General features: G+C 34.6%; 3 protein-coding genes across 14 annotated transcripts; 1 reads left to right on the forward strand and 2 right to left on the reverse strand.

Annotated features, from left to right (window-relative positions):
• Positions 1–13911: 13911 nt before the first annotated feature.
• On the forward strand, positions 13912–24507 carry LOC108991739 (COP9 signalosome complex subunit 4). Of its 2 annotated transcripts, XM_018966120.2 has the most exons (15): positions 13912–14157; positions 14238–14389; positions 14866–14969; positions 15104–15164; positions 15285–15356; positions 15895–15987; positions 16080–16180; positions 16908–17016; positions 17102–17146; positions 17261–17329; positions 17426–17517; positions 17604–17646; positions 23224–23283; positions 23783–23842; positions 24137–24507. In XM_018966120.2, the coding sequence occupies exons 1-15, from the start codon at positions 14028–14030 to the stop codon at positions 24209–24211; spliced, it is 1266 nt and encodes a 421-aa protein (XP_018821665.1). In that variant the 5' UTR covers positions 13912–14027; the 3' UTR covers positions 24212–24507. The 2 variants fall into 2 exon arrangements, with proteins under 2 accessions (XP_018821665.1, XP_018821666.1); XM_018966121.2 differs by lacking the exon at positions 15285–15356.
• Positions 24508–25664: 1157 nt separating this feature from the next.
• LOC108991693 (probable serine/threonine protein kinase IRE4) lies at positions 25665–43625 on the reverse strand. 11 transcript variants are annotated; one of them, XM_018966042.2, is made up of 20 exons: positions 43043–43623; positions 41677–41771; positions 41324–41539; positions 38175–39422; positions 37536–37708; positions 37143–37395; positions 34907–34999; positions 34661–34801; positions 34492–34584; positions 33804–33996; positions 33648–33733; positions 33152–33240; positions 31731–31785; positions 31576–31632; positions 30731–30880; positions 30205–30279; positions 29155–29643; positions 29050–29080; positions 28842–28925; positions 26403–27132 (listed from the first exon to the last, which is right to left on the reverse strand). In XM_018966042.2, exons 1-17 carry the CDS (start codon positions 43275–43277, stop codon positions 29548–29550), a joined length of 3348 nt encoding a protein of 1115 aa, XP_018821587.1. In that variant the 5' UTR covers positions 43278–43623; the 3' UTR covers positions 26403–27132; positions 28842–28925; positions 29050–29080; positions 29155–29547. The 11 variants fall into 11 exon arrangements, with proteins under 11 accessions (XP_018821589.1, XP_018821587.1, XP_018821586.1 ...); XM_018966044.2 differs by lacking the exon at positions 28842–28925 and adding an exon at positions 25665–25795 and having other exon boundaries at positions 27047–27132; positions 29050–29643; XM_018966041.2 differs by lacking the exon at positions 28842–28925.
• Positions 43626–50333: 6708 nt separating this feature from the next.
• On the reverse strand, positions 50334–54184 carry LOC108991734 (outer envelope pore protein 24, chloroplastic). The gene is made up of 3 exons (XM_018966112.2): positions 53832–54184; positions 53211–53570; positions 50334–50648 (listed from the first exon to the last, which is right to left on the reverse strand). The coding sequence occupies exons 1-3, from the start codon at positions 54036–54038 to the stop codon at positions 50568–50570; spliced, it is 648 nt and encodes a 215-aa protein (XP_018821657.1). The 5' UTR covers positions 54039–54184; the 3' UTR covers positions 50334–50567.
• Positions 54185–72089: the final 17905 nt, after the last annotated feature.

Here is a 72089-nt window from a genome sequence, read left to right on the forward strand (position 1 = left end):
ATTCCTCTTATGGGGGAGGGGGGGGGGGCATATACATGGTCTAATAATCATGCCTTGTCTTGATTGGACAGATTTCTTATATCCCTAACATGAGAGATGCATTGTCCAGATGTATGTCAAAAAAGACTAAAACGAATATGTTTAGATCACTTTCCTATAATGTCGAATTGTGGAGACATCTAAAGGGGAATAAGGCCCTTTAAATTCGAGAATATATGGCTAAAAACTGATGGGTTTGTGGAATTGATTAGACAATGGTGGAGCTCATATCAGTTACAGGGCACTCCAAGCATCATATTGGCTGGTAAGTTGAAAGTTTTGAATAAGGATTTGAAGATACAAAATGAACATATATTTGATAATGTAGAATTACAAAAGAAGTCATTATTACAAGAGTCACAAAGATTGGAGGGTGTAGAAGTAGCGAACACTTGCAAAGGCCAAGTCATTTCAGAATTAGAAAGGGTGACCCTAATGGAAGAGATTTCTTGGAGGCAAAAATCAAGGGCATTGTGGCTTAGGGAGGGGGGACAAATGCACAAAAAAAAGTTTTTCATCGGGTTGCAAACTCACATAGGAGGAACAATGCCATTGAGACCATGATCATAGATGGTTGTGTTTCTTTAGACCAGTCAGCAATAAAGAGTTACATTACTGGACATTTTGAAGATTTACTTTCGGAATGCTTTGAATGGAGGCCTAGATTAGATAGTCTACCTTTTGAGGCCATCGATCAGACTAGTATGGTTTGGCTGGAGACACCATTTGAAGAGGAATAGGTACAACAAGTAGTCAAAAAAATAAATAAAGACAAAGCTACGGGCCTTGATGGTTTTATTATGGCATTTTTTTCAGACATGTAGGGAGGAGGTGAAAGGGGATGTCATGCAAGTCTTTCATGAATTTTTCACTTTTGGAAAATTTGAGAAGAGTTTAAATGTTATATTTATTGCACTTATCCCTAAAAAAGCTGGTGCAATAGAGGTGCAAGATTTCCAGCCTATTAGTCTTGTGGGTAATATGTACAAGATAATATCCAAAGTTCTTGTTAATATGATGAGCATGGTTATGGATAAAGTTATTTCTAAGTCTCAAAATGCATTTGTTAAGGGTAGACAAATTTGGACTCGGTCCTTACCGCTAACGAATATTTGGACAGCAAGATCAAGTCAAGAGTCTCGAGTATTTTATGCAAAATAGACATGGAAAAGACCTATGATCACGTTAATTGGAAATTTCTTTTTTATTTGTTGAGGAGATATGGTTTTAGGGAGAGATTGAGTGTGTGGATGAGGCATTGTGTGTCAAAAGTTCGCTTCTCGATCTTAGTAAATGGTGATCACGTGGGTTTCTTTAACAGCTCGCGGTAGGGCTGAGCGCTGACTTCGACTGAGTCGGAGTAGCCGTTTCCGAGCTTCGACACCAATAGGAGTCGGAGCTAATTTTTTGCTCCGATTCCGACTCCGAACGGAGGTCAGAGCTCCGACCGTCTATTGGACTAAAATAATAATAATAATAATAATAATAATAATAATAATAATAATAATAGTACTTAAATAAATAATGTGGTCAATTTCTTTTGTTAAATAAATTATATGCAAGCAAAATTTGATCCATTAAGACTAATATGATCACCAAAGCCCAAGTCCAAATCTGAAAAAAAAAATAACACTGAAAAGAAAAAAAAAGAAGCTTAAATACAATAATTTAAAAACTAAATAACATGTATGATGTAACCATAAGTTATAACAGTCTCATTTATAACGTAATAACAACATTGACATAAATATTAAATGCTCATGTCACTCAAATCTCAATGGTCCATTGATCTGTGATCATGCCTGAAATGAAGATAGAAAGTTGCAATCAATAAATGAAAAGAAAAGTTGATAAAAAAAAACTGAAAACTGTAAAAGTAGAATTTCATTCTTACCAAGAAAGGGGGTTCTCTCAACTCCATCCCAACTCTCAAGGGGCATCCGTCTCAGACTCTCAGTCATTGACAATTATGTTAGGGTTCACAATTAGATATATAAAATCATAAAAAGTAGAAGTTAGAGACATTAAAAATAATTCAATAATCATTTAAAAGCATATAAACTTACCCGATTCAAACCTATAGCTCTCGGCATCAACGCCAACAATATCTAGTCCAATGAGCATTTCACTTATCCAATTATGTGTGCAAACGAGGGCCTCCACGATTAACGGTGACAATGAACTCCGATAAGCATCCAACACGCGACCTCCAGTGCTAAATGCCGACTCTGAGGCAACCGTAGTGACAAGAATGACTAGCACATCTCGGGCTCCACGGGAAAGGACTGGATACTTGTTGGAATTAAATTTCTACCAAGTTAATAGCTGAAATACATCATCAGGTGCCCGACAGCTTCCATAAAATATCATTCAACCTCAGATGTACAATGCATAATATTCCTTGTTGACATGTGTTGATGATACTGCTGAATAATACGATGACCTTTAACCCCTACAGATATGTCAGTATCACCTGAGGAAGCTGTCGACCTCGTTGGCCTCGAATGTGAGGAGCTACCAGTTGTGAATAAAGGCTGACAACTATTACTGTAGTGATTATATGGGTCATCAATATCACTTTTTAGCACTCTAATAAACTCTACAGCCTTCACTGCCCTGAGGACGAAATTTACCAAAAATTCTAAAACGACCAGCTTATATTGGGGTCAATGATCATAGCCACAAATAGCAATCTATTTATCTTCTCAATATTCTTCCAATATTTATCATATTTGGTTTTCATCCTCGTAGCCATAGCAGATAACAATCCACCAGAGTCAGTACAACTATTTTCCAAGTGGAAGTGAAGCTCCAACAGCTCGCTGAAAAATAAGTTCGCAATCGTATATCTGGATCCAGATAGCCGCATGGTTATGTCATAAAAAATTCTTAAAAATTCAACAAAGTAGCTCACACTGGTTCAATCATGTGCGTCCGGCGCACCGAGCCCCTGTCCTGCTAGCTCCAACAAAGCATACCTTAGGTTCCCATCCTTGACCTCCATCCGCTCGAATGATTTTTGGTATTTTGTGCCACATCCAACATCATAAATGTAGATTTCTATCGAGTTGGAAAGTCCAAGCACAACATACTAGAACATTCAATCTTAAGATCTTCTGCTATTACCTTAAACTTGGCAAACCTTTGAGAAGAACCCTTCACATATCATACAATATTGCGAACTCGGGTAATGGAATCATCAACCTCTTTTCACTCCTCAACAACTATGAGGTTGATGATATGAGCACATCATCGAACGTGAATAAACTCATGGGCCCGAATGACATCATCTCTCACCGTCGTGTTCCGCTTAAACCAATCAATTGCTATTTCATTGGCACTGGCATTGTCAACTGTAATACACAGTACTTTTTTGAATTTCCTAGTCCTTTAAAAAATCATCCATCTTTGCCCCAATGGATGCACCTTTATAATTGACACTATCTTTAAAACCAATAATTTTTTTATGTAAATCCACTCACTGTCAATGTATTGTGCTGTGATACATATATAGCAGACGTGTTCTGTATGGAAGTCCATGTATTAGTTGTAAACGACACTCTATGGCTAGTGGTAATAAATATCTTCCTCATCTTCGCCTTGTCCTTCGCATGCCTCTTCATACAATCTCACATCATCGTATACCATGATGGAATGGAAAATTGTGGTTCAATAAAATTTAGAAACTTTTGAAAGCCTCTTTTCTCGACTGTGGTAAATGGCATCTCATCAGTAATTATTATCTCTGCAAGTATGTCCCTCAACATCTTCTCACTGTATTGAAGGATGACCAATTTCTTAGTCTGTGTACCATCAGTGGTTGTAGAAGTTTGGTAACTGAGGTTGGTCTGATCAACGGCTTGCAATCCCTTCGCTATCTTATATCGTTGGCAACCATTTAGATGTGCTATTAACACACTGGTATCTTGCTTCTTCGAATGGTATCCACAAAGTGATCCACAGTAATGACATTTTGCTACCAGGTTCGCAATATCACCAGGAATTTGGGTGAAATACTCCCATGTCCACAACCTCTTTTTAGAAGGCCATGGTGGTTGATCTTGCTCAATGGGCATCTCCTCCTCTTCGTTGAATATATCCTCATCCTCTATATTAAATGGGAGTGGGAGTCGACTACTCGCACAAGATGTAGCTGCTCTAGATGTAGCTGTCGTAGATGTGGCTCTAGGGGTGGAAGTATCCACTAGTGTAGGAGTTGTAGTATTGGCATCCGCCACATCCCCTTGTGGACGATCTATGTCACAATCAAAGAAGCTGAAAAAATAATAATGAAAAAAAAATTAGTTTAAAAAATAACTAGCCTTTATTAAACATTTAAATTAACACAAAGATATAAAATTATTTATTGCAAGAGGACATATCATTATTAAACCTAGAAATGTCACATGATTTATAGAAATCATTAATCGAAAGCTTTATCATTTTTTTTACTTCACACAAAACAGGCCAAGTAGTTGGGCACTTTGCGTTGCATGAGATTGGTATAGAAAGCATTAATCGATATCATTTTCTATCCAAACTTGTAACATACTGAGTATTGTCTTTAATTTCTTCAAGAAAATGAAGTGTTGTAAAGGAAGAAAATGAATATTTATTGCTACTACATTTCAAAAAAAAAATATATTTATATATATATATATAGACCATATGGTTAAGGCAAAACTATCAGTGTGTAAGGCTTAATATGATTTGTTCAAAGTCATTGATTCAATGGAAACAAGATTCAATGAACTTGATAAAGATGCAGTTCATTTCCTTTTTAAGACTATTTGAACTACCCACGGTAGAATCAATTTGCACATTCAGGGTACGTTTGGGTAGTAAGAAGTGTTGAGAATGTTTGTGAATAGTTATGAGCAGAGATTGAGGTGAGTTTGTGGGTCCCATTGAGAGTATTTTGAGTTGTTTGGATATGTGAAGTATGTTGAGTTATTGACTTTTGAGTAGGTAATTGAAAAATGTGTGGGTCCCATAAATATTATAGTGATTTTATTTTTAGTAATAAATATTATAATGATTTTATTATAGTGATTTTTTAATATTAATAAATATTGTAAAGATTTTATTTTACTTTATATATAATAAAGATAAATATTATAATGATTTATTTTTAATTTATATATAATAGTGATAAATATTATAATGATTTTATTTATATATATATAATAGTGATAAATATTATAGTAATTTTATTTTTTATTTATATATTATAGTATTTTATTTTTACTTTATATATAATAGTGATAAATATTATAGTATTTTATTTTTTATTTATATATAATAGTGATTTATTTTTTATTTATATATTTTAGTGATTTTATTTTTTATTTATATATTATAATGATTTTATTTTTTATTTATATTTAATAGTGATTTTATTTTTTATTTATATATTATAGTGATTTTATTTTTTATTTATATATTATAGTGATTTTATTTTTTTATTTATATATTATAATGATTTTATTTTTTATTTATATATTATAATGATTTTATTTTTTATTTATATTTAATAGTAATAAATATTATAGCGATTTTATTTTTTATTTATATATTATAGCCATTTTATTTTTTATTTATATATAATAGTGATTTTATTTTTTATTTATATATTATAGTGATTTTATTTTTATTTATATATTATAGTGATTTTATTTTTTATTTATATATAATAGTGATAAATATTTTTTATTTATATATTATAGTGATTTATTTATTTATTTATATATTATAATGAATTTCTTTTTATATATTTAATAGTGATAAATATTATAGTGATTTTATTTTTTATTTATATATAATAGTGATAAGTATTATAGAATGTTTGTGAATAGTTATGAGTAGAGATTGAAGTGAGTTTGTGGGTCCCATTGAAAATATTTTAAGTTGTTTGGCATGTGAAGTATTTTCAAAAGTACGAGAAGACTTGGAAAGTGTTGAGGATACTCTAGTACCCAAACACAACCTCAAACTTTTAATACTAATACAACATACCAATTTGATATGTCATTTCATCATAATTAAAAATTTTCTGAATACCAATTTAATTCATGCAATTTACAAATTACTAAGAAAAAAATTATTGTATAAAATCATGCAGGGAGGCAGAGAAATAATTGGCCAATAAATAACAAACACTGTCTATCTTCTACTTGTCATCATCATCTGCTGACATTCAACTGTTCTAATTCCATATTATGCATAAATGCACTCTCTATATGGGGGATAGAACAATAAGAAAAAGAGCAAAAAAACGGAGGAAGCCCGGCTTGAGTACATGATGGAGCAAAAAAAGGTGCACCAAGAAAATGATGGGCTTATAATTATATTTACCGTTAATTTGGTGAAATTAATTAGGTACATTTATCTGATCTGGCGAAGCCCAGCTTGAGCTAGATCGATTGATCATTGGCATTCGCTTTTAATTAGGCCGACCATTATATATATATATAGGAACGATAGCTATTAAACCAATTAATTAATGTAGCCATCATGTATAGGCGATTTTGATTAAAGAACATGTGTAAATAAGTGAATTTAAATAAGAGTGTTGAGAATTATACTTGCAAGTGTTCATTAGTTGGAGTTAACATCTCTTACACATTTTATCAAATACTATGCATGCATACAACACATCTTACAAACACATCATACATTTCATTAAACATATTTCCTTACTACAAATTTACAAAATCAATACAGAAGAATTACAACAAAATACTAATTCACAAGAGAGTGAGAGACATTTACATAAAATTAATTAATTAAACTACTAAATTTAATTCTAGGGCTCAGAAGTTCGGAACCCCTCACTCTCATCGTAGGCTGAAGTTGAATGGAGACTAAAGCTCAGTTTGAAGTCACACGGAGGAGCAACAAGGAACGGCGGCAACGGAGATGCGAGAGAGATGTGAGACGCAGCATGGCAGCAAAGCGCAGATGCAGTAGACGAGAGAGAAGAGAATAGGAATTGGGGGGGGGGGGGGGAGGGGGGGCTCCTGCGTTTGGGCCCCCTCCGTGTGATAAAACGATGCCGTCCCACATTAGTCATTTATTTTTTTAAAAAAAACCCCAAATATAAAACGACTCTGAAACGGGGTTCGGAGTAGCTCCGAACTCCGACTCCGAAATCCGACCACTCCGACTCCGTTAGAGTCGGAATCGGAGCGGATTTCAGGCGGAATTGGAAATTCTGAAATTTTGCCCAGCCCTAGCTCACGGGGGTTATGACAAGGTGAACCATTATCACCCCTCTTATTTGTTATTGTCATGGAGGCCTTAAGTAGAATATCGTTGGCTTCAAAGGGGGTGGCTTGTTCTTAGGTTATTTAGTGGGGGATACTAACCATGGTGCTACCATTTTATCGCATCTTTTGTTTGCAGATGATACGTTGTTATTTTGCAATACAAATCCAGGTCATCTTCAATCTTTAAAGGCTATCTTACTATGTATTGAAGCTGTCTCCAGGTTAAAAATAAATCTCTCTAAAATGGAGATGGTTGTTGTGGGTAATGTGCGTAATGTTAGGGGACTGTAAAATATACTGAGCTATGTGGTCTCTTCGTTGCCTATGAAGTACCTTGGCCTTCCATTGAGAGAATCATTCATAGCCACGACTATTTGGGATGAGATGTTAGAGAAAATAAAGCGTAAGCTAGCTGGGTGGAAACAGTTGTATTTGTTTAAAGGGGGTCAGATTACACTAATAAAGAGTACCCTTTCAAACCTTCCCACATATTTCTTGTAATTATTTCCTCTTCCAACTAGTGTTGCCTCTCGGATTGAGAAGCTTCTACGCAATTTTCTGTGGAGTGGACTTGGCGATGAGTTTAAGTTTCATTTAGTTGAGCGGGATAAGGGGTGCTATCCCTTGAGGAGTGGTGGATTGAGGGTTCACAATGTGAGGGTCTTCTTGGAAAATGGCTATAGAGATATAATTATGAGAGGGAAGCACTATGGAAGGTGGTGATTGATACTAAGTATGAAAGTATAAGGAGGGTTGGTGCTCTAATGAAGTTAGGGGGCATACGAAGTGGGATTATGGAAGCATATTCGGAAGGGTTGGTGGTCTTTCCCTAGCCACACTAGGTCGTGTATGGGGGATGTCAATAGAATCAATTTTTGGCATGAAGTTTGGGTTGGAGATATGACTCTTAAGGATGTTTATCCCTTTATTTTCAAAATTGCAAGAGAACAAGATGTTTTCGTGGCAGACTTGCGGGAAATTACTAATGGTTCGCAGCAATGGAATGTTAGCTTCATCAGGGAGGCCCATGATTGAGAAGTAGGTGTCTTGGTGGAGTTCCTTAACTTGCTATACACCATTAGTACTGTTGTTATAGTGTCGCATAAATTGGAGTGGCGGCCTTCTAGCAAAGAAAAATTTTATGTATACTCTTTCTACGAGACTCTTACTACCCAAGGTAGGAATCATTTTCCTTGGAAGAACATTTGGCAGAGTAAAACACCTCCTAAGGTTAATTTTTTTTGCTTAGACAACAGCTTTAAGGAAGATTCTAGCCATTGATAATTTAAGAAAACGTGGGCTTATCATCATTGACTAGTTCTATATGTGCAAAAATAGTGGTGAAACAATGGACCATTTACTTCTACATTGTGAGTTTGTAAGGGTCATTTGGAATTATTTTTTCAATAAAGTGGGATTGGCATGGGTTATGTCGGGGGAGGGTGGTTGAACTGCTAGCTAGTTGGAGAGGGATCATGGGGACACCACAAATTGCAATTGTTTGGAAGATGGCTCTCATATGTATTTTTAGTGTATCTAGAGTGAAAGAAATGATAGAAATTTCGAGGATCATGAGCGCTCCTTGGAAGAGTTTAAGAGCTTTTTATGGAAGATTTTATTTATGTGGGCCATTGCTATAGACTTAAATGGTCTCAGTCTCCATGATTTCCTTGTAAGCATTTATAGTTCCTAAATAGATGTAATCACATGTATACCTCTTGTGTACTTGGGCTATGCTTATCTTTATATCAATAAAATATCTTCTTACTTATATATATAAAAAAAAGATATGTAGTAATAGAGATACACATCATGATCAAGGATATCCATTTTTCACTAAACCTCAACCTCTTCATAACATTCTCCAAAAAAGTCCATTGATCATAGGTTTTACTTATGTCTAACTTGATGGACATTAACCCCATATTTCCCTTTCTTTCATTGTTTAATAAATGAATCATCTCAGATACAACAAACATATTATTAGTGATAAGTCTTCTCAAAACAAAAGCACTTTGGCTATATGATATGATTGATGGTAAGACAGTTTGCAATCTACTGGCGAAAACCGTAAATACTAACTTATAAACCACATTACATAAGCTAATGGGTCTGTAGTCTATTATCTTTTTTGGTTGTTAACCTTTTGATATTAATACAAAAGAAGTTTAATTGGTATCTCTTGGTAGAGAACTAAAAATGCAAAACAAATCAGGCAACCCTTGTAACACAGTCACCAACTATTGACCAATATGTTTGAAAGAAAAGCGGAGACATAATAGGATTAGGAGACTTTGTTGGATGCATTTAATCTATTGCCATTGTCACCTTTGCTACTTCAAATGGGTTGTATAACACATCATCCATCTTTGTAGACACCATTGGATGCGTGGTTTATAATAGCTCTTCACAAGTCCCTACTGAGTTTGAGCAAAACAACTTGTACTACATTTTCTCCTCCTTCATATATTTACCTTTGCACCACTACTTGTCACTTGTCTTCAATCTAACAACTGCCTTCAATCTAACAACTTTATTACGTCTTCTACATTAGGGTGCCTTTGAATGGAAAATTGGAAATATATTATGTTACAATTACCTTTAGTAAGCTAAAAGCTCTTAGACCTTTGGTTTCCATAGAAGCTCTTCCTTTTTCAAGAAATCCATTGATTTAATCCCTCACAACTCGAACTTCCACCATGTGGTGATTCGCTTGTTGGTTTTAAAATAGTGATTTAAGAGTGTCCCTTTCTTCCTTAGTTGATGTTGTACATTTCCCAAAGTTGTTCTGTTCATTTGTGATAAGTTCTTACTACACCTTCTAATAGAGGAGCTCAATGTCGACATGTCATAGTATCCCTCATCATTCAATCAACTCTGTGCTATCACTTGCTTACATTCATCAGACCTGATCCACATAGCTTCAAAGTGAAGCCCACAATGGTAAGGCTGACCCCTTAGTTGATCTCCCATTGAGTCAAGATAATAGGAATATGGTCTGAATAAAAGTAATAAAGGTGTGTCGAATGAAATGAAGTAAACATAGGCAACCAAGCATTTGTAGCCATAAAATGATCAAACCTCTCAGAAATGGTACCAACATTCATTCTTTGGTTACACCATGTATATTTAGGCCCTGAAAAACCAAGATCTTTGAACCCACATGAATCAATCACTTACCTAAAATATCTTATTAGATTTTCAAACATTGCTCTTCCGATAGACTTTTCATCATATGAAGTAATCTTATCGAAGTCCCAAAAATAGAGCCATTTAGCAACATATAGAATTCTTAAACTGCTCATCAAATCCTAGATACCTTGTCATTTAGAAACATTGGAATGTCCATAGATACCCATGAGATGCCAATCGGAATTAGCTTCAATACCCATAACCATTGCATCAATTGATTCTTGGAGTACCTTCTCAATCTTTTTTTTCACAAAATACCCAAATCTCCACTTCAATCTTCAAATTGACTGCAATAAGTCCATAATAACTCAGCTTTTGCCTGATTACTTCTAACTCTAGCCTACTGACCTTAGTTTTTTTTTTAATGATAAATAGGGCATCGTGATCTTCTTTCCAGACTAAATCTTGAAGACTTCAATTCTCAATATGAGTTATCTCCAATTTTGAACAACATGTCCACTGTGCCGATTCGAGATAGGAAAAAAATATATTGTTCGAGCTCGATGACCACGACAATCTACAAGTTGGTGAGATTGGGTCACGGAGTCAAACCTTTAAGGAGTTGCTTCATTTGGTGTTTGGGGTTTCAAACTTATGTGTGGGTTGATGATTCCATGTTTCACTACCATAACTCTAAGTAAATGGTAGCCTCCCATTTGAGGGTGTTATTTTGCGTTTAACACCATGACCAACCTGAATATTTCCTAGTCTATCAATCTTTGAAGTTTTACAAAAAGAAAAACTCTACTTACAATCGGGCTGGGGAATCCGGCGTAACCAAACACTTCTTTTGATATTTTTTTTTCACATTTCTACTTTGCCTCCCTTAGTTTGATTTTCCACCAAAAAAATAATTCCTTTATCTGAAGCCCCATCGTCTTCTCCATGAAATCATCACCCCACAAAGTCGCATGAGCCCGCCACAGTCCATTCTTCGTCTTCTCTACAGTCAGTCTTCGTGGTCTCCACAAACACCCACGAACACGCTGTTGGAAATTAATCATTGATTCCAGAATTATCCACAATGTTCCAACTTTATACTTAGCCATGAAGCAAGCTGGGAACTGCCATAGTCCATAGACGTCAAAGGTTAAAAGAAAAATTCAAATTTGATTTGAAAACTACAATTGTATTTTTTACTTTTAAGCTTTGCCTATAAATAGACTAGGAGGGTATGCATCGAAAGATATAGAGAGAGAGATCTCAGATAGTGAAGGAAAAAAATTAAAAGAGATTTACAGAATACTACAAACTCTGTTTTTGTGTACTTCATAAAACTCAACAAAATTGTTTGGTTGTTCTTCAATTCTTACTCCACTGTTGGCGTCAAGACCCAACTATGGCCGCTGAAGAACAAAGGTTTTGTAGCCTCGGGCTAAACTTGCCGTCACGATCCTCCTCCGAGGATCCCAAAATACCCAGTACCTCCCACAACAAGAACCTTAATGCTTTTTGTTGCCATTATTCTACCATTGACGAAAGAGCATGTACAGGCTGTATGTAAGGTAATTACCAAGTCTTGTGAAGATGCCAGGCAAAGTATAAGAAGGGCTCGCCAGAAGGTAATGGATACAGTAAAGTAATTATATTCACATGCCCCCAAGGATGATCTGAAGAAATTAGAGAAAGAGGTTGATGAGCTGACCAAAAAATTTGTCAAGTCCGCAGAAGATATGTGCAAGTCAAAGGAAAAAGATCTCAGTCCTTCTTCTAGTCTGATGTCTTCTCGATTTACAAATAGTATTAGTAGTCAAAAAATTAATAAAATTAGTAAATGATATCAAAATGTTGCCTCACTCATCTTATTAAAAAATAACTAAAGGTGATTATATGTCAAGTTAAGTTAAGATGAAAGCAAAGTGGAATAATTATCAATTGCATCATAGAAATTAACCGTAAAGATAGCTTCTCATTGACCATAAAAATCTTAGTTTACATAAGGTTTGCATGAAGGGTGCTACCCGCACCTTTTGGATTGGGGTGCCCTTGTCCCACCCCGCGCCCCTGAACCCCGGTATCACCCCCATGAGCACGTGCCCCCGTTCGAATGTCGGGGAGTGGATTGGTACCAGTCCATTCGCCACCCTGCCCAACACTGCGTTACACGATTACAGAATACATATATTACAAAATTACAAATCACAAATCTTACAACACTGAATTACACGTTTGCCTTCTCTCTCCTTTACAAAAAATCTTACAAATCAAAAAAAAAAAAAAAAAACCTTACAAATCAAACAAAAAACTTACAAATAAAATAAAATCTAACAAATCGAACAACAGATCCACATGCCACGATTGCAGTCATGGGTCATCCAAATTGTGCACAGATTTATGAAGATCTGTGGGCAGATCTGTATGGCTCATGGTCTTGGTTATGGGTCATTAAACTCGAAGATTGAAACACCCATCATGGCGTCATGTACTCACGGTGTCACCGATAGTCGCAGTCGCCAACCGTTACCCAAGGGCCACAACAACAAAGTTACAAAGAGAAATTCTCTCAACTCTACCGACTTAGAGGAGAGAGGAGGAGAAAATGGAAGATGGAGAATAAGATAAAGAGAGAGAAGTCGAGGATGGTGGGTCGTGGCCATTTGCACTAAGGTGTGAAAGCCTAATGAACGAGAGAGAAAACTCATAAGAGAAGAGTGGACTCAACAGAGAAGATGAGAGGGGCGGCTCGAATGAGAGAAATGAGAGGAGAGAGAAAATATGATATTTATAAGTAGGGTTTTGTAACGTTTTACCTATTTATATGTGTGTGGTGTACGGGCTGGATGGGGGATATTTCAGGCAAACTTGGGCCCAACCCAAGCTAGTCCTCACATGGCTTGACCAAGCGGGTGGATGCCCCATAGCTTGTAGTTGATGGGCAGGGGGCCCCCGCTTCAGCCAGGTTGGGGCCATACCCCGGGAGGCAGAGTTAGTGGCAGACAGACCAATGACAAGCCCCCAACCCTTGTTTGTATACAAGTTAGTCTCAGGCCTCATTTGTTTTTACAGATGAGATGAGATGGAATAAAAGTTAAAAGTTAAAGAAAATATTGTTAGAATATTATTTTTGTTTTAGGATTTAAAAAGTTAAAATTTTTATTATATTTTGTGTAAAAATTTAAAAAAATTATAATGATTAGATAAAATAAGATAAGATAAGATAAAAAAGTTTTGTAAAAATAAACGAGGCCCAACTTTTTCTATATTTTCAATAAAGACAACTGTTTTTAAGAAATGTTTCAACCTTTCAATTTCCAAGCATTGCCGGGACAGTATATTGTATTTTTTAATATTTAAAATTTATTTTAAAATTCAAAATTTTTTGAAAAAGGAACAATTAAAAAGAAATATATAATAAAAAATATATATATATATAATAAAAAGGAAAATAAATTTTAAAATCCGAACTATTTGCTGTAAAACGAGGCTATTACGTAGGCGCAGCAGTGGAGTGGAACAACTGAGGATTCATTTGTTGGAGAAAATTTCAGGGTTTAGGATTACAAAATCAAGAAGAGAAGTCGAACTTCAATGGAGAGTGCCTTCGCGAGCGCCTCTGCTATCACTGACCAGAGGCAAAAGATCGAACAGTACAAGCACATTCTAGCCACCGTGATTTCCGCCAACGACGTTGTTCAGGCTAAGAAATTCATCGATCACGGTTAAACTTTGTTTCTCAGTCGCCTTTGTAGTATATGTTTTGGATTTCAAGCACCAAGTAAAGAACTATTGTATTTGCAGTTTTATCGGACGACGTTCCGTTGGTGGTGTCGCGGCAACTTTTGCAGAGCTTTGCGCAGGAATTGGGGAAATTGGAGCCTGATGCCCAAAAAGAGATTGCGCATTATATTCTTTCCCAGATTCAGCCTCGGGTTGTTTCGTTCGAAGAACAGGTTCGTTTCGCCTAAGCCATTGAACACTTTATTGTAAGTTTTGTTTTTTTGGCACAAAAACTCAATAGAAAAATGGTTACGATCTTTCGCTTTGTATTTGGTCCGGGTGTTAGTTATTTGGGGTCTCCGAGTGGTTCACTAAAGTGTTCAGTTGTTATAATAGAGACTTAGCATTGACTCTTACGGATGTTGCCTTAGCTTTCCCTGAGTGTTTTATATAGGTGTCCATGTAATTCTTTCATATACCTTTTATATTATTTGGAATCTGTTTCTTTTATGTGCCTCTTTTCCCTGGTGGTGTTATCATTGTTGTCATCAAAACTTGGGCACGCGTTAGTGTAATTTTATATGCAAAACACACACAAATTAGCATTGTCGCATGTTTCGGTTATTGAGACTAGTAGATGCTTTACCTTTACGAGTTAATCGAGATCATTTTGTGTAAGAAATTCGTTATTTGTCTGTATGAGTTACAGGTGCTAGTTATCAGGGAGAAACTTGCTGAGTTATATGAATCTGAGCAGCAATGGTCTAAAGCAGCTCAGATGTTGAGTGGCATTGATCTAGATTCTGGAATGAGGTCTGAGAGTAGGATGCTTCTTTTGTTAATATTTTTCTAATTGAGCTCTTTAAGACAGATATATTTATGATTTTTTATTTTCATAATAACCGTCATGGTGAATTTCTTCATTTTGTTATGGATGCCTCCATCAGAGTGATTGACGATACATTCAGATTGTCAAAATGCGTCCAAATTGCTCGTCTTTATCTTGAGGTATTGACTTTATTCTGCCATTGTTTTCTTTAGATTGAGAAGGTTTTAATTGTGTTTGCTAAATACTGAAATTGAGTGTTGCGCTTGGGCATTACTGAAAATGCTATTTGTGGGAAATAGCGGCACTCAGGCAGGGTGTGTGCATGTGTCTTGGGGGCTCCTTGGAAAGAGTTCATATATGGGGCAAATGAGGTCAGGTGGAATAGCATTGATACCTGTTAATTCTGTGCTCATCTTTGAGAAACATATCTGTGAATCATACTAATCTCTATAAAATACTCGATTACTAGACTTGTTCCAAAGGAAAAATGAAAGTTGTGGGTGGTTCTTCAATTATTATTCAAAGTTAACCAACGTGGACAAGTTGGTAAGTGTTGATATAGGAGTAAAAAAACATTCTCAATTTAATAAGTGATTGGCAATAGGCCTGTTCACAGGATATAGTCTGTGATTTCTGTGCTGATACTCTTTGGACTCCATGGGTTTAGTTTGATGATTGAAAGGTCCTACACAATTTCATGTCAATTCTAGATGACAATTCAGCATACAGATTGGTGAAACTTGTAGATTTGGTGGTGGTGTTCCGTTGGTGACTTTTATTCCTTATGTGGCATATTCCTTCCTGTGAACACTGTGTTCATGACCATAATGCTTAATCAGGACGTTTAACCTCAGAACATGGTAGTGTATCACTGCAGTTATTGGCTCTTGTTGCTTGCTTATTTTGCAGGATGATGATGCTGTTAATGCAGAAGCTTTTATTAATAAGGCTTCATTCTTAATTAGCAATAGTCAGCATGAAGTTTTGAATTTACAGCATAAGGTTTGACATTATTTGACTCTCAGTTATAATAATTGTGATGAAGGCTTTCTGCTTTAGCATTTTCTTAGGTTGATTTCCTACTCCATTATCAGGTATGTCATGCGAGAATTTTAGATTTGAAGAGGAAATTCTTGGAAGCAGCTTTACGTTATTATGGCATATCCCAAATTGAAAAGCGGCAAATAGGAGATGAGTATGTGCTTTTGGATTTTATTCATGTTTATCCAACCTTTTCACAAGGATTTTTTTAAAAGGTGTTTTCATGTCTGCAAAGTGTTGCGTTATTGGCTGCATTTACCGCATGCCATCATTTTTTTTCAAAGTTTCCTTGAATTAGTTAAAATATAAACTCTTTCACCTCTTTTTTATCATTTATCATGTGTTGATAACCAATTTTTAAGTAGTTCTGCTCCAAGACCGACCAAACTTAATCACGTTTAATTTCAAGAACTCGGTTTTACATTGTTAAATCATGCATTATGTGACATTGACTAAAAACTAATAAACCCACCCGGAAATGCAATATATAGTGTTTAATGTGCAGCATGTAATTTCATGTTAACAAGAAGAGATTAGATGATATTGTTAATGTTAAATATGATTTGTCCAGTTATTTTACTCCCACTGCACAAGCTAAGTGCAAATTTCGAGCTTAATCTCACAGGCACTTGATTGTTTTAGTTTAGGAACAAATACCTTTAGTTTAACATTGTGGAAGTCACTCCCCCTAACTCCACCTTCAAAAGAAAATTTTCAGATAGCCAAGGCATGGTTAAGGCTCTATATAGTTATTGGATAAATAAATGGGCCTGATTTAAATTAGACATCAGTACTTATTTAATAACTAAATAAGATAATGATACTAGATGTGGGTTATTTCATCAACAGGTGCAATAAAAGGTTCTTGATTGTTTTTGCAGGGAGATTGATGAGGAAGCATTGGAGCAAGCTCTTTCTGCTGCTGTGACCTGTACGATTTTGGCAGCTGCAGGTCCTCAGCGTTCTCGTGTTCTTGCAACTTTGTACAAAGTAAACACTCTCTCACAATGAATAATAGTTGCATTTTGAGAAGTAACTTTGCACTATTTAACTGAGATGCTGGTATTTCATTCAGGATGAACGGTGCTCAAAATTGAAAATTTATCCTATATTGCAGAAGGTCCCCTTCCACTCCCCCAGTTATATAATACTGCATGATTTTTACTTGCTTTTTTCTTCATGTGCATTTATTTAAACATGTGATGCTAATTCACTTTGAACGCTGTTTATACAGGTGTATTTGGAGAGAATTTTGAGAAAACCTGAAATTGATGCTTTTGCCGAAGAATTAAAAGCACATCAGGTTATGATTAGTTGAAAAATAAGATGTCACATTTGCGTCATTTACTAATCAGGAAGCTATTGTGTGTTCGTCTCAATTATTATTTTTTGTCCACAGAAAGCACTTCTACCAGACAATTTTACAGTTCTGGATCGTGCAATGATTGAGCATAATCTTTTGAGTGCAAGCAAGCTCTACACAAACATAAGGTTCCTAATACTGCTTCTGTTAGGTTGTCTTTACCTCTTAAGTTATTGCAGGAGACTAAGTATTATTGTTTATGCTTCTGTCATAGCTTTGATGAGTTGGGCACCTTGTTGGGCATTGCTCCTCATAAGGTATGTTCCATATTCTGTTTATGAACTTAATTTCGTACTGTTTTCAAATTCATGTTTCTGCTATGTGATGGCTAGTATGAAAAGAGCTGAAAAAATTTACATTTCTTTGACATTAGGCCCTGAAGTTTTGGTGTATGTCTATCAATTTGCTGCCACTATAATGTTCCCTTCTTATTCAGATACATCTTTATCTTAGTTTTATGCGGTAGTTTGAGCTAAAGGAGCATGAATTAAGTTTAACTTTCTAGGCAATTCTTTTTTTCCCCTTTTAATATGAAATTGGGCATATAGATGAGCTATCAACTACTCTCATTTTGCAAGTATTTAATTTCTTTCTTCATGTCTGACAACTAAAAATATGCAACATGTACTTCAGTTTAAGTGCATTAATATTTTGAGCATTGGAATCTTGGACTCTTAAAGCCTCCATGTAGTTGAAGCATTACTCTAGTGGTGATTGTTTAGAGCATTAGTTGAGCATCTTTGATAGTATTCTTGGCATATTTTTATTTACTTCGGAACATTTTAAAATTTTCCTTTGGAGCTCCCAAGGTTTCATTCAATCTTTGATGGTATTTTTTTTTTATCGGTAATAAGATTTTATTGATCATAGGAATAGGCAAAAGCCCAAGTACATGGGTCATATACAAGAGCAACGCCTAGGAGTGATGTTCTAGTGATACAAGAAATTCATGAGTGTTCATACCATTACAATCTATTATAATCGACCAATGGAACAAGGTGTTAAAAAAAGGTTCTAAGTTCATCCAATGACCGTTTTAGATCTTCGAAGCTTCGCTCGTTCTTCTCCCTCCAAATACACCACCACAAGCAGATTGGAACCATCTTGCAAATTGTGGCAATCTGAGAAGTGCCTTGGAGACCTCTCCATGAAAGCTAAGTGGTCGATCACTCTTCTTGGCATCACCTAAGCTACACCCACCCTTGCAAAAAAGTCATTTCACAAAATTGTGGCAATCTCACAATGAATTAATAGATGATCGACGGATTCTCCACTCTTTTAACACAAACAATACCAATCCAAGACTATGATTCGCCGTTTCCTTAGGTTGTCGGTAGTGAGAATCTTCCCAAAAGAAGCTGTCCCCTCATAAGAACAGAATATATTAGATTGTAAAATTTAGAAATTGCTTCAACTTCCCAATCATGAACAACTCAAAGAAATGTGATATTCCATTGGGGAGTACCGTTTAATTGGTCAAGGATGCCCGCAATCAAGGCTTCCTTCATTCTTGTTATACCAAAGAAGTGGATAAGCTTCCTTAGTGCCCTATCACCACAGCATATGTCATGCCAGAATTTGATTCAGGACCTGTCACCCACCTTAAACGGGTAAATTTAGAAAATTCAGTCCATCCAAGTCGAGTGTGCTTCTAGAGCCCCACCCCATAGGATCCACTCACCTCTCTCGAGCACCAACCTCCCCATGCTCTACCATCCTTTAGTCTAAAACTGTTCTCCACAAAGCTCCATGTTCTATGGGATACCTTCATAGGCATTTTCCCAACAACGCCATATTAAAAAGCTGCAAATTGCGGATACCCAAACCTCCTTTGAAAATTGGGGAACAAACAGTGGCCCATTTAATGAGATGAATTTCGAACACATAGTTCATACCTCCATAGAAAATCCTGCTGTATTTTCTCCATGCGGTGAGCTACCTTTGATGGAAGTGGAATAAAGAGAGGAAATAAGTTGGTAGGTAGGAGAGGGCAATTTTGATAAGTGTAACTCTGCCACCTTTGGATAAGTACATCCACTTCCAACTAGCAAGTTTCCGCTCCATCTTTTATAGTACATTATTCCAAATTGATATCGATTTGTAATGAGCACCCAATGGGAGGCCAAGATATTTCGTAGGTGGATGAGAAATCTTACATCCCAAAATGGTAGCCATACTATCCACATTATGCACATGCCCCACTAGAACGACCTCTGATTTGCCCAAGTTTACCTTCAAGCTTGAAACGACTTTGAAGCATAGAAAGAGAGCCCTCAATGAATGTATATGATCCTAGCTGGCCTCACAAAATAACAGGGTATCATCGGCAAATAAGAGGTGAGAAATATTGAGTGAGCCAATATTTGCCTGCCCCATTGTAAAGCCAAATATAAAACTACCTGCCATCGACCGATCATTTTGCTAAATGCTTCCATTACCCAAAAAAATAGTAATGGAGATAAGGGATACCTTTGTCTCAATCCCTTTGAGCTCTGAAAGAAACCATTTGCTATGCTGTTAATCAAGATAGAGAAATGTACCGTAGAGATGCAATGTTTGATCCATGTGCACAACTTCACACTGAAACCACATCTCTCGAGCATATAGAGTAAGAAGCTTCGATGGTATTGAGTTACATGCTTTTATAATCTCTCTCTCTCTCTCTCCCTGATAGCATACACCTTAAAACGGTGGATTGCAGTCCATTTTTAACTTGCTCTATTAATTACAACCCAAAACTCAGGAGCTCCAGCCGCAGAAAAGTTAAGTGGAGATATCTTTGAGTCTTTCAAGCTGAAACTAATATAGTGAAATGTAAGGGGGTTGAATGATGCCAAAAAAGGCCCTAGGGAACTTGCTTAAAGAATGGAAGGGCAATATCATTTGCTCTAGGAGACTAAATTTGAATATATGATTTGTGGTGTAGCGTGGTCTATGGGGTTTTCAATATGTTTGATTAGTGCTGTGTGGGGTCTCGAAGTGCTTCTAGGGGGATTTTACTAATGTGAGATTGGATGGTGGTATAACATATTGAGAACTGTGTAGGGGAGTTTATGGTGGCTTGATCTTTTAGAAATATTGTAGACCAGTCTGTATGAGCCTTTGCGGGCATTTATGGGCCCAATAATTATTATTTATGACAGAACATTGCTTTGGAATCAGTTGACTGGAGTAGTCAGCTTGTGGCATTTACCCTGGTGCACTTGGTGGAGGGGGTTTTTGGGGAGAATTTCTATAGTCAACTTTATTCTTGAGCAGGATTTTATTGATTTGCCAATGATTCCAGGGAATTTCACATGGTAACATTTGAGAGAAAGCTTCCTGGTCTAGAATTGACAACTTTCTTATCTTCTTGGAGTGAGAAATGCTATTTCCTAAAGTATCCCAGAGGAGACTTCCAAGACTTTGCTCTTGCTATTTTCCTATCATGGGTTTTTGGTCAAGGTCAAGGGGGTAGATGATACTGTAAGTTAAAAATATGTGCCTACACTTAGACGGTTTTGTGGATAGTGTTAAGGAGTGGTGTAACTCTGTTTTTTATTGGTAAGGAGTGGTGTAACTCTGGGCTCAGGCTTTGGGGTGTAAACTCATGATCTTGAATGCTATTTTTTGGAGATTTAGGGAGACAGAAACTGTTGCCATTAAATGAATTGAGTGACGTGTCAAGGAAGGGAGTGGCCTAGAGGTTGAGGAGAAGGCAAAAAGGTACACAACTATCAATGACTTGGATAGAATTTATCTCTTATAGGAAATGAGTTGAAGAAAAGAATTGAGGTGCCTTGTGGCTGGAAGAAGGGGACAGGTGTACTAAGTTTTTTCATCAGGAGGGCAGCTCACACGAAAGATACAGTACCATTGAGCCCTTAAGGCCCCGTTTGGATAGTGAAAGTGTTTCATCTCATCTCATCTCATCATTACAACTTTTCCAAATTTCCACACAAAATATAATAAACAATTCAAAATTTTCAAACCCCAAAACAATAATAAAATTAAAAAATAATATTCTAACAATATTTTATTCAACTTTTAATTTTCATCTAAAACCATCTCATCTCACGATCCAAACTGCACTTAAAATTCGATGGTACAGTATCTTTTAATGATCAAGAGGTGAGAGATCATATTGTACAATTTTATAAACGATTGTACACGAACAGTTCAATTGGAGACCCAAGTTGGGTGGATTGTTCTTTGGTTCATTGGTTCATTGGGACTGGAGGAGGCCTCTTGGTTGGAGATACCCTTCAAGGAGAATCAGGTGTATGAGGTAGTGAAGGCTTTGATTGGAGATAAGGTTTCGAGTCTAGTTGGTTTTACCGCGACTTTTTCCAAGATTTTTTCACGACTTTCACTCAAAAGGCCAATTTGTTAGAAGTATCTGTCAAACATTCATAGCTCTTATCTCGAAGAAAGCATGGGCTATCAACATTAAGGACTTCTGATCGATTAGCCTTTTAGGTGGTGTGTACAAAATAATAGCCAAAGTACGTGCAGATAGGCTGAGAACAAGGTAGAGAAGACATCTCTAATCCCAAAATACTTTTATCTGGAGTAGGCAAATGTTGGATTTAGTTCTCATTGGAGATCAGTGTCTCGACAGTAGAATAAGATTTGGAGAGTTGGGATTGTTGTGCAAAATGGAGTTGGAGAAGGCCTTCAATTGTGTTAATTGGAAATTTTTGTTGTATAGGTTGAGGCAGCGTGGCTATGGGGAGAAGTGGTGTAGATGGATAGCTACTGTCGGTCCACGGTGCGTTTCTCCGTCCTACTCTCACAGGGTTCTTCAATGGCTCCCCATGGCTGGCTCAGATCGGCCCAGCCATGGAGTGGCCAATGGTGGCCACCCCGTGGTTGGCTAGCAATGGGCCACCCCGATTCGTATTTTTAAATACTAAGATTTTCTAAAAAATTTCACTATCAAACATTTTCAGTGGGACCCACAACTTACACAAAAACTCATAAAACTTATCTCAAGCTTTTTCTCCACTTCTTCACGTCCACATGTGGCTAACAAATTTGTAGAATTCAAATAGTTCGAATAACTGAGTGGTGCAATTTATTAAAACAGCACATGATTGGGAGATGGATCTCTGTTTCTTTGCTTGGTTGTATTCAGTGTGAGTGAGACAGTAGAGAAGATAAGATGTTATGGGCCTTATTGAGGGGGGACTTGAAGTAAAATCTTTTTATCAAACATTGCTCCACATGAATGGGTATCTATGGAAGAGCATTTGGAGTAAAGCCCCATTGAGAGCGACAATCTTTTCTTCCGAGGCAGCATTAGGGAAAATCCTCACCCTAGACAACTCAAGGAAAAGATGAATTACAGTGATAAAATGATATTGTCCGGGATGGAGAAACAGTGGATCGCTTGTTACTACCCTGTGCAGTAGCTAGTAGTAGTACATGGCAAGTTGTTTTCAGCTGGGTATTGCAGAGGCAGGGTAGTGGACCTGTTTTGTTGTTGGAATGGTCAGTTTGACAGTTGTCATACTGTAACTTTGAGGAAAATGATCGCAATTTGCTTAGTGTAGTGCATTTGGAGGGAGAGAAATGTTCGTTGCTTTGAGAAATATGAGAAGGATATGCAGAAGTCAAGGATTTTTTTTATCGGCAAAGCTAAAGATTTTTTATTCAGCTCTGCCTATCTTTGGATGGTGCAATTATGAGTCTTTCCAGTTTTAACTTTTCTGAGTTTTTAGATCTTTTTGCTCTCTAAATAGGTGCTTATGATGTATACTCCTGGTGTACTTGGTTGGTCCTTTTGCTCATTTATAAATTTGTCTCATCGAAAAAATAACAAATTCTTGAATGCCTAAATACTTGATTTGCAGGCCGAAAAGATAGCATCAAGAATGATTTATGAAGATAGAATGAGAGGATCAATTGATCAGGTAGAAATAACTGCTCTGTGGCCCAGGAAAAAAATATCACTTCGTCTATAAAGTTCCTCATTTGATCATTTCTTACCGGGAAATGTGGTGATTATTGGTGTATTGAAATTATAGTTATGATTGACTTGAAAAATGTAACACATTTTCCTTCTCTTCCATGAATTGAAAATTCATTGATTTGATGTCATTTTTGGCCATTTCCCATCTTGTTCTTGCAACAAAAGAAATAATATATTTCAAATAAATCACCTTGATTTGGACTAGAATATTTTGCTTCAGTCGAGTCATCGATTGATCTCAAAACTTGGTTTTTTGGGTACCCTTTTTTTCTCAAATCTTTTTTCTCAGGCTAGTTTCAGATTATTTCACTTGGTTCTTTTATGTTGACAAAACCTATGGTTCTTGCAATGACTAAAAGGGTAACAAAAACAAAGAAGAAAAAGAACGGCTGCATACATTCCTTGTTGCATAACATCTATCTCTAAATGTTTTGTATCAGGTAGAAGCTGTCATACACTTTGAAGATGACACTGAAGAGCTGCAACAATGGGATCAACAGGTGAGTCCCTGCTTTGGTAGCTATCTCACTTACAAGATCAACAAACTATTTTGTAAAACAATGCATGCTTTGAGTTCAATTGAGCTGTTGCCTGCAGAAACTATAATACTTAACCAACTGCGACTCCTTTCACCAAATTACCAGGCCTCCAAATAAACTAAGTGGAATTTTCTGACAGTGTGCCAACTTAAACTGGCCATAGTTCCTAAAGTACAGTGTTCACTAATAAGTATCTCTAATAACTGAGTCTCTCCTTCCATGGCTCTTAGTTTTTATTCTTGCGGTCTATTGCAGATTGTCGGCCTGTGTCAGGCTCTCAATGATGTCTTGGATGGCATGGCAAAGAAGGGCTTGTCAATCCCCGTCTGATTGATATTCGTGATGACAAGGACTTCAATTTTTTTGACCTCTATGTACTTATCATGTAGCATTATAGTATAACTTGTTTCTCTAAATATAGGCTTTGTGTCTAGCTCAGGGTTTCTGTGGTTACCCAAGTCCATTTCTCCAGTCAACTTCCTTCAACCTTTGCATGAAAATTAATTGACTGAGCTTTGAAGCCGGTTGGAGAAAAGCAATGCTACTCTTAATTCTTATTTTTGCATCCTCAGTCACATTGTTTGATGATATATTATAAGTGGCTTTATAGTTCAACACTTACATATTAGATAGTGAGACTATAAATGATGAAATTCAAGATGAGGAAAAAACATTTCTCGAAATAATGGTTCTCCTCTCAACGAAGTCAAAAGTATTTTTGGTGTAATTTATGATGGGGTTATGATTTAGTGTATGTTTGGATGTAGAAAATGTTGGGAAGTTTTTTTATCTGAGCGAAAATTTTTTGAAAATGAAGTTTTATGGATTTTTGTGAGAGTTGCGAGTCTCATGTCAAAATATGTTTAGGTCTTTTGCGGATGATCTGCCTCCCTACTCAACTAAACATCCAGCATTTCGTTGCACCCACTTTGACAATTTGCTTCAGTGGTAGTTCTTTATGCTCCAACTAGCCGGTGATTTCATTTTGCATTTTTTTATTTATATTTGGAAGCCGATTTTCTGCTTTAGATATTGTTGAGTTTTAGAATTTCCGATTTTGCACATGACATTTGATTTTTAAACTTCATGAAAAAGGGAAAAATAGGTTTTTTTCTTTTTGTTTGAAATTTAGGTTGTTGAGGATAAATCACCTTAAAACTATTGTCCAATGTAACAAAAGTAAATCTACCCTCACTGATTGTTGGGTCTCGATTGGGTTCCGAAAATTTTTTGTTATTATTTTTTTTAGTTTTTTGTTTAGTGATCAAGTGTTTTTTAATGATGTTGTAAGTTTTTTTTTTTTTTTAAAAATATTTAAGAGTAAAAGAAAATGAATTAAAAAAAAAAACTTTGCTCTTATTGGGACCCATCTCATATTACACCCTTGGTAGGGGTGGGCTTTGACTCCAATGGAGTCAAAGTGCCGATCTCGACTCTAACTAGGGTCGGAGGTCAAAAGCTACTCCAACTCCGACTTCGATTGGAGTCGGAGTTCGAATTTGATTAGAGCTTAGAGCTTCGATCAAAGTGAAGTGGGCTTCCCAGCTACTAGGTCCCAATTGCCCTACTCATTCTGGGCTTGGGCCTTAGGTCTAATATCCAAGGCCCAATCTGAAATTTAGCTTGGCCCATCATTGTTTAAAAATATTTATAAAAAAATAAAATAATGTAAAAAAATAATTAAAGAGTTCTAAAATACTGTAAAAAATAAATTAAAAAACTAAAGCTTAAATACAATGATTAAATCAAACTACAAATCGCAAACAATAAAATTAAAATTAAAACTAAAAATCACAATAAATTTAAATTTACAGCACCAAAATAAATTCAAATATGAAATAGCTACAATCTCTCGCATCAGTTTTGATAGTTCATGCATTTGAGTCGATGACTTGATAGTGATTTCCAATTTTCCTGCAAAGGGTTTTATTGATCAGATGCACTATCTTTTCTTTAGACATTTAACTACAGACTTCTATACCATTAGCCAAGTGATATATGACATAAAATATGACTCGTTATGAATTCACTTCCACCTCTAACTCTAACGAGTTTTGCATGATCGTAATCATGGTATTAAGTTTCTCACCAATAAAGGGGTCATCCCATGGTACGTCCGTCTCAATCATCCACAATTAGTCTAGAGTTCACAGTTAGGTTTACAAAATCATATAAATTATAAATTAAATAATAAAAATATTAAAATTTTGTAAAAAATCATTTAGAATCATAAAATTACTTGATTTAAGCTGATAACTCTCGACATCAATAGTATCTACTCCAATGGGTGTTGAACTTAACCAGTTCTGTGTACAAACGAGGGTCTCGACCGTGGTCGAAAACAATGAACTCTGATAAACATTCAAGACACAACTTCCGGTGCAAACGCCAACTCAGAGGCAACCGTAGTGATTAGAATGACTAGTACATACTTGGCTATTCTGGAAAAGACTGTAAACTTGTCAGAATTCACCTCCCACCAAGTTAATATATGAAATGTATCACTAGGTTCCTCGACATCTTCCATAAAGTAACACTCAACCTCAAACTTACATTGCATAATATTCATCAATGCACGGTTTTGATAATACTGTCATAGTCCGCAATAAATTTGAACTTTGTACATGTGTCATCACAGAAAGATGTCGAGCTGGTCAGGCATGAGGAGCTACCACCTTCAGTTGAAGACTGACAACTGCTATTGTAATTGTTATATAAATCATCAATATCAAATTTAAGTGATCTAAAAAACTAATCAGCGTTCTCATCACTGAGGACATACCTAATCCAATCTTCTACAATCGCCAACTTATATCGGGGTCAAGAATCGTAGCCACAAATAATAATTTATTTATCTTCTCCACATCCTCCCAATATTTATTATATTTGTATTTCATCCTCATAACCATTGCTTTTTCGAATGACAACTGCACAGTTGCCCATGGTAGTGGCATCGAGCCTGCGGGTTCTCATGATCACCGGAAACTTTGGTAAAATGTTCTCATGTCCACGACCTTTTTTTACTAGGTCGTGATGGTGGATCGGTCTCAACATTCATCAACTCCTCATTCTCATTAAGCATATCAACGTCTTCTAGATCTAGTAGGACTCGACTACTTGCACATGAGGTAACTGCACTAGATGGGGGTCTACGACCTGAAGTACCTGTCGGTGATGCCAACGGCTGTACATCATCATTTTGTGGAGAATAGCAGCAAGATGGTGTAGCATCCATAATTTAAGCAAATGATCTGAAATAATTAACAAATAATCGTCATTTAACATGTTATGAAAATTTACAAATTGGAAACACATTGAAAAAGAAAAATATATGTCTAGTCGTGTTTTTCATTTTAAAAATGAATGTCCGTTAACGCCACACTTGAGTGAATGCTTGATTGAACAATTGTGTGATGTTCGCTCGAGCCACACTCGAGCGAACAATCTGTGTGATGTTCGTTCCATCCACATTCGAGCGAAGGCTCAATCAAACAATATGTGTGATGTTCGCTCAAGTCACACTCAAGCGAAGGCTCGATCGAACAATTTGTGTGATGTTCACTCGAGAGACACTAGAGCAACACTTGAGCGAACGTCACCTAAAACAAAAATACCAGATTTTTTCAAAACTTAAATCCCTCAATTTTTAAATTTAACAACCTAAAAACCAAAATCATTGAAATGCAAACTACAAATCATACACATTTCACAAAAGGAGTGACTCCGACTCCGAATTCTGCAAACTTTGACTCTCCATCAGAGTTGGAACCTCATCGAAATTTGACTGGAGTCAGAATCTCGAAAATTTTGCCCACCCCTAACCCTAACCCTCGATGGGTGTAGCACTACTCATGTAACAAAGCTCAATCATGCTGGCAACTATTTGGCATGCAAGATGGGTTACATGGCAGCTTCCTATTTGTGATGTTTGTTTTAGGTATGGCTGTTATTCTCATTAAGGGTGTGGCAAACCATTAATGAGGATTTGGTTGGAAGCTTAAACAATTAGAGTAGTCTACCTAGTTTGGATAGTGAAACCATCTTAATTCATCTTATTTAATCATTATAATTTTTCTAAATTGTCTAGCAAAATACAATAAATAATTTAAATCTAAAAATCTAAAAATAAAAATAATATTTTAATAATATTTTATTTAACTTTGATCTCATATCAACTAACCATCCAAACCAGGCCTTAGAGTGTATAAGCTTTATGCAGTTCCTTTATGTAAAAACCAATTATATTAAAATGCATTTACATCACACATCATTCAGGTGATGTAATTTGATTTGAAAAATAAAATTTAAAATTTAAATATTACAAATCAAATTATGTAGATTGTGTGGTGTAGAGGCCTTTGAATAACATTTCTCTTATAGAATTGAGACCCACCGTATATAATCGGATTTTTTCATTTGGATCCTAGACTTTGTCCTATTTTTTAAAAATGAAGTGTGTGAAATTACTTCCTATAAAAAAAAATGGTGCGAAATTACTGTACTATAAAAAATTATCACTTGAGTTATATTTAATAAAGTCAGGTTTTCTGTGGATATAATTTCCTTATAAAAAGGTGAAAATCTACATTCTAAGTTTCCTTCATGCTGAGCGACAAAAATATTCACTTTTATTTATCAAAAATAAAATTAAGATATTCCTTATGCTCTCTCAATCCCCAAACCTCAGAAATATCTCTCCCTTCTAAAAACTCCCTATCAATCTAAATTATGATGATAGTTCTTTTCCGTCATTTTTAACTTGATTTCTAAATATATTTGTATTGTAAGGAATCATAAAAAAATCATATAAAATATCTACAAATTGATTAAAAAAAGGAATCTCATATTCCTTATGATCGTATCAAATTCCTCTGCAGGTTTACCCACATTCTTGGGAATCTAGATTTAAGAAAAAAAAAAAAAAAAACACAATCCAAATAATGTGGATATGAGGGAGTACCAGATTCTTCAATCCAAATAAGGCAAATACATCCCTAATTCAACGTCAATCTTTTGATCATGCAAATGTGATCATTCGACTTTTCTACAATGAAAAGAGACTTGAGTAGCTTAAAATCCCCGACAGTTTAGTTTTCTTGAATCAGATGCACTCAAAGATGCTATGTCACATGCTTTATACTTCAAAAAAAAAAAGAGAAATCATGCACCTCTCAAGTATATTTCTCAAGCAGATTGATCCTGCAGATTGGAGGAGCATTTAAATGTGCTCTAGTTGATATGAGTTTGGTGAATGATGACGGCTCTGAAAATACCTGAATCGAACTGCATATATATGCACTGATAGGAATACAGACAGGAATCACACTTTTCCACGCAATAATCCGATAGCGCTTACTCTCTTGGTTTCAAGGAGGCAAGAGGGCCAACAACCGAATCGACGACTGTCCTCGATTAGGTCACTGGAAGATCTTATTCTATGAGCAACGGTCACAGAAAAGTCCCATGAGTTAGGTAATACTAAAACAATAACATGCTCTCATTTTCAGTATATGGTAATGTTGTTGCTGATGCTTTCCCTTTCCCTTTAACCTCTTTGACTTTCTTTTTCTTTTTCTTTTTTGTTTATACATTTATCTTCCTATCCTAAAAAATATTATATACAGGGCTAGCTGTACAAATAATTCGGTTTAAGACCAAACCATGAACTATGAACCTGGACCTCTGGATGGTGAAAACTTTGTTGGATCCTTCCCAGTTTGTAAGAGCACGTCATGGTTAATAGATGCCAACTGCGACAAATTCTGCAAAGAGAACTTCCTTCAAGTAAACAAGTTTGAACAAATTAAGGGTTCAAGCATCCCAGACAACTTCAAACATGCGGGATGTCTCAATGTCTAAATGAAAACCAGTGTGTTTCACAAGCACTAGGTATGCTACACATACACTGCCTATGGACAACGCCTTGCAATGAGGGCAAAAACAAGCCTGTTGTTTTCCCTCTTCTGAAGGATGGATGGATGGTGGCTGGCTACTGGCTAGGAGACTTGTACTGTTAGGTTGCAACAATTATAGCCACAAGCTACATGCAAATACTAGAGCATTTGTGAATCTTGTCTATATCATTAACTGGGAATAATGCATGTGACAGCCTGAGACATCCACTTCAAATGAAGTCTTTAGAAGGAAATTTTTTTACAAGGAATAAAAGATTTTATTTAAAAAAGATAAAAGGCATAGCGCAGGCATAACAGGTAATATTCCAAAGGTCACTGGGAATATCAATTAAGAAAAGAAGCTGTAGAGCAAGATTGAATATATCCATTATGGCTACGTTGTTTCAGTTTAAGGACAAGTTGGCTTACCTTGAAAGAGAAATTTATCGAAGAGAGACTTATTGGATAATCCTCAAACTCTGCTAGGTCACCGCATTCATCCATCTGAGTAGCAGCAAAGAAGATTCATAAAGTTCAAAGGATTCGAGTGTTAAGACTTCAAAAATAACTACTGAGCTTATAACAGAAGAACATCAGCTAACACAGTTCAACTTCAAAGAGAAATATTGTTCAGCACTCTGAAGCAGACTAAAAAAAAATACTTCCATTTTGAAGCACATAGTCGTACTTAACTAGAGATAAAATATTAACTCAGTTTTCTATATTCCACAACTACATTCCTTCTGGGAAACTAATGAGATGAAGACTTTCTCTTTTCTTCAGAGCACCAATGTAAGATAAGGTGCAAACCACCCCCAAATCTGATGTCTCTCTGGTACGCCTTTTAGCATGTTTTATATAGATAATAACATATAAAAAAGACTCTTTTGACCAACCATTCCGGTTATACTCTCAAATATAGATTGATATTAGGAGATGATAAGAGCATGTCAACCTCAGCTAAAGAATTTGAGTCTGATTCCTGAGTGTCAGAATCAGAGTTGCTACAGTTGTGATCATCTGGCAATCCAGGGGAACTTTGACGAAACCGGGATATAAAATAGCTCGTGTCATCTGCACTGTCAGGCTGTGGAACAAAGGCAGCCTAAGAGCAAAGTTAAGCAGTAACAAAGTTAATAATTCAGAAAATGTCCCCGACAAAGAGAAAGATTTGCTCTTTTAAGAAGTCTGCATCAGTTTAATCAAATTCCTTTTCATATTAAATGCATAGATACAAACAAGCATGCACATAAAAGAATATAAAATACTTTTGCCATAGTAAGGGCCCAACCTAGCAAGAAAAGACTTGTAGACTTGTGAAATGAATGTATAAAATCTTAAGTCCTTTCCATTCTACCAGTGTATCAGTATATATAAAAGCAGATAAACTTTTAGCAGTTTTCCATTCTACTCGCATGGTAGCAAAATATGAAATACAAAACGTGAATTACTTCAGTCACGTTCTCAACAATTCAACAATTACACAAGCATGTTTCAGCCCCCCAAACAGTTGCATTAAGATGTTGTAACTTAATAAAGCTTTACATAAAGAAACATAAAAGACAACTCCTTTTTTCCTATTTCTGTTTTCGAAGCCGGGTTGAAACCGTATGCCAAAAGCAATTGGGCCCTTTTTTGTTTTTGTTATCAAAATTCTAGGGAAAAAAAAACCAAAACAAACCAAAAATGAGATGCATTCGCAAAGGAACCCAACATATTTTGCTTTCTAGTTTTATCAAAGCAAAGAAACTTCAAGTTAAGAATATGTCTCATATACAGGAAGACGAGCAGCATTTCTACCTTCTGCAATGCTAGGTTGTCCCAGTTAACTCCTCTGAAAAAAGGATGTGCTTTTACCTGAAAAACAAATACGTATGAGTTCCTGTTCAGGTCATCATGATGCAGAAAAAATGCTTATTGCTCGGCTAAAAAACGAAGTGTGGATAGTAGAATACAACTTCTACTGATCCATTTGCTCCTAAGCGCTGTGCTGGATTATGTATAAGAAACCTGTCAAGAAAAGGTCTGAGCTAAATAATAATTTGAATAGAAACTAGCATATCATATTACACAAACAGCCAAACAAAGCAAATGAGTCTGGGAGTGAAGAAATGTGAATGAAACAACAATAAGCATGCTGGTTTTGCAATGAAAATGTGCCTTTGGCATATTAAACATACATGTAGTACATCATGTAACTGTAGGAAACAAAATGGAGCAATAAGTAAATAACCCAAACATCTGAAACTGAGACAGTTCATGGATTTATTACTAAATCTTTGAATAAACATCCTGCACGGCACAGACAAATGTATAACCTAATCTACAAATAAGCTGACGGATATCAATTTCCAAGACCACAAAGAAGCAATAATTGTTGATCTCAAACAAATTTATCAGTACCTCTACAAATTCAAGCTTGACATGTTAAATAATATGATACTACATTAGCAGATTTGGAAATTAGAAAGGTACAAAATGCGAACCTTTAACATAGACAGAGAAAATAATACCAAAGATATTCAGTCACTTTTAAGTTCCTTTTTTATGAAACAACTTTCCTGTTAGACACTCGCACAAATACTCTCTGTTTGAGGGCATCACATACAGAGAATAAGATCAAGAACTCCATTAGGACCCACACACAAAAGTACCAAGTCTGAACCTCAACCATAGATAAAGAAAATAATTAACAAAAATATCCAGTCAGTTTTACAATGAAACTTCTTTTCTGTTACAGACATTGATACTATCTGTTTGTGGAGAGAGAATAAGATCGATAATTACATTAGGACACACACAAACACACGCATCCTGGAGACATGAAGGTTAAACCATTTACCATGAGAATATATAACGTATAAAAATGATGGGATCCACGCCCATCACCTACTCCCAACAAGCCCACATGGGCTGCTTGTCAACGAGAGTGGGTGGGTGCCGAAATTTGCAGATGAATTCTGAAAAATCGGCTACATTCACACAGCCCCCTCAGCCTATAAATTGAGACTCCCAGCGAGAGACTCAAATCACACCAAGAAGCAAAGAGAGAAGAGAGAGAGAGCTAGGAGAGCTCTAAGAGAAAAGAAGAGAGTTGAGTTGAGTGGAGTGTGATCCTTCTCCTCTGTAATATTTTTTCTGTGTTCCACTATTTAATAGTGAAGCTCTTTTCTGTGGACGTAGGCAATTGCCGAACCACGTTAAATTCTTGGTGCCACTGTGTGCGTGGGTGTGTTTATTTAATTCCGTTGTGCCGCTGTGTGATTTCCCCAACAATAAAAAACTTATAAAAAAAAAATATAACGCATAAAAAGTTGCCAAGTCAAAATTACAAGCCATTATCACCACATCAAAAGGCAGGAGTTTGATAACCAACCGATTAATTAAGTCCTGGGCCTCATAGGTCATATCACTGGGAACTGAAGGCCAGGGGACTTTTCTGTTAAGAATGTTGTCAAATATTTTCTGCACAATCAGTAAATAAGTAATCAAACTAATGGATGTATATCTGCAGTTTCCCCCTATTTAAATCAAAATAATGGACGTATATATGCAGTTTCCTAGCTGTAACACCATGATACGATGATGACCACATAAAGCATAAAATCTCAATGATAGCATCAAAGTCTCATGGGAAATTAATGGCATAGCAAACACCATAGAGCACATAACTAAAAATAGCATGTTACCAATATGCTTTTACTGATGAATGTCAGTCTTATGTTGCTAGCTGGCAAAAAAAGGGGGGAAATCCTACAAAACCAGGCTGTAGATGATGATTGTTTTGATACCCGAATCACAACGGAGTTTTAGTTTCCCAAGGAGCACTGAGATTAAAACGTAATGAGAGAAAATCCTAACACAAAGCATACCTCTGGATGTTCAGCAGTGAAAGGGGGAATTCCAGTTATCAATTCAAATAAGATGATTCCTACTGACCACCAATCAGCAGCATAACCTGCACGAAGGACCATCTTTTACTTTCCCATTATGCTTAAAATAAAGCAAAAGTCAAGTTGAATTCAAACCATGCTCAGTTCCAAGAAGGATTTCTGGCGCCAAGTAGTCAGGCGTCCCAACAGCCGAGTGCCGACTTCTCTCCTCTGTTTGTTGAGCATGTGGGTTATGGACATCAGGTGAAGCAGTTCCAATTGTCTGAGGTCCTGATAACTCCATTGTGCTATTTATGAGGCCTATCTTTGATAGTCCAAAGTCTGTAAGCTGGTAATATAAGCAACTCTTAGTCATCATTGATGCAGAAATCAAACCTAAATATTCAGATCTCGTGTGATGCATAATATGAGCACTAAGTTGAACAAAGGTATAATAATTAGATATTTATTAGTTCTCAATGAGGAATATATATATATATACACTCTTCTCTTCTCTATCACTTCCGCTACATCACAAGGTTTTATGGCAAATGTGTTCTAAACTTGGAAGGTTTTCATAGCATTGGATTAGTTCCTTTGACCTTGTAGAAAAAAAAATGAAATCAATTAGCTCCAGGTTAAGGGTTTAAGGTAAAAAATTGCACAGGAGCAATTAGTTTATAAGATACTTTTTAAATTTCGATAACTAATATATTGATGCGAAAAAAAAAAAAAAGCACTACGATCAAAAGCAGCTTCAATTGGTTGCAATGTTCTTGATCTATTATTTATATCAATCCTTCATACAAGAAAATAACTTAATCATCAAGTATATACACCAGACCTTAATGTGTCCATCATGAGCAATCAGTATGTTGTCAGGTTTCAAATCACGATGCACAATTCCAAGAGAATGGAGGTACTCCAAAGCAAGAACCTGCAAAGGACATAAGAACATACTGAAAAATGTCTATAATCAAGGAAAATAAAAGGCATATGGTGGAATTAACAACCAGTTCTGCAACATATATACGAGCTACATCTTCCTCAAGGCAACCGACATTTCTGAGCAGAGAGTACAGATCACCTCCATTCAGATATTCCATAACCAAGTAGAGATTATCTCTACAGGTGAAAGAATAAAAAAATCGAACCTGCAGCCACAAACATTCATTTCTAATGAATCATAGAGAACATTTAAAAAACTATTCAAGAATAGCTGCAGTGACATTTGAAAGAATTCTAGTATTGGATATTACCACAAAAGGGTTCCGAACAGTTATTAGTATATTACGCTCTGCCAATATACGCTCAATATCATTTTTTCGTATCATATCCAATTTCTTCAGCACCTGCATGAGCAGAATGTTGCACAATATCATGAATCTGGACCAAAGTTACAATTTAGCAGTGCCCAAAAAAAATGATTCCTTGGAAAAGAGACTAAGAGAGAATTTAAAGCAAGAAAGTTTGAGGAAAAAAAAAATGAATTGCTTATACATCTCTTAGGAAGAAATACCATTGCAAAATAATTTTGAGTAGAAACAAAGACTTCCAAGACACAAAGAACTCAATGTTACTCTTTTCTGTTCTGGGGGGAGGGGGAGGGGGAGGGGGCACGGGTATTGTTACAAGAGCATTTGTAGTGACATTAAGATTCTCATAACTCTATGAAAAGAACATTCGTGCCAGTGACCAGTACAGTGACCTCATAAGAGCCAAAATGCTATGATCATGAATGAAGATGTGTCAATCGGAAATTCTCTCCCACGCAATGTGGGACCCCATCACCACCTTCCTATACATAATCTGGGGTATTAAGATCCCTCCTTTAAATTCCTAACGTCCTCATTAGGTCATTCCATCATATAGGTGGCACGGCTCAAGTCCCACACTTTTAGTTGGTTTAGCTCTTATACCATTTGTAAAGACCCAAGAAAAGCCCAAATCACATTTAGAGGCCCATACTCCAAAAAGATTAGTCAAGGTTACAATTGAAGCTCATTAGAATCATTATAAGAGTTTAAACTTCTTCCTTCTAAACAATGTGGGATCTCATTCACCACCTTACTATACACAATATAAGGTATTACAATCCCCCCTTAAAGCCCTGACGTTCTTGTCAGGCCATTCCATTTCCATCATTGGTGGCATGGCTCAAGTCCCACACTTCTACTGGGGATTGGTTTGCTGCCATTTGTAACAAGTCAAGGAAAGTTCAAGCCACATCTAGGCCCATACAGGAAAGGACTACACAAGGTTCTAATTGAAGCTTCTTAACATTATTAAAAAGGACAAAAACTTCCCCTCTCAAGTAATGTGTGATCCAATTTACCACCTTCCATATATAATCTGGGATACCTTAACCAAGTTATATTTGGTCCAGGATTTTGTTTTATAACGGCCCATTATGTTATTTCTCACTACCTTAACGACGTTTCTATAAGCCTTCTCTACTTGAATCAAAATCTACTCCTTACAATTGTAATCACTAGTCGACCAAATGATCACACATTGTGGATGTATTTGTTCCTCCTGGTAGGCCTACACCTGCTTAAACTAAGAGCATAACTTAAAATTTTATATTTCCTTGTAACATAACCCATTTATTTCATCCACAATGTGTGGACCTTTTTTTCTTTCCTCAAGACAGCATTTAATGATTTACGAATCTGACTAAACAGTTTCATGTCACTTAAATCAAGTCTATAAACATTTGATGGGTCCCGAAAATACAGGGAAAATATAAACTTCTTCAATGAAAATAAAAATAGAATATAAATGCTTTTTCCCAGAACTGTAACTGATTTTTTTTTTTAATGAACCATATGATCTTAAAGATTCAATATTAGGAGTTAAGGTTTCCTTGTCGCCTCAGTAAGGAAAAGTGATAGAGAAGATGCTTAACTACATTTTAAGGTGATTCACAACTGTGGCTATTTTGTGAATCACCTTCTTCAATTCAATACCTGTTTGGCTATCAGCCAACATCAGGAATCTGGCGGTCCAACATGTCCATATTGAAAAGACTTCCTCCGAGAATAGTATAATAAGTTATTAGCCTATATTCAAGGCTGTCCTGATTTTCCACTCACCAACTTCATCCACAAAAACTGATCAGTAGTCTGTCAAGCACAGGTCCCAGATTTTACCAACGTGCCACCAAGTAGTCTTGCTTTTCAATTTTATGTCCAAATGGATAAACCTATTCCATTCTTATTCTGTCAATAATAAAATTCTTTATAGAGATGTGAGAAACCTGTTCCTCCAACATGATGGCTACAACACCATTATAATATTTGACTTCATTTTTAGTTTTGGTCTTTGTCAGACACAGCTTCTGACTCAAATTGTTACATATATCTATGGGTTAAAAGGACTAAAGTTATCCCAAATACAAATAAAACAAGGAACATCAGCATGTTATTGTCGGTTTTGCTCAGTGTGAAAATTATCTGAAGATTTCCTACCAAAGGTTTGTGTTTAAAGTATTACCTTTATTGCGAAAAAATCTCCAGTTGTCCGCTTGCGTGCAAGAAAGACTTTACCAAAAGCACCCCTGCTAATTGGTTTGATAATCTCAAAGTCATCAATGCTTGTCCGCTCTTTGTGCATGAAATGTAAAGCAGTTGTCTCAACAGTACTTTGGGATGCATTATCAAACAACTGTCTAGAGCTTTCCTTATTCTTGATATCACTCTTTGGACTTCTCATATCTATTAGTTCACAAGCAATTATATATTTCTCCCTGCATATGTGGTTATATGAGAGAGGAATAACTCCAGTGCGATAAAATTAGATTTAATAGGAAATTTTCTTCTGGTCAAGTTTAATAAGAATGAGAAACGAATAACATAATAGGAAAATTTTCTTCTGGTCAAAAATTACCACAGAAGCTTCTCTATACGGCCTCCAAAGGTGTCTATTACAAGAGCTTTCAGCTTGCTATTGCATAAAACATCCTGTAAGTCATGCGTGCAGGCAAGCAAAAATTCATAGGACCCTTCTTTTGAAAGATCTGTTCCTGCCACACAACGGGCGATGCCCGCTAGGTCAATCATCTGCCAAGAATAAAGTACAGGCTTTTGAAATTGCAGAACAATGTTACAACCATAACCATAAGATAATGAATAGATATACTAATGGATAGACACAATGAGTCTACCAGAAAATTAATTAATGCTTGTTTATCAAAAAAGGACATGAAATGAAAAGGTTGAAAGCAAACAATGATGACTGCACAGTCACGCAAGACTAGTGGGAGAGCAGAGTGACAACACTACAACAGATTGATGGACACACTCTCTCTCTCCATGAGATATTTCTCAGCATGGTTTTATCAAAGGACCTCCAAATTTGCAGAGATTCCAATTCTAGACACCCATACCCTAAGATTTTAGGAGAAATTCCTCACATAAACTACTCACCCACCACAGAAGCAGACTACATGTGCTATAATCTAATATAATACTATTATTTGTTGAGATGATCTAGAAGGAACAAAATTCACCACAAAAAATGGCAGACCTGTTTCACATCCTCCAGCGCAGAAGGATTATTGTGCTCCAACCACCAGGAGTCAAAATGACAAGCTCTAGGTGTATTTGTGGATGACACCGATGTCATGCTCCCAGTTGAGGAGGAAGTTCCATGGTTGCCAAGCTTTAAACCCAAAAGGCCCTTAAGGTTCATAGAAGCAGAATGAGAATCATCCATGTAGGCTGTGTCCATCTCATGTATATCCTCAAACATTCCTTCAACACCTTTATTCCGCCACTCGCATATCTTGGGAGAATATGCTTCAGATGCAATTGCCAAGCTTGTAGTTTTTGTTCTTGAATTTTCAGGGCTGCCGTCAGATGAATGAAAACTCTTATTGCGTGACTCAATGATCTGTTCCAATATCTCTGCAAGTTTAATAAGGCGCTCATCTACATCTAGATAAATTAAGTCACACTTATCAGCATATGCACATATATAAGAATGTGACTCCAGATGAGAAGTAGGAACGATTTCCTCACAGATCCGACAGAGTACTGCCTCTGATCCATCTGTGCTTTCTTCTTGCTCATGAAATGAACCAGAACTGGAATTATTTGTAAATTTTCCAAAACTACTGTCAATTTGATGAAATTGTTGCACTGGTGAAAGGAAATCAGTTTTGGCAGTTTGAACAGCCAATTTTTGTTGCAAAACCACCACATCCTTCTTGGAAGTTGAGTCACTCTCATCATCTGGCTCTAAAGAATTGCAACAACTTGCCTCGGGGACAGAACATAGCTTACATTCTCGATGCAATTCATGTTTGACAACATCCTTCTGATTCAAAGCGTAATGTGAACCACAGTCAGCAATCTGGGGATTGGGCACCCAGCTTGTTTCAACAGCAGGAATACTTTCCAAACATTTCTTTAGTTTACGAAGAGATTTCTCATCTATTGGTTCCCTATCTTTTTGGAACTGCAACAGTCTAGTGCACCGTGTTAATATGAAGAGCATGCGTGTTACCAGCCACTTTAGCATTCCTGTTTGACACTGATGTCTTTTCTCAGTCAATTCTTGGACAATTGTTTCACACTCGACACGAAACTCACAAGGGTTCATTTCCATACACTTCCTAGCAAGAAGCAGAAGATCCTCTGCCATTGTTTCTCCCTCTGGGGATGAGTCAATCTTATCAAAAACATCCAGGACATCCCCTGAAAAACTAGCCAGCTCCACATTCACCACTTCTTTGGCAGCATCAAATCTTGAATGCAAAGAACCCAAAAGTTCCTGAATATCAACTCATAAGAAGTAGATCAGCTATAAATAACAAGACCCAATAGAGTTCAATATTTTTGTAAAAAATACGAAGGATTATCCCATCCTCTAAAATAACATTATTATCCTGAAATAATTCTCTTCTGCTACTCAAACCAAGAATCGTTCTTTTTTTTTCCCATAGCAGACAGTGTTGGTGAAAGCGTTAGGAACTTAAGCGCAAGCATGCGCCTGATTAAGTAAAGCACATCTTTCTAAAAATAATGTAGGCTTACAAGATAGGGTTTAATATTAAAATCTTCAATGTGGTTTTCCTTTTTTTTTTTTTTTTTTTTGATAAGTAAGAAAAATTTATTAATCCTCATAATTAGGCAAAGCCTAAGTACACAGGTAGTATACAAGAGAAAGGTTTTCCTTTTAAATAGATTAGTCCCTAAACTCTAACTGTGGATTTTTTACAACTTTGTCCTTTTAACTTTAATAAAATCAGTCATTCTTTTAGGTTTCCGTTAATAATCTGTTAAAATGTCATGTCAGCACCAATCACTGATTGCCACGTGTCATTTAAAAAATATAAAATAAATAATTTAAAAAACAAAAGAATAAAAAAGTAAAAAATTATATATATATTTATATAAAATACAGACATAGATTGCATGATGACCTTGGTACTTGGGTTGCACCTAGACAGGGCTCTACACCCAGGCACGTAGGCACTGCCTGGGTGCAACCCGCACCTCTTGGGCGCACTTAGGGTGATGCAGCAGCAACCCACGCCGATGCCAAGGTGCCAACCCAAGCGCTATCTGGGTAACCCATTCTATATGTTTGTCTTTTTTTTTATTATTTAACTCTTTTTGTTTTTTGAATGGCACGTGGCACTTAGAGATTGGTGCTAACATGGCATTTAAATAGATTATTAACGGAAAATTAGGGGAATGATCGATTTGATCAAGTTCAAAAGTACAGGGAAGAAAAGGTTTAGAATTAGTGTTGAGACTTGAGAGAGTAAACTATCCAAAAGGCAAATGACAGAGATTAGTTTAGTAATTAACCCCAACAAAATATTCATAAAAAAATAAAAATGATTAAAAAGACAAGATAGTGATATATGTAGCCTCTTAACTCAATTGTGTATTATGCAACATGGCAATCAAGTACTAATTACAAAATATGTAAGCATAACATTTTTTCTAATCCTCTTGTCCTTTACAAAATATACACAACTATGTTATTTGATAGCTATAATAAAAAAAAGTACATGGTCAAATCAAAATATACTAAAAAAGCACAGGGATTGGTGCTTTGCGCTTAAGCATGCTTTTAACAACATTGATGGCAATAGATGGAGTCAGCTACTGCTGTATGTGATTATTTCTCTAGAATACATCAGTTAGAATATGCCAAGGTATAGGCTTGCATAATTGCAAGACTTGAAAAGAGGACTGACAATGGTTTATTGGTGTCAGGCTATTAAGATTGAGGACCAATAATTTAACCTCGCCATTAAGAAAATATCAATATTCAATCGTAAACGTTTGATATTGACGTCTCAAGTCTTGTGTGACAGTTTGCTGACCTTTCTCAAATAACTCCTTTGATATTTGAATATTATTCCAACATAAACAAGTCTATAGAATCTTGAAATTTACAAGTGAATTGTGAAAATAACAATCAAGATTACATACAAGTATGTAAGTTGATAAAACATCTTGAAAATGAGAATCGTCTCTGTGAAACCTTAGGCAAATCACAAAATGATAGTATCTAAATATTCGTTGAATAATTCAAAAAGGGCAAAAACAGACCTTTTATTTTTCCCTTGAATTTTTCATGCACTTGTTACTATCTAAGGATACTAACTAAATACATCTAAGACAATTGATTTCCTACTTAAAACTATTGAGAAATACCTCCAAATTGCTGAAGCTGTGAGCCCGAGGCTGGGCGGGTTGAATGCCGCCTTTTGGTCCTAGTTCATGTGAAAAACTTTTTAACCCTTTTGACACTTTACCATACCTTGCACTCTCCCGTGAAGAATACTTTCTATCTAAATGACTTCGCTCATTGCTTACTTTAGATTGTATAGCACCATTCTCGTCAAGTGTCTTGATTTTTGAGTTCCAACCCTGTCAAATAAGTAGCATGTCAAATCTCAGTACCTATCTTGGAAAGGACAAGGCATAAACAATCATCACATGCATATCCTACATTTATAGAAGTAACTTATGAATACATATCAGAAGCATTCTGAACGAATCCTCACCTCAATGTTTGGAGGATCATTACTGAAAGGTTGAGTTGAATCCTTGCCAAGGTATGACTTGAACCATCGGGTTATCTTCTTTCCCTTGTGGTGTCCTAAGTCAAGAAAGTAATTTAAAGTTTATTTCTATAAGTAATCAGGAGTGCCATACTCAAAAATGAAGAACAAGACAAGGTTTTTATGATGACTATTGTATGCACCTCCTGTATATTCCTTTGCCAGAAAAGAATATAGTATAAAAAATCAAGAACTTGAATCAATCCCATCAGCCAATATGGCAGCTTTTCTGGAGGCCACTCTTTCTACATATTAAACCTTTTTCACATGTATATTCCTTTGCCAGCAAGAACAGACAGATCCAAACCACCCAAAAGCTTAACTAGTACATCCAACTCAACTTGAAACTAAAGGAGTTTTATTAACATTTCCGGTAACCATATCTAAATAGTTCATGCTTCAATCCACCAGCAGTGGATCCAATTGAGCAAACGGGATATTTCTAATTCCATGGAATAGTTCTGACAACTTGTGTGTACACTATGAACATGCAGCAACCAATGAAAAAGCATTACACATTGCTTGCGCTTCAGCTACCATTAGGTTGAAGGCTTATTCTTGAAAGAAGGGAAATGCAGCAGATCCCCTGATCATAAGCCTTGGCAGACAATAGTATGACTATTCAATTTGACCAATCCTTGTACTAACATTTTGGCTCAAGGTCCCCATATAATTTAAATCCAGCTGTGATAAACTAGGTTCATCACCTTATCTATGATCATCTCTCCAAATCAATTCCATTATATCTTCTTCAAGTTTTACACATATAACCGAGTCCTAAAACAACTATGTACCACGTATAGAACCATACATAGGATCCAACAGGAACTATGCAGGATATAGAATAAATACTCCCGCTGATTCTTAACTTATTACGTGTTTCATTCATCTCTGGCCCAAAAAGAGTTTTTCTTTTTTTTTTTCTCTCTTTTTATTAGTTTCATTTATTTATTATCTTTTAGTGTGTCTCTAAGGTAGGATGGACTGCCGATGATCTTTTCGGGCAAATATTATAGGTTAAGACATACTAATATTATATACTAATACATACAAAACTCAGGATGATTGTCTTTCTCCCTGTGGTTCACAAAATTCACGAAATTTTCTCCCAATATAAAGTTTCAGGAAAGCTTAATTGATTAACCAAAGGCAGCAAAACAACAGGATAAGCAATACACAGTAAATTCCAATTATAGTCCGTTAGTATTCAAATATTTATTTTCTTTTTTTATTTTCCAAATTTTTCCGAGCAGCCCATCAGAGCTAATGAAAAAAAATCAATTAAACCCCGGGAAAAAAAGATGCAAACCTTTTTTGGAAGAACCATTGGCCTTTCCACGTCCTTGAGCCATAGTCTTTTGCTTTTGCTTCAGGGTAGACCATGCGACCCCAAAACTCGGAGACTCGGTCGACTCGTCTAGTTTCGAACTCGTTTGATCGTTGGAAGAAACTCGCCGAGTCTTAATCCGATTCAAGCCGGAGGGGATAATACTAACTTCGGACGAAGACTCACCTTCGCCCCGGTTTCCACTAATTCTATCCATTTTATGAAACTTCCATGCACGTCTTAAACATCCGAAACTATAACCCAAGCTCTCCGGCTCCCCCTTGATTACTTCAACAAACTAGAATCACTATCCTCCACTGGAACGACAGCAAAGGAGGGGAAAAAAAAAAATTCGCCACGAAGAAGAAGTAGCAGCTTACAAAGCCGAAGATCGTTACGGATCAAAAACTCGAAAGATGAGTCGGAGCACTGAATTGAATACCAATATGAGGATAATTGTAAAGATCTTGCGAAGAAAGGCTGTTTAGCTTGATTGTGGCTGTCTACTTCGATGAAATTTTATTTTATTTTATTTTTCTTTTTATTTTCTCCTTCGTTTTGATATTCAATGTATTGACAACGCAATGATGAATTGCATTAGTGCTATCTATGAGTGGTGCAATCTGCCGCCGGACATGCCCATTCGTTTTGTGCAATTTGTAATTTTTTTTTTATTTCAAATATTTAAATATTTTTTAAAAAAATATAAATATATTAATAATTACTTCTTTAACTATTAAAAAAATTTAAATATACGAGCGATCAAAATAAAGGGATAAAATGAGAAAACATATTACAATTTCTCATAAAATTATTCGTCCTCTAGAAATTAATTTTTATTTTTTAAAATGATAAAACTAAAAGAAAATTATTTATCTCATCAAGTACAAGTTTTGGGTAAACTTTTTTAAAAAAATTAATAAATTTAAACCTTGCCTAAAAAAAAAAAATCTTAATAGAGGATTCTATTTTTTTTTCAAACGCAATGCGTTGGATTTGAATATTCTAAAATTGTATATAACATTATTTAGAATCAAAATTTGAGTAATCTTATAGAGTTATTTCATTCTCAAGTCAGTGTATAGAGCACATCATTAACATCACTTAAATAGTAAGATTTGATTTGTAATATTCAAATTTTATAATTTATCTTCTAAATTAAATTATGTCACATAAATATTTTATTAGATGTGCGTTATATGTCGACTTGCGAATAAATTTTTTCAAATTTTTATGAACAGAACATGATGAAAAAAAAAAGTTCAATATATATATATAATTAAATAAATAAGAAACATCATAGAGAACCATTCAAAGATGGAAAACTTCCCTTCATTTGCTGATTTTAATTTTAAAGAAAAAAAAAACTCATTTATTGAATAATTTTAAACAAACCTCAAGTAACCGATTAAATATTGATAAATCTTAGCATAGTGTAAGTCAATAGTTTGTTTAATAATTTCATTAAAGTATTTAAAAACTAGTCAAAATAAATGAATATAGATATTTTTATCTGAGTTTATATCGCTTGCTTATAAAAGCTCGTATCGTTCTTTTAAAAAAAAAAAAAATTGAAAATATATCTATAAAGTCAATAGTTTTTTTTTTCTAAGCTATAAGTCAATAGTTTGTTTAACAATTTCTTTAGCATATTTAAAAATTAGTCAAAATAAATGAACTTAGATATTATATGTGAGTTTATAACTTTATATCGCTTATATTATATATATATATAAATAAAAAATAAAAACTTTATATCGCTTACTTATAAAGGTTGTATCGTTTGATAAAAAAAGGTTGAAAATGTATCTATACATATATAAATTGTTAATATTTATTAATACTTTTATGAATCTTTTCAACTATTTGTATTTTTAAGTTTAATATTCACAATAAATCAGCCCTTAGAATTTTTTCTCATAAAATAGAAGGTCAATTTCGTTTTATTAATTATCAATACATTAAGACTGCATTTGGATGTTGAGTTGAGTTGAGTTGAGTTCTCTATAAATAATAATGAGTTGAGATAGTAGAGTGAGTTATGTAGGACCCACCTAAAATGAGTTTAGATGTATTTGTTAAAAAGAGTTTAAATATATTTATAAAGTTGAAAAAGGTTGTGGGTTTATGTGTAAAGAGGTTTAAATTGATATGAGTTTAATGATTTAAAAGTTGAATATTTAGATATTAGAAGAGATCTAAATCTGAACCGAATTCAGTTGAGCTGAGTGCAATCAAGAAACCTAACGAACCCTAAACTTGCATAAAAATAAATGAATGGTAGGTTTTTGGGTCACAAATTTAATTCCAATTCGTATGGATGATTGTTTTATGCAATCTAATTGCTTGAGTATAATTTGCATCTATTGGATTTAAGAAATTATTACCATGATCAAGATCTAAAACTTTTTGTGTAATTAGCTCGCTCTTATTATCGTAATCCTTACAATTTCTTAATAATTAAATAATTTGGGTCAACATTCATGAGCCTTTTTTCTTCCCTTTGTAATGGGAATATTTTGTGAGAAAAATATATTTTAGAAAAGAAGAGTAGTGTTACACGTACGCACAATATTATGCGTATTGAGTGACAATTAAATTTTAGAGCAATGCTACATATAGTCCCTAAATAGGGACTGCATTGCAAGTCTAATTAATTTTATCTTTAATTTTTTTTAAATTACAATAATATCTTTATCAAAATGGTACTTTTTTCTATTTAATGAAGGGTTTGCACATACAATCTCCAAATGGGAACTTGCAAATAGAATTTCTCTTTTAATAAACCATGCATCTCCACATTATGATGCAACAACATTAAGAGGCAAAGTGAATAGTAAAATTATGAGCATACTAGCATTAACTTTTCTTTTTTAATTTATATATCAAATATCAAGTTTTTAAATTTTTACCATTTTCAAGAATTATCATATCAGCAGATATATTTATGTAAGTAAAATTGTAAGTATAAGTAGAATTTTTTAAAAACAAATAAAAACTTTTGGAGAATTCAAATATTCACTCACATATAATATTAAGTAATAATATCTTATAGTAGCATTTTAATTTATTTTTTTTCTATGGGTGTCCGGGCCAGTTTGCCCGCACCTTGACTAATCTCATGGAGTCCTGAAGTTAACGACTAGGTAAACCTCCAGTAACTCTAAGAGGATTCAAACTGATGACCATTGAAGAGCAAACCCAAAGTCAGACCAGCTGAGCTAACCTCAGGGTTAGCATTTTAAATTCATTTAAATTAACAACTATTTAAAATAAGAAATGATATTTACAATCGTAGAGTGCATAAGCGTCGCATAATCACTTTAAAAAAAATGAATAAATACGAGATCTATATAAAAAAATTAAATTTTTAATAATAAATTTTTTTTTTTCAAAACGATTATATAATATTTATACATCTACGACTATGCATTACTCATTTAAAATATATTACGAATAGATAAAATAAAATTTTATTAAATAAAAAAATGACCCACGAAATCCTATCCAGTTTTTGTGTGGACCACCAGGCACCACCAACTGATGGCTATAGGCTTGCTCAAATTTGATAGTCCTTTTGACTTGTGAATTTGTAGTTAGGAGCCGCCTCTGCCTCGCTTCCTTCTGTAGCCACGTGGAACAGGTAGTGCAAAGAGGGAAGACTTTGTAAAGGGCTCTATGACGTGGCAAGGTGCCCTGTTACCACGTGCAAATCAAAGAGAAACTAAAAAATATATGAATAAGGAGTTGCCAACGATATCAGACCTACCAATTGCAAAGTCAAATTATAATACAAAGTAGTCTGACCTAAATATAAAAAGAAAATTTTATAAACTACGATCTTATTCTATTTTTATTTCAATATGATAAAGTGACATAAACTCGTCAAATTTTTAAATTTTCTTTTAAAAATATAAAAGATGATCCAAAGAGTCACATTTTTTTTTTATGATGGAAAATCTCTCAAATGTATGACCCTTCGGATTCATCCTTGCAGAATAAACTTCAATTCTGTGCAACGCACACTCAAAAATTTTCCTACATAAAATTGGTTAAATCGTTAACTTTTCACAAGAAAGTATAGATTCAAAAGATAAAACATCACATTTGATATAGTGTAATAAAAATATAATAGAAGTGTTATTTGTAGTAATACTTGTAAAGATATATTTCTTTTGAGTTATGCTAGGCTGCCGCCCAACAATGACCATTGAGTGTGCCGCCTAGCGCAGACTTTTTTTTTTCAAAAAAAAAATTTTGTATTTTTTCTTTTCATATTTTTTTAACATATTGAAATATTTTTAAAAAATAAAAAAAATACATCAATATATTAAAAATTACTTCATTAATCGTTAAGTAAAAAAAAAAAATTAAATACACAAGTAGTCAATATGAGTGGGCAAAGTGAAAGGGCAAACTAGCATTTTCCATTTCTTTTTTCTTGTGCAGATAACTGAGTGCTAGGTTAGAGTTTGAATATCACATGTAGTTAAATACAGATTTTTATTTTCCATAAAAAACTTATTATTTATAATCAGAAATTCTATTATTGCTAATCATATTTATTTATTGATACAATTTTTTTATATAATTAAAACGATAAGATTACTCATCGTTAAATAGTATCATTATACTGCTTGGTTTCCGATTGTTGTCTTCCTACAAATTTTTACACCATTTAAAGGCGTTATTAACGTCTCTTTCCTTTATATCTAAAATTTAAGCACGAGCTTGATATATAAAAAAATTCCAAGTGCTCAAAAGATCAATTAACTTGAGATTTAGACAAACAATACTTACAATCTCGTATTCTCAACATCCACCCAAGAAATCAATAAATTCTAGCCTTTATCATTACAAAGATTTCAAACCAAAACTATCTAGGTATGCGAAGGTAGGCTCGAGCGCTCAAGTTAAGATTCTACTCATAAGCGTAATGGTACAAGCTTGCCTGATTGTGAGACCAACTGGTCGAACAGAGATAACACTCGGCCATAGTGATCCGGGAGTCCCTTATGGAAGGACTCTCTCGCCCAAACAAATCAAAGATACACCGGAGATAATAGGCTAATGACTCCCAAGAGCTCTTATCGAGAAATTCTAAACCAAAGACAAAATCAGGACTCGAAATCAAGAAGCTATCTAATATACAAATAAAACAATAAAAAAAGGATGAATTTCATCAAGTGTCGGATGTGCTAAATAGGAACAAGGCCTGCAAATACGCGTAGCTCATTACTTTTTCAAGAGGGTATCTAGTGATTGATAGAAGAAGGTGCTACTTTAAATATAAGGCATCGCCATGTATGTTTGACAATGACAAGGATTAAATTGAAGAATAATATTTACTTAATTCAAAGGATTAGGCCGAAATCTAAATGTTAGATTCAAGAAACGTGCTCTGTGGATTGAATGGTCTAGATGTTAGGGTCAAGAAATTCGAGTCTTTTAGTAAAAATAAAAAAACCGATTTAAGGTAAACACCATCTGGTAAAATCGAACTGAACACGATTTGGTCAAGTCTATGATCGATTATCTTTGCTTTACATAAAAGGACTTAGCTAGAATAGTTTTGACAGTATATAAGAGTGTTCAAGAAACTCTTATGCCTTTCAACATTCTGGCAAAACTCATCAAATTATTATGGATTTTGCATTTTATATTTCAAAATATAAAAAATAATAATACACTTCATTTTTTTTATTAGCATAGAATGTTGAGATTAAAATTTCGACTAATTCTGATTTGGCACATTTCGTAATTATAAAAAAACGACACTTCATAACTCTTATTATAAAATTATTATAAAATAATTAAGCTTCGTTTGTTTTCGTAAATGAGATAAGTTAGATTAAAGTTAACAGTTGAATAAAATATTATTAGAATATATTTTTTTAATATTATTTTTATTTTAGAATTTGAAAAAATTAAATTGTTTATTTTATTTTATATAGAAATTTAAAAAATTTATAATGATTAAATGAAATGAGATGAATTGAGAAGAGTTACGAAAACAAATCACACAATTTTCACACACATTTGCCAAATGTCAACTTTTTATGGTCTTAGAATTCCTATTAGCTTGATAATTTAGGGTGCAAAGAGTCAAACAATAGATTCCAATTAGTTTGAAAGTAGTCTTATCTATCCATTTAAATAGAAAAAATTGGCTAGAAAACTAGGCTTTTGGAGAGGTAAGATGGGATGAAAATTTTATTAATAATAGTAAGATAATTTATGAATAATAATAAGATAGTTTAAGTTGAATATTTTTTAGATTTTGAAAAATGAGAGAAAAAAATTGAATAAAAAATATTATAAAGTTACAATATTGTTAAAATATAATTTTATAATATAATTTTTGTTTAGGAATTTGAAAAAGTTGATTTTTTTTTTTTAAATTTGAAAAAGTTGTAATGATTAATTTGAAAAAGTTGTAACAATTAATTTAAAAATATTTGTATTTAAATTATGTTTGGGAAGTAGATGTGATGAGATGAGAAAAGAATTTTGAGATGTGATCTATTCCCAAACAAACCCTAACTGGTCACTTTTCAAAAGCACCCACCCAACAACAAACTCTAATATTTATTGACTCCATTTAAACATTTAATTTTTATCTTTTTTTTTTTTCAAGAAATCTGAAATTGTTTTCCTCTCCCTCATGTATGGCAAATTTTCCTTTTAATTGGGTGAGAGTTAAATTTGGAACTGCAATTAATCACAAAAGAGGATAATATTATGAAAAACATATATTACATGATTTTTTAAAAACATGAAATGTATGATCAGAGTGCTCAACAAACCAGAAAGGGAATAAACAATTTGGTTCATATTTTCTAAGAGCTAGTCAAGAAACCAGTAGTTCATCTTCCATAGTAGGAACATAATATGTTCAACAAACCAAAAACAATTACAACCTAAACACACAGTCCAAAACAAACCAGAATTGTATAGTCAAACAAATTACTATTCCTCTGATCAAATCGAGGATGTTTGCCGTCCTAACATATGAATTATGAAACGTGAATAAATGTTAGCCAAACCTTACACTAGCCCCCTTTCATTTTAGCCTGGTAGGAGAGAAGGTGCAAAGAGAAATGTCGTTTTTCATCCTTAATTTTGTCATTCTCATTCACACACTTTATAAGTAATTTTATATGTCAACCACTTAAATGTGTCACTTCAGCAAGTGTGATTGAGAATGACAAAATCAAGGATGAAGAATAGCATTGCTCATGTGCAAATGCATCACAAAAGGTTCAGGTTTTTCTAAAACAACAAAGACCAGAGGAAGATATTTCAGAAGCGAAAATAGCAGTTTGACAATCATTGCCACTGTGCTGGCCCCTACCAGGAGATCAGCTCACTTTTAAATTATACAGTGTTCAAGAACAAATAGAAGCTCAAAGTTCCAGGGATTTGCAGCCATTAGAAAGTTGTACGTCTGATCTCCAGACATTTCAACAAGCAAATGAATCCCCAAAAAATATATGTTCTAAGACGATCAAACCTCGAAAGTCCATGTACTCTCAGCAATTAATTTTGGCACCTTTTTCTCCTCAGCCAAATTGACGGATGCTAAAATCTGGGAAGAAATAAAAGAATGAAGTTAGAAAACAAATTGTCAAGTATCAATCTAAAAAGATTATTTCTCTAACAAATCTCACATAAAGTTGAATCATCAGTACAGACACTTGTAAACTAGACATCTTTATGTTTGAAAGTAAGTCTGATCTAGTTTATTGTGCAAAATAAATATTTCTCGACTTCTGAACTAAGAATTTAGGAACATTACCAGAAGTTTCTTGACCAGAACTACTAAATACTAGACTATATTCAAATCTAAAACATTTCTGCCATCCACTTAAATTGCACGAATAGTATGTACGACTTAATTAAATTACAGGGAAACATGTTTGAAACTTGAGGAATTGACTGCAGTATTTCAGTACAACTATAATGGCACATGTCCAAGGCTCCATCAAGCATATTTTCACCATTACTATCGTCTCCAGCACACTAGCACTGCCACTGCAGACGTGCAAGCTAGTTTCACCTTTTGACTCCACCTCTAAATTCATTAACTACTACCACAACTTTTGCCACTGACACAACCTCTACCTCCATTGCCGCCACCTTGAAGGTATCCCAGCTATCCACTTCCAGCACCTCCCTTCACAAAGATGGTTAAAATTGGAATCTTATCTAAAGATCAGCGGGTGGGTATGGGATGTATGGATTATCTAGAAGAAAAGTCATTCAGATCATAAAACATGAGTAATTAAAAGTCTATCTTATGGTTAAAACTAGTGAGTTTTGCACTAGCAGGTCATAAAACATAAGAAGTTAAAAGTCTATCTTACGGTTAAAACAAGTGAGTTTTGCACAGCAGATCATAAAACATAAGAAGTTAAAAGTCTATCTTATGGTTAAAACAAGTGAGTTTTGCACATTCCATTATGTTTCAGCCATAAATTCCAGAGAACAGCTAAAAAATTGGGTGTCTCACTCTTGTCACTGATATTAGTGAATACAGGTAATTAAACACTTACTAATTTATTTTTATCATGACAAAATTAGAAATTTAAATAATCCTTGTACCTATAATTCTTTTATGTACAACAAAATGCTCTCTCTCTCTCCGGCTTGCTGCTTTGCGTATTGCACCATAAAAAGTATCAAATAGCAATTTTGAAATATGCTCAAAATTCTACTTAAATCTCAAAAGTGTCACCCACAGCCACTATCCATGTCAATCACAATTGTCAAACGTGATATGCCTATATCTTCTAGCAATTTTTTTTTTTTTATTGGCACCGGGTATCCGAGAACAAAGTCCCGACTAATCCCGAGGGTGCACAAGCCCTCAACAAGGAGTTTCATCTTCTAGCAATTAATAACACCTATTACTAAGCCATTCAGCCTTAATGTATTTCCATTTACTGAAATTACCAAGTCCTTTTGCAGAGGATAAATAAACCAATATCCGAAGACTAACCAACATTGCTCAAAAGAAAAAAAAAAAAAAAAAGGCAGTGGCCAACCATTCTCAAACCAAAACACGCCACCGTTTATGAGGCATGAAAAAAAATTCTGTGGTCAAACGGTCTTCTTATGCTATTTAATTGATTACAAGCAAGCAGAACCACAAACAAGAATACATATGTCAATCTATCTATCTATCTATCTATATGTCGGCTTGAACCTGACAATCTATCTATCTATAAGCAATATGAAAAAATTAGCATATTTAAATAGTCGGGACGCTGTTCTGGACACCCGGTGCCAATAAAAAAAAACTAAAAAAAAAAAAGGTATGCTGAATGTAGAACCATCATCCACACACATCAAACACCCACTTGGACAATAAATGGAAAACTAGTGAGACTAGAAACCAACCATGTGAAGACTAGTCATTCTCAAACCTGAGCCAAACCGCCATTTATGAGGCACCGGGTGTTTGGAAACAACATCCCGACTAATCCTGGGGGTGCACAGGTCTTCTTATTCTATTTAATAGATTTTTTTTTATTAGTAAATTCTATTTAATAGATTACAAACAAGCAGAGCCACAAACCAGGATACATATGCACATAAATACAAATATTCGTAAATATATACATATATATACATATAAGCATATAAGTCAAGTTCAAGTATGTGTTTTGTTTGAAAGATTGGAAAAGTTGAAACGATTAGGTAATGATTAAATAAAAAAGTTAAAAAGTTGAAAATTTAAAATTGAAAAATGTTTGTGTTTGAATGGTGTTTGGATGTTGAGATGAGAGGAGATGGGTTGAGACCATTTGTAAAACCAAATGGAGCTAAGGCATACAACCCAATTAGCCTCTAAAATTTAAAAAGTCATGATTAAAACTTCTCACAGCAAACAATTGGCACATTCTAATACCAATTAAATTTGGATATTTCCAAAAATGACAACTATCAAAGTTCTTAAATGTCGATGAATGGATAGCAAAACTTAAGCTCAACTACCACATTTGAGCTCCAAAACATTAGTTAGAAATCAAAATACAGACGAATATTCAGTACACATGCTTCCTTAAACACCCAATTCTCGACACAAAAGGGAAAGCTAGTCTTTAAAGACCAATCAACAACCCAAAAACAAAGAATTTCTCTATACCTTGAAAGACCCTAACTGCTTCGAGTTCCTCGACCACTCCAATCCCAACACTTGGCTCGATGTCTGGTACGATGCCCTCAACACATCCTCATCGTAAACCTTGCGTGCCACTGCAAAGTCCCATGAATTCTTCGCCAAATCGTAGCATGGTTCAAATGTTGTCACCCCACCGTGCAAGTAAGTGTACTTCAATTTGCAATTTCTCGAGCCAAGCGCGTGATTAGCTGACACCTTGTTAGCTGAATCGAAAACCAGGGTTCCGTCTAAAATGGTCCGGTTGTCGCCTCTGCTGTGAATGTAAGTGAGCTTCAATGGTTTCTCTGCAACCCTAACTGTGTTCATGAACTGAAACCGGAAATCCTGCTCCACGCACCGCAATATTGAAATTAGAACTGTTCGGTAACTGAGTACTCGAAGGAAATTGGAAGAAAATTTCATCCTACAGCAATCTATTAGAATCTCAGCGAGTCAAAAGGTTCTAGTTCTCTTTCAATTTCCAAAGAAGATTAATTGTAACAAAAACACCAAGGCACTAACTCACCCTCTGAAAAACTGAACCAATTTTATCACTTCCTAACAAAAATGATCAGAAAGCAAAAAGACGGTGCAATTGGGAAGTACCTTTTTGGGGACGTTGTAATCGACGAGGAAGAACCCGGGTTTCTCGACGGCTAAAACCAACCCGTTTAAGCTGGGGCCATTGACAAAAGTGGCGTCTGTCAAGGAAGCTCGGAGTTTGACATCGCCGGCGTTAAAGCCGAGAGTAGCAAGGGCGGCTGGGCCGTTGCTCTTCTCTGTTTCGTATCTGCCCTTCAAAGAAGCCTTCATTTTGGGGAGAGAGTCAATGAGAGAGGTACAAACGGTGAATCGGCGGAGTCGACAAGGATTTACATGTTTTATTTGGAAAATGTTCGAGCGGTTGGCCGGTCTCTCTCTTTTTTGTTTTTTTTTTTCGTTCCAAATTGAATTAGGTAGATGATAAACATACAGTAGTGAGAGGATGATATAAAAAGATAAAAATATTATATAAAATAAATTTATAAATTAATGTAATTTTATAAAATTGGTTAAATTTATTTTACAGTAAAAATAATTTTATAATCTAATATGACATATAAAATTATATCAATTTATAAGTTTATTTTTACATAATTCGTTTATAGTTAAAATACTTTTTGTTGTGATAATAGTAAAATAGTTTGAATTAAAATTTTTATTGAGTTTTAGAAAATAAGAGAAAATAAGTTAAATAAAAAATTATAAAATGAAAATATTATCAAAATATTATTTTTTAATATTATTCTTTTATTTTAAGATTTGTTAAAATTGATTTTCCTTATGTGATTTATATAGAAATTTATAAAAATAATAATAATGAGATGAAAATGTATGAAGAAGAAATTAAAAAATATTTATGTTTTAATAATATCTAAATATTTAAATAAAATAAAAGAAGATGAAATGGATATCCAAACGAGACTTTTTGTGAGGTTTCTAGTGTATAGTACAACCTGCAGATTATTTATTTAATTAAAAAATCATTTTATTTTCTATTAATAGAAACCGGGTTGAGATTTTCTGACAAGCTCTGTTACGAGATAAAGAGGATAAAAAGAAAAGGAAAATGCTGGAGCTTCTGCTGGGGGCTCCCGCATGGAGCTCTCGTTGGAGTTCTAGTGTATTTTATATGTATATTTTTTAATTCTTTTTTTATATAGATATTTTTAATAATTTTTAATATTTTTAAAAAATAAAGAAATTCATAATATTATTAAATAATATTTTCTTAATCAAGAAGTAAAATAAAAAATATATTTTTAATATTTTTTATTTTACTTCATAATTAAAGAAGTATTTTTTAATAATTTTTTTTACTTATTAATTAAGAAAGTGTTTTTATTAATATTTTATATTTTAAAAATATTAAAAAATTTTATATAAAAAACAATTTTAAAAAAAAACACAAACAAATCATGCTACAGCCCCCAGCGGGAGCTTCCAGCGGGAGCCCCCAGCAGGGGCTGTAGCACTATCCAAAAGAAAAATGATATAAAAACAACTATCATATAGAGCTTTGTTATTTATCTATCATCCTCACATACTATATATCATATTTATTTTTATAATTTTTTTAAAAACTTTTTTGGCTTTATTCTTCCTAAACTAATTGAATTATTCTACTCATAATCCATACATCACATATTTGGTAAGAGAAAAAAATAAAAAATAAAAAATTATGTGTAGTATGAAGATGATGAGTAAAATTTTCTTTTGATAATCCGTTAGGCAGACAATGGTGTTATCGTTTGAAATGATAGTTAGTTGTGACTTGTGATGCACTAGAAGTTGTTGTTCAAGTGGTAATAAAGTTAGGAGTTCTTCTACGGACAGTCGGTTGTGCGTAACCGAGGTGCAATCGGTTGACTTGGCACAATGCCACATCAACCGATTTAAAAAATAACGACAAGAGAAAACACGAAAAGAAACACACAGAGGCAAACGGAGCCAAGCTTCTCTTCGTTTTCGTGGAACTTCTCTTCATGGGTTGGCATATGAGTTTCTCATTGGAGCTTCTCTTTGTGGGTTCTTCCACAAATCGGTGAAGATTTTTTGCATCTAGGTTTATTGAAAAATTTTCAAAGGATTTGCAAATTGATCTGTTCACCTTGGATTCTCTTCGTGTGTTGGAGCTTCTCTTTGTGGGTTCTTTCATAGATCGGTGAAATGGGCTTCATCTCAGCATATTGCATTTTTTTCAAGGATTTGCATAAATCTTTGCAAAATCGATCTTTTCATTTCCTCTGTCTCGGTTGGCAAAGTTATACTTTCGGTACATCGTGGTGAAAATTTCTTTTGAACTAGTTTATGCGATTTCTTTATTTCGCCCATGCAAATTTATCTATTCATTAACGTTGGTAGGTGACTCTGTCTCAAATTTGCTTCCAAGTGTAGAAGTGTCAAGTTGAATCAATGATAAGTTCAGGATCGTGTTCTACAGGGATAAAGGATTATAAAAACATTTGTGAAATTTAATTGGAAAGTATGATGATATATGAGAAGTGTGAAGAAGTAAAATGAGGTATAAAACTCTTTCTTTTTGCATTTCTTTTATGTATGTATAAACAATGAGCAAAAATGATTTTAATATATTTTTTTGAAAATGATTTAAGAAGATAAAAAAAAAGTATGAATCTAATTCCCGTAAAAATTAAATCAAAACTGAAAGTAAAGTTTCTAATCAAAGAGGCAAATTAACAAACACTTGAGTTGGGTATGGAACTCTCATTGTTTCGGTTTCTAGGATATTTTCTCAATTAACAATCCAGTCAAGACATTGATAAAATGATGATAAAAAGTTATGCTCAAGTATTTGCAATATTTCCCAAAGGGATTCACAACTTTACTAACCAAACACACTTTAACAATTAATTGAGAGAAGCCTTGATAATTTTCAAACATTTGTTGTGCCTTACGTCAATAACAAATCAAGAGCAAGAGCCGCACTCTATTTTCAATTCAAATCTGATTAGCAACAAGTGAAATCAATATTCATCAACAAAATATTACACTAAACTAGAACCCAAAACAAGTCAAGTCTCATTCCACAACCCAAGATTCAGAAATTAGCTACACATGGTATTTCTAACAGTAAAAATTAACCTAAATAAAGTCATCACAAAATCTGAGAGCAAAATAAACCCAAATGAGATAAACCTTAAAGTGCAAAAATAGCCTCTCAAATACACTTCGAAAAATGATCAAGAAATGCTGAGTACGAAACTGAGAAACTCACGCTGTCCGGAAAAGAGCCCAAATAAATCAACAAAAATCAAAACTAATGCTGCGAAGAAAAAAAAAACAAAGAAGAAAAAAAAAATAAAACTCATCCAATGCCGTCTGAAAAACCCAAAGAGAAAACTAGACAAAAACTAAAGAGAACCCCTAAAACGAAAATGAAGAAAAAAAAAAAGAAAGAAAAGTAATACAAAACTCGCTAACCCTTCACCCATAAATTTTTCTTCTTTTTATCCTTCGAATCTTCCATATTTTTTTCTCTCTCCTTGTTGCGGATCCCACACTCTTCATGCGTGCATGTCCCATTTGCACATCCAGCCCAGATTCGCTCCACTCCACGCCTGCACGTCCCATTTGTTGCACAACGGTTTCCTTTCATTCCACTCCCAAGGCACAATAATTAGGCTACTCGTGAAGCATCCGCTTGATTCATAAGGCATGGGGTTCATTGAAGTTGACTCAGAAAAAGTGAGACGTGAGGCATAAGCTTGTTGCACGTGGTCTTCCTTGAGGCCTCAATTCAACTATTGATTGCAAGTGTAGTGGCCCTTCATGCATGGGCTTCAGTTTTGTAGGCTCGGTACATGGGCTAACTTATGATAACTTCTTTCCAAACTAATTCTTTGAGCCCATCTGAATTTAATTAGGGAAAAGAAAAAAAAAATCATTTCACATGCCTAACAAGATTAAATCACATTATCTAATTAATACTCTTATTTTAACACCTAAAACTCTTTTAACCCAAGATATTTAAAAGTATTGATACCACATAATCGACCATTAATCAGTAAGTTGCTTCATTGCTGTGAAATCTCCCACTTATTGTTTTGAGCCTCATGTGCTTTGGGGTTCAGGAATTCTCCATTGTTTTTGTTAAGTTTTGGCTCATATAATCTAATGTGTTTATAGGGGTTTTGCTGTGAATTCGGCCAGTCATTGTTTTTGTTAGGTTTTGGCTCTTATATGTTAGGATAACTCATGTTGTAATGTATTTGTGGAAAACTTTGTTTTGAGAAGAATGGATGGAAGAACAATGTTGAATTGTGATTTCAGGCACACCCAATGGATCAAAACCAAATGGGATTCATGCATAAAAGTAACTCCTTGGCTACCCGTGTGATTTTCTTATTGTTTTGTGGTTAATTTATACTTCTACTAGTGACAAAAAAAGTGAATCTATCCAAACAAGGTGCAGAAGAGCACCCCTAGCTTTCTGGAGCGATGCTTATCTTCTCTGGCTGCATATCAAAGCAGCCCATATTTTATGTGAATAAACCACTATCATCTCCATCTTTTTTTGAAACTTGATTGTGATTGCGTGCTGCAAAGTTTTTGTGTTTATTGGATAACTCATGTTGTTGGTTTTTGTACTGTTTGTCTATATAGTTCTTATCGGAATTTTCACCATGGGAAAAGGGAAAGAACACACATCTCCCATAATACCATCTAGCTCAAATCCACCAACACATGTATTTTATATTGTTTAAAAATTATTTTGGAATGTGTTGAATTGATGTTTATTTCCAGAATACAACAACGTTGGGTTAATTATCATGATTGTTTTATGTTAAGACATGCCAAATTACCAAGAACTTGTCCAAACTTCGCAAATTTTATGCATGGTTATTATGAACCAATGCCTACATGGCCATCGCCTTTTGTGCCATATCCAAATGCTAATCCATATCCAAGCTATATCCAGGTGATGCAAATTAGTTGCGTTTTTTGTACTCCCATTACTCATGCAAGTTAGATGTTTTTTTCTATTTTAGTTTTTAGCAATGGAATTATTTAAAAATTTAATTGCAGTTTTTTTGTGCTTTAAGCAGAATGTTGTTTACCTATTTCAATATGGAATGAGACGTCCGACTCCTCTCATTACTACAAGCTCCGCTATAAGCACAAGAGTTGTTGAAGAGGCTACATCCGATTACAGGAAAACTTAAGCGCCATGTACCTTCTCTAGAGTTGCTGAAAAAAGTAAAGACGCTACATCCAATTCTAGGGAAACCAATGATGGTAGTACTGGGACACCTTAGATAGTGCAGATTGATAGGTGTGATATGATTGAGGATCCAAAATCGGGGGTACAGTTTAATTCTTTTGAAGAATTAATGACTTATTATAAGCAATATGCTAAGCAATGTTGTTTTGGAGTGATGACACAAAACAGTGAGAGGAGAGAGGATGGGAGTGTCAGATATGTCACCAGTGATTGTACTCGGGGTGGGAAGACCTGAAATAGGACGTCGAACATCACTAAACCACGTTTGATAGGAAAGACGGACTACAAGGAAAATATAAATTCCTTAAAAATCGATGGAATGTTGCTGTTGACATTAGTTCATAATACCCATAATCATGGCCTAAGTCCACAGAAATCTCGATTATTTCGATGTAATAGAGAAGTGAGGGAGTCTGTAAATAGAGTTTTAGATACAAAGGACCTGGCTGACATCCGAATGAATAAGAGTTTTGGCTCTCTTAACGTTGGCGCGGGTGGATTTAAGAACCTCCCATTCTCAGAGAAAGATTGTCGCAATTACATAGCAAGGCACGATACCTCCTAAGACTTGGGAAATGTGGTGTTAGAGTGCTTTGAGAATATTTTGTAGGATGCAGTACAAGAATAATGGGTTTTTTGCACTGATAGATTTAGATGATGATAGAAGGTTACAAAATGTTTTTTGGGCAGATGCATGTAGTAGGGTAGTCTACAAATATTTGGTAATATGGTAACATTCGACACCACATATTTGACGAATAGATATGAGATACTCTTTGCACCCCTTGTTGGTGTAAACCACCATAGATAGTCAATTCTTTTGGGAGCATAGTTGATTTTCAATGAAGATACAGAAACCTTTACATGGTTATTCCAGACCTAGTTGCAGTGTATGGATGGTAAACTTTAAATGTTATTATCACAGATAAAGACAGAGCAATGAAAATAAAATTGCTATTGTCTTTCCGGATAGCCGACATAGATTTTTCTTGTGGCACATACTAAAAAAAGTTCCTGAGAAGCTTGGTTCCCATGGTGCCTACAAAAGTGGGTTGAAAAATCAGTCGATGAAATGTGTGTATGACACTTACAGTATTGAAGAGTTTGAGAGTTGTTGGGATGGGTTAATTAACACATACAACTTGCATGATAATGCTTGGTTACAAAGTTTATGCGTTGAGCATGGGTCGATATTCCTAAAAGAGTTCTTTTGGACTGGAATGAGTACAACTCAGCGAAACGAGAGCATGAGTGCTTTCTTTGACTGATATGTTTATGCGATGATAAACTTGAAAGAGTTTGTCGACCAGTTTGACAATGCGTTAAGGAAGAAAATTGAGAATAAAAATGGGGCAGACTTCCACTCATTCAACATCACAATTCTCTGCATCTCTAATTCTCTAATTGAAAAAAGATTTCAAGAGTTGTACACAAATACTAAATTTAGGAAAGCTCGGCAATAAGTCATAGTTGTGCTTGATTGTGATACAACTCTACAAAAAAATGATGGTATAATAAAAACGTATTTGGTAGAAGGTGAAGTTCGTGTTCAAGATTCATTAGGGAAGTTACACACTCTGTTGACTTGAGGTTGAGTGCGATGCAAAGTGTTCATGCGAGCTATTTCAGATGAGGGGGATACTGTGTAGGCATATTCTGGCCATATTTAAAGCTAACTGGATACATTCATTGCTAGATATGTCTATTTTAAATCGATGGAGGAAGGACATCAAAATGAGATACACTCTAATCCGCAATAGTTATGACGTAGTTGGTCACAAGCCAGACGCTAACAAATATTTGCATCTATTGAATATATATTACAATATGATAACCCATGTATCGGTATGCGATGAGCATAAAGAGGATGCAACTCAAAAGGTATATGCGATGATTGACTAAATCACATAAACCAACAATCCTCATCTACGACTCGAGCAAGTTCCAATGTTGGTTGTAAGACAGTTGACACAACTACAGTTGAGAGTTCAAAGCAAGTACACAGTCCCCTTATCGTAAAAGGAAAAGGCAGACCCTTATCTATGAGGATGGCATCTAGGATGGAGAAATGTATGTTGAACGTTAAAGCCACAAAGAATCAAGCTACTACAAAGGGGAAACGTAGACATGTTCACATTTTTAACAATTGTTACTCATAATATTAAATATTTATATGTTTATATTTTATTAATGCAAATGAGTTTTATTTCTCACTTCTTAATGACTTGAAAGAGATACACTAGTCATGGACACATGCATGAATTTATTTGTCCCATTAGAGAAAGATATGTCTAATGGTGGACATTTGCTCGTATATTAACACTTACTTATCGAAATCGTGATGTTGTTAAATTTCATATCAGTTTGTTGCATTTGTTATAATTGTAGTAGTAATTTATTAATTATCACCAGATTGTGCTGGATAGTTTTGGACATTAGTAAAACCCAAATTGTGACAACCAGTGATTGAGACTCAATAAAGTGTACTAAAATAATTTTAATTGGACTAGGTCGTTAATTCTTTACATATTTTAATAGTAATATACATATGACATATAATATTTGCATATTATTTATTACAAACACAACTTGGGTTGAATGAAACACAATTAAAGAGTATGGACAGGGCACAACCACATCAGGAAAGAAATTGATGAATTATAATTCTAGAAAATTGATAATTTTTTGGTCTAGTGTAATTCATGGACACATGACAAATTTCTAGATATATTGAATGGAATGTTGAGTCTTTTTTTGTGTATTTTTAGTAATAATTATTCCCAAATGTATAATGATATTTTTAGTAGTACTTATTCCTAAAAGTGGAATGCAGGTGTATTGATATTTTTAGTTGTTGAATTGTAATGTAGGTGCATTGGTATTCCTAAAATTAGTTATTCCCAAAAGTTTTAAGCCAACAGAATAGTTTTGATCAAATTCGAAGGAGAAAATTATTTCCTCAATTTGTCGATATATTGTAATGCAGGTGTATTGTTGCAGTTTTCCTGTCCATTTGAAAATAAAGGATTCTCATAGCAAAATGCTACTATTGTATTGGTACTTGGTTTCTTTCTCTGTTTGATTTCTGATTTTATAGCAAAATACTAGATTAGGTTTATAAGCATTATGAGAGAGAGAAACAATGCCTTTATTTTTTAATATATTGAGGAGCTCCACTAAAGAAGGGACAACATCTTCTGTGACTATCTTGACCTTACTTTTTTGTTATCAAAGAGTCAGGAAAATACTAGACGATCGTAAAGAATATCTTGGCTCCATTTCAAACCCTTGAAACTAATACAAACATTTTAAACCTATTTCCCAAATCAAAATTATCATATAACCATTCATTATGATATTAAAAATCCCCAACAACTGTATACTTCAATGCAATGCTGACAAAGAGAGTAATCTCGCAAAATCTCACAACAACTACATACTTCAATACAACTGCATACTAGTTTTGGGTTCAGACTAACCTGTAACACATAGCAAAAGTTCAGACTAACATAACCTATAACACATCACCAAAATATATTACAGACTAACTATCATAAATTTGTTAATAATACACACATAGCTAAAATATATATTACAAAAGCGGACATACAATCCGAAATCACTTAGATCTTATCAAATAACATTAAAAAACAATGGCAAAAGCCTATACACTCAGAGTAATGTGCTTGAATGCCACAATTCAGCTTGTTGCTCGATAAGCACCAACTCCTCCTTCAGAATATCTTCATTTCTATCAAATAACACCATCTCTTTCTTCTTGATCTCATCCGCTCTTTTTCAGAGCTCAATCTCCCTCTTTTCGATCTCGTTGAGTATCTTGTGGAGCTCTTTCTCTTTCCTCAACAGTTCATTTTTTATTTCTAGAAGTTCTTGCTCTATGTCTTGATTACTATTTGCTCACTTGACATACTTTTAGTATGGTAATCCCTAATCATTTTACACATACAAGAAAAATGTTAGATGTAAATAATATTAAGGGTGGGACTATGAACACATATATTAAACGTTTTACTAAGGTTGAAGTCACCTCTGTGTTTTGCTTTGGACAACCTAAGAATGGTCGTCTAGGATTTCTTCCAATATTTGAGTATCTAAGTGTGGCTTTAAAACCACAGAAGCACACTGGTTGACTCAAAGTACGTTTAATGAACGATAAAAAAGACATTGATGATAGTGACATTCTAACCAAAACCAGATTCACAATACAGTTGAAAATCAAGCAACAACAACAAAAATATTCAGATTGGAATAGATTTAGCATAATAAATACATATAGCATATCAAAACATTGCAATATTTTACTCATAATCAAATAATCTAAATAGATTAGAAAAAACAGATATTTTACAAGCCATCAAATACATACAGACCCCCCAAATAGAACATTCTAAATAGAACAATCTAAATGTGATGTCTATTCACAATCCAAGAATCTAAATAAAGCAAATAAAAAATAGATATTTTACCAACCAACAAATGCACCCCAAATCTAAACAGAACAATACTAAAAAATCCATAACAATTCTCACAATCAAGAAATGGCTAACTTCAATTCAAGAATCTAAATGTTACTCCATAACAATCTAACTTAGGGAAGTAGCTAACTTCAATCATAACATGCAAAAAATGGATGCAATTGAAGTCATTCATTAAATTAAAACACAACTCAACACTGAATTCATTTATAATTTGAGCCAAACGAAATTAAATTACAAGGTTCTACGCCACCTAGGGCCGAAGAAATTACAATAAGGTGACAATCCAAACTAGAAAGAACAAAACATTTTCAACTTCTCATCATGGGTACTCGCAAAACAACTACATTCCTTCAAAGAGCACAATCAAACCTACAAATAAAACAATGAATCATCATATGTGACCCACAGCGTACAAGCCATTATGCACAACAAAAATAACATCCACATCTAACTAGATTGCTGGTCTTCATTACTTTTAAGAATTGAGTGAGAGAGCTTACCAAGCTTGCACAGATCTCTGCCCAGTGCCCAAAAATCATGTCTAGCAGAAGTGAAGAAAATTAATGGCGCTCCACTCTGCTCCTTGTGAAGAAAATTCATGTCCATCAGAGGTGATGCAAATTACTTGGTTAGGGTTAAGGAAATCGAAAAATAGGATTAGGGTTTTGGGATTAAGGGGGAGAACGAAGGGGAGAATGAGAAGGAAAATAAAAAATAGCAGGGAAAATGGGAGAAGGAGAAAGGGCAAAATAAACTGTTTTGTTTAAACAAGAATGAAATGAACTGTTTCATTTTCCATGTGGACCACATGGTTCTCGATTGCGTGGTGCTTCCCCCATCCAACTGCAACAAGCTTTTTTCTATAGTTAGATAGACCATATCAATTGGCCTGAGTCGTTGGTGGTAGAAAACCATCACGAGTGATTGTGTCGTCATGTGGGAGCCATCTGCCAAAAGTGGTAGGGTGAGGGTAGTCAGATCTAATTGATTTGGGGACGACAGAACAACTGATATAGTGCGTGTAATGTTCGAAAGCGTTGAGATGCAACAACACATGGTAGCCACGCACAAATACTGTCTTCTATGAGACTCACATGCTAATCGTTTTGCGGTGAGTTTGCCTATACCAATAAATCAACGACTAAGGCGTGGTGTGAGTGCATGTCAACAATCAATCACCCGAGAGTAATGGATCAAGCCTACTCCAGGTCAGTAGAGAAGAAAAGCTAAATAAAAAATAACAAAAATTGGAGAATAACATGGATATTGTCTCAATTAATATCCAATCTTTTTATTGATGAAAGTAACGATTAGAGTTAGCTGAGATATAAGTTTATTAAAATTAAGTCCTTAGGATGAATACTGAAATAATATGGTAGTTTAAAGATGTAAAATATCAATATTCCTTTATTTTTAAACTACACCATAAACAAATTAAAATATAATCATTAAAATATACAAGCCACAACTCAATGGCATAAGTTCTTTTTTATATAAAAAGTAAAATATATTAGTAACGAACTTTTTAACAAAAAATTGGAAAGCGAGGGAGTCTAACAAAAACCTCATAATAATGGATACAACATATAAAAAATAAAATAAAAATAGAGCAAATATTTTCTTAATTGAAATGGCTAACCTATGATGCCCTAATCTAGATACCAATTAAACAAGGTACTAGTCATTACCTATTAAGAAAATGGAATATAACTCTTTTCAAGAAGTTTTCTTAATCTCGAAAAGAAATAGCATATCGCAATACGTAGGATGTAAAATAGTTTTTAACAAGAACATAAAAAAAAAAAGACATAAAAAAAAAGTAACACAACAAAAAAAGAATAATATAGCCCTCCAAAATAATGTCATCAAACATTGCAACGACCATGAATCCTCTAGTGTGAGTCTTGGAGTTCAGAGCATCATATATAACTTTTAACAAAGCTCCATCTTCACCAAACAATTGATCAACATTAAGAGACTTATTGATAAATAAGTGATAGAAGAGTTGAAGACGGAATATCAAATCCAATGAAAACTGTTAGATCCATATAGAGATCTTATAAAATGAACTTATAAACTAACATGGTTCGATAGAGAACATTATATCTATTTTATAATAAAAAAAGTTTTATAATCTCACATCAATTTATATTGGTTTGTAAGTTCACTTTTGAAAAATCTCTGTTGACGTGACATTGTTGTTGATGACCCTTTGACCAAACTGAATTTAGATGTTCAAGAAAGGGAAAATGTAGAGGGAGACCTTGTTATGGTAGCTAATGTGGAAGAAGTGGAAGTAGTACAAACAGAAGGCGAGTTGTTGGGAAGTAGTATATGCTACTGCTGGAGGCTGGAGCACCAGCCCCTAAGATAATGAGAGTAGTTGGGAGGATCAAACAACAAAAATTCATTATCATCATCATAGGTATTGGAAGCACTCACAGTTTATTGATTTAAATGCCGCAAGGAAGATAGAGACACCTTACCTTGCCAAGGTTGCTGTCAAACTTTTCAAATTCACCTTCCAAGATGTACATTTCAAGCCTCTCTATATGTCTTACCATTGGGATGTTGTGATTTGGTACTTGGTGTGGACTAGTTACACCCTTCAGGACCAATTCTTTGAGATTGAGGACGTCACTATGAAGTCCAATCATCACTCTAGGGGAGTGATATTGCAAGGACTAAAACCATCGAAATCAACAATTGAAGGGAACAAGGCAGCCCTTAAGACAGATTGTAGAGGATTATGGTTGCATTTGATAGATGTGACTATGGGAAGCTTCATCACAGGGATTTGTAACTTGAATGTTAGCAATTATTAGAATAATTCCAAGGAGTATTTGTTGAGCCCAAAGGTCCACTCCTTCTTAGAAGCCATAATAAAAAATTCATAGGATTCAACTCAAGGAGGGAACTAGACCTCCCAACAGTAGGCCTTACAGCTACACATACTTTTAGATTGAGGAAATAGAAAGTTAGTGACAATGATGCTGCAAGTTGGGATTATTAGGCCTAGTCAAAGTCCTTATTCTTCATTTGTTTTATCGGTGAGGAAGGTAGATGACAAATATGTGTAGACTATCGAGCTCTCAATCAAGACGCCATTAAAGATAAGTCTCTTATTCATAACATTGATGAGCTTTTAAATGAATTACATGGAGCTACTTTGATTTCTAAGCTAGACTTATGGTCTGGGTACCGTCAATTAGAATTAACCAAGATGATATAGCAAAAATAGAATTTAGGACCCATGAAAAACATTATGAATTTTTGGAGATGTGCTTTGGGCTCAAGAATGCACCTTCTCTAAGGTCCAATGAATGACATTTTTAGGTTTTACTTGAAGAAATTCATTTTAGTACTTTTTTATGATATTCTTGTATATAGTAAGTTCCTTATTGATCATGTTGCTCATCTAAGAACTGCATTAGAGGTCTTGCAAACACACTAATTGTTTGCAAAGTCCTCAAAATACATCTTTGAGAGCATACAAGTGGAATATCTCGACCATTTAATCTCTAAGGAAAGAGTGAAAGCTAATCGTGCCAAAATTGCAACTATGTTAAATTGGGTTATTCCTAAAAACCCTAAAGCTTTAAGGGGGTTCTTGGGACTCCTAGGTTATTTCGGGAAACTTGTCAAGGGTTATGGAGGTATTGCAACTCCCTTAATTTCCCTATTGCAAAACTACTCATTTTGCTAGACAGAAAAGGCAACTCGAGGCTTAAATTCCCTCAAATAAGCTATAAGCACTTCTCTAGTATTGACGTTATTAGATTTCTCTAAATTATTTGTTATTGAGTGTGATGAATCAATGGAAGGAAATGAAAGTTGTACTTATGCAAGAAGAAATGCCTCTGGCTTTCCTTAGTCATGCCCTAAAATGAAAGAATATGTAGTTTTCTACCTATGAAAAGGAGCTATTAGCATTGGTTTCTGCTATTATGAAGTGGAGGCATTACCTACCGGGGCATTGATTCAAGGTGAAAAGTTCAAGCTGACCAACAAGCCCTCAAATACCTCCTGAAGCAATAAGTGGGAACTCCTACTCAAAAAAGGTGGGTTTCTAAGCTCTTGGGGTTTGATTTATCAGTGGAATATAAGAGTGGAAGTGATAACATGGTAGCAGATGCCTTGTCCAGATTGAGTACTCACACAGACCGCACTGACCTATTGGATCCGGAGGAGGACAACAACACGTGAATTCAAGCAATTAGCACCATTCAAGTAACTTGAATGTAGGAGTTGAGCAGACATTATCTAGAGGACCTCGTGATTCAGGACCTCATTCATAGTTACCAATGAGGGCCACTAGATCAACAATACCTTTTCATAATGATCTACTCTTCTACAAGGGTAGACTTCACTTGGGCTCCCTCAAACCATTTCAACAACACATTCTTCAACAATTTCACAGTAGTCCATTTGTATGGGAACTCAGAAAACATATTTCAGGGTTAAAAAGTTCTATTGGCCTAGTCTATGATGGGATGTGAGGAGGCACATCTGGGAGTGTCGAGAGTGTGATACTTGATAATGTAACAAGACAGAGATGCTACACCCTACGGGATTACAACTATATCCAATTCCATCACAAAATTGCACTAACATTAGTATAGACATTATTGAAGGTCTTCCACCCTCCCAAGGACAAAATGTCATCATGGTGGTGGTCAATAGGTGGAGCACGGATGCCCATTTCATATCACTTGCACATTCTTACAATGTTACAAAGGTTGCTCGCCCATTTTTGGATCATATCTTCAAGCTGCATGGTATGCCACCAACAATAATATGTGATAGGGACCCAATCTTCATGAGTGTTTTTTGGCAAGAATTATTCAAGCTCAGTGGAACAAAACTCTTACTTAATTCAGCTTACCATCCTTAAACAGATGGCTAAATAGAGGCAATGAATAACCTGTTAGAGTTATACTTGAGGAGTTTCTCTGGTGATAGATCTAAGGATTGGGTTAAGTGTTTCTTGTTGCTAGAATGGGCATACAATACCTCTACCCATACCTAAACCAAACTCAACCCATTTGAAATAGTATATGGGGTTCCACCCCCTAGATTGATGTCATATGAACATGGGCCTACTCATGTACAAACTGCTAAAGAACAACTGAGGAGCAGAGACTTCATCTCCCAACTCATTTGAGACTATATGCAGAAAGCACAAGCCAAGATGAAGTACCATGCTGACAAGCAACGGACTGGAAGAGAAATCCAAGAGATTAGGTTTACCTTCGTTTGAAGCCCTATAGATAGATTTCGATACAGTCCTATAGAGAGATATCTACAGAAATGTCAAGCTATCCACCCCAAGTATTATGATCCATTCCAATTGGTGCAGTGGGTTGGTCAGGTGGCATATTGGCTCAATTTACTGGAGAATTAGATGTACTCGATATTTCATGTGTTTTGTCTAAAAAAAAAGTCAGGAACCCGAATCACTTCACAACCCTCACTTCTGGTGCTACAACCAAACGGTGCCCTAGTACCTCAACCTGAGAAGATCTTGCTCCGACAATCAAAAAGAAAAGGACAGCTTCAACAAAGATGCTGGTACAATGGGAAGAAGCTTCAGAAGAAGAAGCGACATGGGAGGACTATAAAGAGCTACAGAGAAAATCTCCAGAGCTTGTGGCCAAGGTCTTCTAAGACAAGAGGCAATGTTAATGAGTTTCGACAGTCCATCTGGTCTTCAAACAATTTACGTGTGTTTATTGATCTATTTTATTCAGCTATGTGTTTAGTTAAAGGAAAATGCAAGTGGATTCTCACAAACTTACCGTTGAAACTTATTGCTTGATTATTTTAATTTTTTAAATTTAAATTTTCTTTACTTAATGATTAAAGAAGTGACTATTAATAAAGTTGTGTATTTTTTTTTTATTTTCTTTCTTAATGATTAAAAATATTAAAAAATTATTGAAAAGAAACTAGAAGAAAAAAAAATTTAAATACACTAGCGGCACGCCAGTAGTACCCGCTGACCGGCCCGCTAGTAGTATCCCTAGTTAAATTGGTTGTGATTGTCCATGATAGGAATAGATGGGCCTTAAGTTTGGGTCCATAGGTTGTTAGTAGAGTCTCTCATTGAATGGGTTAATAGCAATGAGTCCAATTTGGGAGTTTGTATCTATATTTAACTGACAAGCATCAATGAAACAATAAACTCAAATCTTATTCAGAAATTCAGCGTCTTTGGAGGTAATTGGCTCCTCGAACTGTCATAAACTCTGAACTTAATTAAGTAGCTCATAACAGTGTCTCTAGAGGCCTTAAGAAAAACTATTATTTTCTTGGTACTCTGACTTTTTCGTCAAATGGGTTGGTTATTTGATCCCAGAAATCACATTTCCTTGTATGAATTCAGTGCATCCATTTACCCTCTCCTGGTGTTCTAGTTTCAATGCTTCAGGAGATATAACTGATGCATAAATATATCTGATTGAGAAAAAATATTTACAACGTGAATTATATAATCGTTGTGTAATCGTTTTGAAAAAAGTGAATAAAATATGAGATTTATATTAAAAAAATTAATTTTTTAATAATAAATCTTACTGTTTTTCAAAACGATTATGCGATATTTACGTACTTTATAATTGTACGTAAATTGATGAAGTTTGCACTACTTGGAATGTACACCCAATGATGAGAAAAAGCAGACGGGAGGTCAGAATCTGATGCCATGTAGATTCATTATCTGCAATTTCCAATTTCAAAATGCTTGGGGGACCGATAAATTGCCTCTCAAAAGGACTGATACAAGTTTTTTTTTACTTGATAGTTAAGGAAACAGTTTTTAATAAGTTTGTGATTTTTTTTAAAATGTTTTAAGATGTGTGAAAGAAAAAAAAAAATTGAAACTGTGTGATCGGTCGAGACTCGAAACCATCAGTTCCAGTAGCACCGTCTTTTCATTAATATATAATTTCTATTGCTTGATACGTATATTTAATGAAAATTGTTTTCTAGTTGCGGATGTAATTTTTAAGTATGCCTATGACGTGCTCTAATAATCTACAACTAAAAGGAAAACTTGAGAAACCCAATGACAAATGTCTCTATGCTTAAGTCAGCGAATAGTTAAGCTTACAAAGTATGTACTATTAATTCATAAATTCATTATTCATTAGAAGAGCTTAACTCCTTGCTAGAAGAGTCATTTGAATAATAAAATGAGTTAAGATGATTTGTGAATAATAATAAAATTATTAATTAAAATTAGATAAAATAAGATGATATAGGTTCACTTCTATATCCAAACGGGCTCTAAGCATCAAAGACATCCACCACTGGTTTTCCGAGCTTTCCTTTTTGGTTGCAAGTCATTAGGGCACGCGACAGGCATACTTGAAAATTGCAACAACACTGGTATTGTTAATTTTCTTTGTGAATGCTGGGTGATGTTTCACATGTAAATAGTTGTCCTTTTGGTTCATGACATTGCTAACTACTGAGAGGTTCTGGTGGGAATGATACGTTTTCTATGGATTTAGAGGCCTAGCTAAGGGCATGTTTTGTTCAAGTGTTTATTGACATTCTAGGCACTAAAGCCAGTCATTCTCAGCTCGTTCAAGTATCTCCCTAGTTGAAAGTAAGATGGGATCTATTTTTGGCTAGCCTGATATAATTGATCCAAAGAAAGCTTAGCTTTACTGTTGTAACAATGAATTTTGCTAGACTTGGCATATTTATGACTTCCTGTTGCATCCTATTTCAAAACGGATGGTAACAGAGTTATTATCTTATTACTATCCATCTACTATCTAAGTATTTTAAATTTTTTTATTTTTTATCATTTTATTTTAAGTATTTTTTTAACATACTTAATTATTAAGAAAAAAATAAAAATATATATAACTTTACTAATACTTACTTTCTTAATCATCAAGTAAAATAAAAAATTAAAAAAAAATCAAATACAAAAAGAATAGTATATGAGTAGTAATAAGTTAGTAACTTTATCATTATTCTTTCAAAACCCACTGCTCTTTGGCTTTCTATCTACTTTCTGGGAAATTCAAAACTTTTCATTTTTTGCTTTGCTTCATTATTTCTTGATTTCCATCAATTTTCATTAGGATAATACTACTCTTCTCTCTCTATTTTACCGCTCAATTCTACCGCTTTGCTTTTTTAATTTTTTTTTACTTAGTGATTAAGAAAATATTTTTTAATAATATTATAAATTTTTTTATTTTTCTTTAAAATATTAAAAAATACATGTATAAAAAGACAAAAAAAATAAAAAATAAAATCTTATAATTAACGATAGCTCTCAACGGTAATTAGGAGCGGTGAATGTAGCAACACTCTTTTTATTATGATTCATTGCTTTCTTTTTTTTGCTATTAGTTTGAATTTTTTTAATTTTATTTATGGCAGGTGATGACTTTGACCTTATCCTACACAGTAATTGACTGTGTTAACAACAACTCTGATGAATATTTGATCTTGTCCTACATAGTGCAGTTTTTTCTTTGTAGCTGGTAAGCTTTTTTCTTTTGGCCAAAGCAAGAGTAAATGGTGAAAAGGAAGGAAAAGAAAAGGAAAAGAAAATTG

Source organism: Juglans regia, chromosome 15 (assembly GCF_001411555.2).
Source record: "Juglans regia cultivar Chandler chromosome 15, Walnut 2.0, whole genome shotgun sequence".
In the NCBI taxonomy this organism is placed as follows: domain Eukaryota; kingdom Viridiplantae; phylum Streptophyta; class Magnoliopsida; order Fagales; family Juglandaceae; genus Juglans; species Juglans regia.

What these genes read in the sequence shown, in the direction of transcription:
- LOC108991739 (XM_018966120.2), top strand. Translation starts at nt 14,028, where the DNA reads ATGGAGAGTGCCTTCGCGAGCGCCTCTGCTATCACTGACCAGAGGCAA. An exon ending in GATCTAGATTCTGGAATGAG is followed by an intron (nt 14,970 to 15,103) that starts GTCTGAGAGTAG and finishes TGCCTCCATCAG; the next exon opens with AGTGATTGACGATACATTCA. An exon ending in TCATATATGGGGCAAATGAG is followed by an intron (nt 15,357 to 15,894) that starts GTCAGGTGGAAT and finishes CTTATTTTGCAG; the next exon opens with GATGATGATGCTGTTAATGC.
- LOC108991693 (XM_018966044.2), bottom strand. Translation starts at nt 43,277, where the DNA reads ATGGATAGAATTAGTGGAAACCGGGGCGAAGGTGAGTCTTCGTCCGAA. An exon ending in GTATATATGTTGCAGAACTG is followed by an intron (nt 34,585 to 34,660) that starts GTTGTTAATTCC and finishes TGTCCTTTGCAG; the next exon opens with GTTCTTGCTTTGGAGTACCT. An exon ending in ACAACCTAGCATTGCAGAAG is followed by an intron (nt 30,881 to 31,575) that starts GTAGAAATGCTG and finishes CTTTGCTCTTAG; the next exon opens with GCTGCCTTTGTTCCACAGCC.
- LOC108991734 (XM_018966112.2), bottom strand. Translation starts at nt 54,038, where the DNA reads ATGAAGGCTTCTTTGAAGGGCAGATACGAAACAGAGAAGAGCAACGGC. An exon ending in ATTACAACGTCCCCAAAAAG is followed by an intron (nt 53,571 to 53,831) that starts GTACTTCCCAAT and finishes TGCGTGGAGCAG; the next exon opens with GATTTCCGGTTTCAGTTCAT. An exon ending in AGCAGTTAGGGTCTTTCAAG is followed by an intron (nt 50,649 to 53,210) that starts GTATAGAGAAAT and finishes ATTTCTTCCCAG; the next exon opens with ATTTTAGCATCCGTCAATTT.